Here is a 72,089-nt window from a genome sequence, read left to right as displayed (position 1 = left end):
CTAATATGTATCCATCACGTAGACTGCATACATGATTATGAAATGCATAATTACACGTTGATATCATCGATCACACGCATATGAGGCCGTAGGGAGTACGAACTGACACCGCTGCCTTACCAAGGGTGCACCCATACACCCCGGCTTCGAAAGAGGTGGCCGCTAAAATGGTAGGTAGCATGAGGGGTGTAGTTGACACCTACGATGAAAGACATTGCATACACTCATGACATAGCATTATGTACCCTTACTTAGATGGTTCATCATCTAACTTGGGTTCGCCTCTGGAACATTCAACGTTCCAGTCGGGACTTGCAGAGATGATTCCGAGATTGGTGATATGTAGTGACGCGAGACGTCAAGAAGCAAGTAAATATACCATGTGCAGGTTCGATTCAGCTTCCGCTTTGTATTTATTTCTAGTGTAGATATCTCGCACTAGATAAGGTCTTAGGGAATTTCGGGATAATGTAGAGATAAAAAAATATATATATATAGACCAAATTTCCTAAGGCATAACACGCCCTGAAGAAGTGGGCTGTTACATCGCCGGTCGCCGTCACCGGAGAAAATGACCGGATGTAGTCTTTATATTTTTTTAAATACTGAAAATATAGAAAATTTGATAAAAGAATAGAATTAAAGGGATTAAAATTCTGGAAAAATATCCAGAAATTCAAGAAAAATGAATAGTTTATTTTGATAAATTTTTATCTTGGAAATTTCTTGAGAAAATAATTATTTTTTATTTTTGAAAGGAAATGTAAATAAAAAATAAATAGGAGGAATTTTTATAAAATTCTGAAAACATTCCAGAAGGATAAGGAATTTATTTTATGAATTTTGGTGATTTTTCTTGAAGTATATTCGAAGGAAATCAATGAGAAATAAATTTTCTAAAGGAAAGGTAATTATGGAAATTTGAGAAAATAGGAGAAAAATCTGGAAAATTTCCAGAAAATTCCAGAGGCTTATAAATATTGTTTTATGAATTCTTATGGAGAAAAATTTAGAAAAAATTCTTGAAGAGGTATTTACTTGAAATTATCGAGAGAAAAATAGGAAGAAATTAGGGAAAAATAAGGAGAAAATTGGGAAAATAGATATTAATTTCCCTTTGAATGCACATGATGTCTAGGGTATCGTTGAGGCTCGAATTTGAACTCGAGATCGCCTGGCACGAGAATCGAGGTCAATCGGGCACGCATTTCGAGGAATCTTGAATTTAGCCCAAGGTGAGTGTTCGCCCCCAACTTTGTTTTGACTTGTGAGTGGTTCTACCCGAAAGGACCTTGAGTGACATGTGAATGGTTTACTGTGAATGTTCATCCCTATGGTTTGGTTTATTATGGTTGTTAAAACAATTATTTACACATGCATTGAATTTCGTACGGTAAATTGCATACATTGAGATGTTGATTTTATGCATGTTATGATTTTTCGGCATTGGCTTGTTTTGTGTCGTCCATGTGGGACGTGGGTTGGTAACCTGTGACGTAGCCCAAAGTGACAACACTCGGGATGCATACCTAGGATTAATGCTAGGTGACCCACTTGGGACGGGACTGAGACGGACTTCACCCTACGGGACCCAAGTGGCGGGGCTGAGAGTGGACACCACCCCGGTTGTTGGCTCAAGTGGTGGGGCTGCGAGTGGACACTACCCCAGGTTCCTTTGAGCAATAGCATTAATGCCGAGGTGACGTCGATTCCGAGGATAGTGCTGATGTGACACTCTTGGGGCTAGGGTTGCGTTGGGTTTTGGATTGCTTTTGAGTTGGAGCGTAAAGCCTAACAATGACAATAGGGTGATTCCCGGGTTCATATGTCAAGGTTGTCCCTCTTAAGCAGGATTGTTTTGCCAATGGGCCGAAGTGGTTGTATCGCCTTTAGAGAGATTGCATTTTTCCCGGTTAGGGTTAAATGCTATGTGGGATTCTCTTAGGCTGGTGCATGTCGAGATTTATCGATTTTGTATATGATTTTTCATATCTGCATGAAAACGTTTTTGAACTCTCACTTAGATGATTCAGTATCTAATTTGGACTATGTCCCTGGAATATTCAAACGTTCCAGGTGAAAGCAGTAGTGACAAGGGAAAGAATGTCATCGAGATGTAGCTGCTATGTTTTCGTAGGTTTTGTCTATGATTACGATGTTCAGAGGTTGTGTAATATTTTGTTATTTTCATGTGAAACATCGATTTGGATATTGTAAAGGAATTGTCGGTTATATATATTTGAGGTTTCGATTTTGCTTCTGCTGATGTGATTGATACTACTTGTCTTAGTCTAGTGATTATTAAATTTTGATATGCTAAGAGGGTACGATCGGGATTGACGAAAAATGATGAAGGTATATGTATCGAGAGACTTATGTTGTCTGTTTGATGTTGAAAAAAAAAAATTCTCGAAATCTCGAGTTAACGCTCGCTTGGGAAAAGTGGGGCGTTACATTTAACACCTGTTTTAGCTATTTAATATTGGGTTTGTTAAACTAAGAATGTGAAAATTAGGATTTTTTGGGAATTTGTGTGATGTATGGCAGCGATTGTGATATGAAAAATTTTTATAACCCTAAGTTATAACACGCTCAATAAATTTGGGGTGTTACAATACTATAAATATATTTTATATACATCAATAAACAAGAAGACTTCCAGATTGATAGCTCGTGCACGAAACTTGATCATGAGAGGTTGGGGGTTCGAATCTAGTAAAGAGTCTGAGATAATAGTTGAGAGTAATATTCCAACGCTGCCATGTGGCAAGCAGATCTGTTAAAAAAGAACTAAAAATATAAATTTAAAATTAAAAAATAGCAACGAGAATGCATCTGTCACAAAAAAAGAAAAATAATATAAATTTAAAATACAAAACTTTAGCGATGGGAACGCATCTGTCGCAAAGCTTTGGTAGTTCGATTTCGAAGGTGCAACACTTTTAATTATTACTAAGATTAATATCCTAGCGCTGCCACATACGTGACGCGCTCATGAGGGGAGGGTAGGACCTGGCACGTGTTCAATTTTGGGGCATCCACTGATTTTAGCGAAGGAATTCGTCGCTAAAAAATAAAAAAATAACAAACTTTAGCAATGAAATAAATATGTCGCAAGAAAAAAAGAAAATAAAAAAAAAACTTGTAATTTCAAAACATAATTTTTACACTTTACAAGATGTGTAAAAATTTGAAAAAATTTTATAAAATATGAAATTTAAACTTTAATTTCATATTTTAATAATTAAATTTATATTGTTGACGCAATTTATTTAAATACATATTTTTAATTGTGATAACTGATATATTACGTTATTTTGATTATATATATTTACTTGTATTTATCTTCTTCTTTTTTTACACATTAAAGTAAAGTGGTTGAATTAAATTAAAATACATATATAAAAATAAATTTAACTTAAAAATATAAATAAATAAGTGTAATTAAAAAACAAAAAATTAAAATGACTGTACAAAAAAAAGTAATAGTACATAAATTAAAATCTAAATGTGCCCAATATACACATATATTTTTTAAAGATATTGATCTTCATTATTGAGTAATATGTTATCCTTTAGCAAATACCCATTTTTTTAAATGAATAATATGTAGATAAAATAAAAATAATAACCACGATATTTAGATGATACATACGTTTCACTTGTTTTAAATTTCATCATTAACTATATGATGTCATGCTCTATAATTCAGCAATTTAGTAATGTTGTTGAAATTAATGTTTAACAAAATATTAATAAAAATTAATGTGAAATTTATAAAATATTTAAATTAAATTTAAAATTTGTTTTGAAAATACAATATTTCTCAATTGAGATAATTAATATGAGAATTAAACTTCTCAGTGACAATATTTCTCAATTGATTGAATGCTTACAAAATAAACATATAATAATGAATGCAACAATAGTAAGTGAAAATTTGTGTTAATTTAAAGCATTAGAGATAAAATATAGGAACTCGTAAGTTAGAACACTTGTAATGAATGTTCTCTAACCTCATAATTAATTAATGTTGCAGCATCTAAATATTTATAGTTGACAGTTGAACTACTGAAGACAAATAGAGCTGCATTAAATGCACTTGGAATAAATAATTACTCTTTAGTATTTTATTTCTATTATTTTTTTTCTTAGTTCTTTATCTTTTATACTTATTTTTTTAATTAATGTGAAATCGTAAAATCAAATATATATCTATAAAAGAATTATATTAATTTTATTAGCTAAAAAAATAAATTAATTTTTAAAAATTTATTTTCCACCAACTAACAATCACTTGGCACTAATTCTCCATCTGCGATGGGTGACTGTCCGTCGCAGATGATTGTTGATTTTTGTTTTCTCTCAAAATACTTATCATTTTTAGTTTACAAAATATATATAATTTTTAATTTAAATTAATTAGTAAAATTATATTTATTTATAACATAAATATTATTAGTCATTTAAAAAATAAAAAATACATTTTTATCTCTTCTTCTACAATTAATAATAAATTTACAAATTCTTAAAAAATATTGTATTTATTTTTTGGTCATTATTCTTTAAATAATTGTAATTGATTTATTTTTATTATTTTTTTTTCATTTTTCTTCTCTCTTGATTGTAAAATATTTTTTTCTTGATTAGTTTAATGTTGTAAAATTAAATAACTATAAATTAATTATATTTTAAAGTATTTTAAAAATATATATTTATTTTTAAATTTATACATTAATTTAAAATAATATATATTAATTTAAAATAATTAATTAGTATATATTAAATATATATTAATAAATTGAGATTAAATGGGGCGCAGTGCACTGCGCCCCCTGTAGTCAACGACTCGCAGTGCCCGTCGCTAATTGTGATGGGCACTACCCGCCCCCCCCTCCACCCCTCCCTGAAAGGTGCTCCCCCTTCCCTCTCCCTTTAAAGCTTTCCCCTTCCTCCTTCCCCTTCGATCCTCACATCTCTTCTTTCCCTTTACTGTTAATTTGGTTTTCTCTTATTCTCTTCTTCATTCCTCATTGTCTCACTCTCACTGATAGTGATTTTATTTTAGTGTGATTTATGTTCGAAGCTGATCAAGATTTGAAGGTATTTTTCATTTTTAGTTGTTAATTATTTAAAATTTAAATTACAATATTGAATGTTTGTTACATAATAGGTACTATTTGATTAATTGTTAAGTTGTAAATAGTTGTTAATATTAATATTTCTGTTAATGTTATTAATATTAATATTTCTGTTAATTGTTTACATAATAGGCACTACTTGATTAATTGTTAAGTTGTAAATAATTGTTAATGTTAGTATTTCTGTTAATGTTGTTAACGTTAATATTTCTGTTAACTGTTAATATTTATTATAATATTAATTAACTATTATTTATTAATGTTAGTATTATTTATAACAGATTTATATTTATAACTGAAATAATATTCTATTTACAACAGAAATAATAACAAATCTGTTAATATTATTTCTGTTATAATTTTAAATAGTTGTTAGTATTATTTTTGTTATTATTTATAAATTATTATTATGTATTATGTGATTTAATTAAATAAATTAAATTTAAAATAGTATATAATTAAAAATTGAGTGACTGTGGGGGGGGGGGGGGGGCGACTATTAGGGGGAGGATTTATTATATATTTTGTATTATTATTATGATTATTATGTATTATGTGATTTAATTAAATAAATTAAATTTAAAACAATATATAATTAAAAATTGAGTGACTGTGTGGGGGGAGGGCGACTGTTAGGGGAGGGTTTATTATATATTTTGTATTATTATTATGTATTATGTGATTTAATTAAATAAATTAAATTTAAAATAATATATAATTAAAAATTTAGTGATTGTGTGGGGAGGGGAGGGGCGGTTGTTAGGGGGTTAAATTAAAAATAAATGATTAATATAAAAAATATTATATTAAATAATTAATAAAATGATTAAAAATATGAGAAATGAATAAAAATAGAAGTTTTATTATAGAAAATTAAATAATTTGTAAGAGTTTTAATAGAGGAAAACTTAGAGTTTCTTCTCCTTGTGCCTTTTATACGTTAGATTTCAGATTATAAGGAAGATGAGAAATGAATAAAAATGGGTAAATGATATTTTAAATAGATACAAAAATTGTAAATCAAAAAATATAAGAGTTTTTTTGTAATTATTATTTTTAATATCAAAAATAATTATTCAATCTAAAAATAGATATAATTTTTATAATGATTTTAAACAAATTTAAAAAAATTAAAATTTTTGAGTAAATTTTCATCTGGAATTTTTTTTTTTGTTTCTAAGTTAAAACATAATTTTTTTTATTTTTAATTTTTTTGGGGATAAAACTGTTTTTAATTTCATTTTTTGACACACAGAATGAATAATAAGAATAGGAGTTTTAATTTTTAATAATATATGTATATTAGATGATTTTGTTTAGTTTTTAAGTCGTTGAAAATTTAATCAATATTATTTGGACAAATTAGAATTAAAGAAAAATTAAAACATTAAACATTAGAATTAAAATAAAAACATTTAATGAGTGGATTCTTGAATGTTTTAATTTAGAATTTATGATGTGATTTAATTTGTCGCTCAAAAATGATTTAATTTGTGATGTGATAATTTAATTCAATACTTTAGCCACTGGCACGACAAGCACTGGAATCAAATATGGAATATTCCATGTTGATCCCACTATAATTGCAATTGTTTGCACAAAATTCATAAATTAATTTATGTTTCGCATTAGATGTGGAGTTTCATTTCTGTTTGGCATGTTGACTGTGAGGGTTATGAGGTATCAAATTAATTTATCTAATACTCAACATTTTTAAATGCTAATGAATTGCGATGCCAAAAATTAATGACAAAATTTGAAGAGTTATATAATTTTCTTATATGTCTTATGTTTTGGGATATATAAGATATATGAGATTTAATTAAAGTTAAATTTAAATTAAAAATAATAATTTTAATTATTAAAAAATTATAATTAAAAAACAAAATAGGCTGGTTAAGGGTTCAAGTAGGTGAGTGTTTTAAAAATAAATTATTAATAAATTTTAAATAAAATTTTAATTTTATATTTAGTATTATTTAAAAAAAATTATGTTATTAATATTAATAATATAGTTAAATAATTTTAGTAGGATTAAATAAAATTATTTTGCACAATTGGGGTTTTAAATGTATAATCTTAATAAAATTAGATAATAATATATAATTTTAATTAAATTAATAATAATCACAATTAGGGTTTTAAATGTGGTGTGGTCAGGGGCTTTGGTTCACGGGTTTAGTTAATTGTAAATTTGCAATAAAATTTAAATTTGTAAAATAATTTATATTAAATTTTTATTAAGTTATTAATATTACTATAAATTTGGTTGTTAAATAATTTTTTTAGGGCCAAATCAATATTTTCTTAATTAATTTTGATATTTTGACTTTAATTTTAATTAAAATAATTATTCACAAAAAAAAATTTGTGTATTAGTTTTGTTCTTAAGAATATAGCCTAATTTTAGAACTTTATTTTTTATTAAATCTCTTATTAGAAATTAAAATAATTTAATTTTTTAATTTTATTAATTATATATTATAAATTTAAAATATTAAATATATTTTTTTTAATTTTTTAATAATAATGGGTGGGTTTCAAGATTTAAGCAGGGTTTAACTTTAGGTTTAATGAAGACTAATCTTAACAAAATTATACAATAATACATAATTGAAATAAATAAAAACTTGTGGTCTAGTCTAGTTTAATTGAAAAAATGATTAGTTTAACGATAAATAATATGTTTAAATATAACAGTTGAATGTCCGATAATATAGTTGTCGAGTTAGTTATTTATTTAATACAATTTTAAAATTATAACTACAAATATAATGTTACTAATTATTTGGTAAAACTTTTGTTACTTGGTAAAAAATTTAAAGTTATGTACGTCTGAAAATGCAATTATAAATTACGAACTAAATGATGATTTTGTGAATTTTCTGGATAGTTTTTTTCGTCATACATATTATTTAATTTAAAATGAAAATTCTGTCGCATCGTAAGTGGATTGATAATAGGTGTAACCCAAGAAGGGGCGGGATTACTAAAGAATTTTATAAGGGTGTCGATAAGTTTATTCAATTTGCATCTACCCAAGAAAGTTTTATAAGATTAGAAGAAAAGTTAAAGTATCCTTGTATGAAATACGAATGTCTAAGGTTTAAATCAATCAATGAGATGAAAAGAGATATTTGTAAACATGGATTCATGAAAGGTTATTATTATTGGACGCATCATGGTGAAGAAGTGCCCTTGTGCCTTATTCGATTGTTGAAAATGAATATTATAGAGAAAATAATTTTAGGGATCAGTTTAATTCCTATGAACAGATGGTAATGGATGCGACTGGGCCATCAAATGCGCCATATATAATGCAAGAGACCGGTATTGGAAGTGGTTATTAGACTTACAATGTAGATGAAACACCGAATGAAAATGCGGTTAGGCCATCAAATGCGCCATATATAATGCAAGAGACTGGTACTGGAAGTGGTTATCAGACTTACAATGTAGATGAAGCACCGAATGAAAATGCACAAGCATTTTATGACATGTTATCTACTGCACAAGCTCCATTGTATCCAAACTGTGAAGTAGAATGTGAACTTTCTGTTGTAGTAAGGATGTTGAGTATAAAATCTGATTACAACATTCCCGAATGTGGATATAATGAAATTATGCAATTTATGCATCAAACAATGCCAACTGGTAATCGGGTGCCAACTGATTTTTATTATACCAAGAAATTGGTTTCGCAACTTGGCCTTGGTTATCAGAAGATTGATTATTGTTCAAATGGGTGTATGTTGTATTATAAAGATGACGAATCCGGGATGAGTTGTAAGTTTTGCGGTCATCCTCGTTTTAAACCTGTAAGAAGTGGGAAAGAAAAATTTAAACAAATTTCTTATAAAAAAATGTGGTATTTGCCTCTCATACCAAGACTGTAGAAAATATATGCCTCTACAGTTACAGCTGCGAGCATGAGATGGCATCATGAAAGTTAGAGGGAGTCTGGTGTTTTGTCTCACCCGTCTGACGGGGAAGCATGGAAACATTTTGATCAGAAATATCCTAACTTTGACGCCGATCCTAGAAATGTGAGGCTTAGTCTTTGTGTAGATGGATTCACTCCATATGGTAATTCGGATCGGCCGTATTCTTGTTGGCCGATTATTGTGACACCATATAACTTGCCTCCTGAATTATGTTTGAAGAGAGAGTTTCTTTTTCTGACTACTATTATTTTAGGTCCATCAAATCCAAAAAACAAGATAGATGTGTCCTTACAACCTTTAATTGATGAATTAAAATTGTTGTGGTACGAAGTTGTTCTGACTTATGATATATCAACCAAAAATAATTTTTTCATGAAGGCTGCTTTATTGTGGACCGTCAATGATTTTCCTGCTTATAGAATGTTATCTGGTTGGATGACATCGGATAGATTAGCGTGTTCATATTGTATAGAGAAAACTAAAGCTTTCAACCTAAAGTATGGTGGAAATACGTCATTTTTTTATTGTCATAGACAATTTTTGCCTATGGATCACGTCTTTCGGAGAAATACAAGTGCATTTAGAAAAAACATAGTTGATAATTCTTCTCCACCACCACGGTTAACTGGCGATACTATTTTTTAGACAGTCTGTAATTTTCCTTTATCCTTTAGTTACAGGATTGTATGCCTAGGTATGGTGTTGAGCACAATTGGATAAAACGAAACATTTTCTGGGAATTGCCATATTGGAAAGATAATCTGATCTGACATAACTTAGATGCCATGCATATTGAGAAAAATGTTTTTGACAATCTTTTCAATACAGTTATGGATTTGAAAGGTAAAACTAAAGATAATACCAAGGTTAGAATGGACCTTAAAGAATATTATAGGCGCAAAGAACTTGAACTAATAGACTGTGGCAGGGGGCAAATATTGAAAACTTAAGGCCCAATACACGTTTACAAGGGAACAAAAGTTAAGTGTTTTTACGTGGATAAAAGAACTTAAGCTCCCTGATGGATATGCTTCCAAATTAAGTAAGTGCGTTGATATCAGAAACACAAAGTTAGTTGGGTTGAAAAGTCATGATTGTCATGTTCTTATGGAGCGATTACTTCCAATGGCATTTACAGCATTACCAGATCGAATTTGGAATCCGGTCACTGAGTTATGCCAATTTTTCAAAGATATTTGCTCAACAATATTGAGGATTGAACACCTAGATGTCATGGAACAAAATATACCCATCATTTTATGCAAATTAGAGCGTGTATTTTCTCTCGGATGGTTTAACCCAATGGAGCATCTCCCAGTGCACTTAGTTTACGAAGAAATGTGGGGGGACCAGTACAATACAGATGGATGTATCCGTTTGAAAGGTACGTCTGGTATAATTTGAATCGTTAATTTTTAAAGATAATAAAATTCTTTTATATTGATGAGATTTTCGAATGATTTAGGTTTCTCAACACTTTAAAGAAGAATGTCCACAATAAAGCTTGTGTAGAATGATCCATATGTGAGGCATATTTAATTGAGGAAACGTCCACATTTGGTTCATATTATTTTGCACCAAATGTTCCATCAAGAAGAACGAGAGTCCCTCAAAATAACGATAGGGGAGATTCTTCATATCTACAAATTTTCGTGTTCAATTATCCAGGTCGTGCTGCGGGAGCAATGAAAATCAAGTGAATGGAAGGGAAAGAGTTTGAAGCCGCCAAATTATATATCTTGTTGAATACTCCGGAGGTCGAACCTTATATCAAGTAAGAATTAAAATTTAAATGAATATATTTATAAGTTTATTCTTGGTTCATATTAAATGATTGATATATCATTTAAATTTTCTAGCATGTACACCAATCTATTGCGTCAGCTATATTCAAATATCATAAACGCAGAAATAGACAAAGAAATCGAGAACATTTTCTTAAGTGGTTCCATTATCAAGTATGTTATTTCATATTAGATTATTTTTTAATTAAACTTTAAAAATACATTACGTGATTCAAATATTTTCTCAAGTTAATTCGAATACTCAAGTTGTTACAAATCCATTAATTCAGAATATAGGATGGGGACTGACTCCAAACGTGCAGTATTGACCAATGTATTTCATGAACGGATATAAATTTTATATTGTCGAATGGAGTACTAGTAGATCTACCGAAAATTTTGGTGTTTGCGTGCCTGGGACAGAGGTTGGATCCTTAGAGACCTATTATTATGAAAAAATTTTAGATATTATTGAATTGGAATATGCAGGCCTACCAATCAAAAGAGTAGTTATGTTCAAATGTGAATGGTACGATCTAAGTCCCAAGGGAACCAAAATTCATGAAAAATATAGTATTATCGAGGTTCGATCATTAAGAAGGTATAAAAAATATTATCCTTTCATTTTTACTCAACAAGATGAACAAGTGTATTACGCGTCGTACCCCAGCACTTGTTGTGATAAACATGATTGGATGGTTGTTATTAAAACAAAGATACGACTTACAATAACGGCTCCCGAGGCTAATATGGAAGAACCTTTCTAGGAGAATGAAATACCAGAACTCCCGCAAATTGATCAAAATGATGACCTTAGAGGTAGTTTACAAAATTTAGATGGGATAGTCGAGAAAATAAATGTTTCAAATATTATTCAACAAGAAGAAGATGATGATGCAGAGGAAGAATCTATATCAGAAGACGACGAAGAAGAGTTATTGTCTGATGACATAGATAGTGATGAATTTGTAGAAGAAGATTGATATATTTATGAATACATGTGAATTTAAATATATATATATATATAATGATATAATATCAATCTATTGTATTTTTTAATGTCTGTGACCTTGTACGTTTTATCGTGTTTTTTTGTTTCATGTAATTTCAAAAACAGATGCCAGGGCATTCATCTCCCGAACCAAGCAAGGGTAGGGGTAGTAGGGGTAGAGGAAGACGTCGATCTTATAGGGACACACCTTCCCCAGATCTTAGTAGTGCTGGTTCACAGTTTTCTCCTTCTGTCTCCACACATGCTGTTCCGTCTACTCTTTATATCCTCAGCCATTGCACACACATGCTTTCGTTCCCATGCCTTAGTTCCAATAACCATTCCCCTCTATGCCATATCATATGGGTTATACTACAGTCCCACCCACATCCCACCCACCTAAGACTGCACCACATTCTGTCCCCTATCCTGGGTCTACTTTTCATCCCATAGGAGGTTCATATCCATACTCATTTATGCCGACACCATATGCACATCCTTCGACATCTTTTCCTACGTATAATGTTGACCCGACTCCATTTGAGCCAATTAATACCGACCGAGCTGATCACCAAGTAGAGTTATCCTGCAATCAGAACTGTGATCAATGAGTATCTTAATTATATTCTTTTTAATTAATTATTTGTGATTGTTTTACATATAAATGCAATTTCTTACATGATAAATATTGGTTTTATAGTTTTTTCCCTGAAGTTGTGTAACGACCCGCTCCCACTTACGGGAGACACCGGTAAATAATCGACCGGATTATTCACCCGACGAACCACAACTGAAGGATTGGACAATATTTCAACAGGAAACGCCCTAGGTGGAAACTAGGCTTCGTCCTTCCCTTCGCTCCACTCGAGGAATCGATTCCAAATACAGACAAGAAACACAGCGAAACGGGACCCGAAACCCAAAACCTGAGTGAGTTTCACCTTTCTCCAGCTCGCCTCATAGCAAGCCAAAGGTGATCAAAGCACAAAGTTAGCATAACAAACATTTCGCTAAGTATTAGGGATTTATGAGAACATACATCGCTGATCTTTACTCGGTTTAAACTTGGCTTCAACAACTAAAGTCACATATACATCACGCAGACTCACAATCGTGTATCACATTATTATGATTACAACAACTAGATACCTCTAGTGCTCAATAACGCTTACATTCAAGCACATGAATACATATAAGAAAATACAGGAGAATACACATCCACACATCTCGGGCAACGATGTTAGTTGCCACACCAGTCTCCCGGCACCATCCCTGCTTGCATTTGGACTTGCATCATCTACACAGGAGGTAAAATCTCATGAGTCACAAAGACTCAGTAAGGGTGCAATGCATGTAAATATGAATATAACCATGTTTATGTGTGCCAAATGCATGCAAATGAGGCTAGACCCATTCATCTTCACAACCCACTAAGGTTTGAGGCATCAACCTATCAGCCCCCACAACACTAATCCTCCATATGGCTATAGGTTCACTAGATCTCACATCACACAAGATAACCACTACATGCAAATGCTACATAAAAACATTATCAAACATATTTACTAACTTGCTAGGTCACCTCCACATGGGGCCATCCCTTACCTGGCTCGAAGCTTCAACTCTGCCTCAGGCGAGAACGCCAGCCCGAACTTCGAGAACTACTAGGATCACCGCCTCCCCGGTTGAACCTAAATACCAATCACATAAAAACCCCCCACAATATTAGGATTTAATCCAGGGCTTCGATTTTGCCATACACCGCAAACATCACCCAACAACACTCCCAATAAACCCCACCCGAGGGTTCAATCCAACCAACACTACACAGTTCATTATCTCACATAATGGAAATATTCCAAAAAGAATAAATTAACTTACCTCAGTTAATCTAGAAGAGAAAATCGATTAATCGCCCAAATTGGCATCGCCTATTGGACTGCCATAATGTTCTCGAACTCCTATTTCGAGCCTCCGGCACACTCCTCGAGCCCCAAAATAATTTGTATAATTTTTTGGGATTTTCTAGCTATTTTTCCTTTATTTTTCTCATTTTCCATATTTTCTTTTTTTTTCTTCCTTCCCCACTATTCACCATCTTCTTCGTTTCTTTTCTCCCGCGCCTGCTTCTTCCCCGCATGCATACAGAGCTGCGCCAGTTGCTGCGCATGGCTGCCCACCAGCCACCATTGCTGGCCTTCGGTGCCATCACCTCCGGCCAATGGCCAGCCACCTCTGACCGTCGCATCGCTCGCCCGCTTCGCCGTTTGCAGTTGCTGCTCGCTTCCATGGCCACGCCTCCGGCCATCTCCGACAAGTCCCCACACCATCGTGACTGCTATCAGCCTCCTCCGTGCGTCCCCTACTGCTGACCAGTGGCTGGAACAGCAACGAAGCTGCTGCCATGGCCGCTCACCTTTGCTGCCTTCGGCTCACATCTTGTTCCCTCTCATTCTCTCGATCTCTCTCAGCCTGGCTCCCTCAGTCCATCTCTCTTTCCCTCGCGATCTCTCACTCTCCCTCTCTATTCTTGATTTCAAAATTTGAAATGTTGGCAGCAAGCTCGCGGCTCTGCCTATATATACGCATGCCTATATATATAAATACATATATAAATTAATTACACTCTTAATCCTCCCAATTTCTCAATAATTGCACTTAAGAACCCTTAATTCCACTTAGCAATTTTGATAATATCATTTGGGCCTTAAACCACACCAAGACTTGATTTCTTCAAAAATTAATAATCGACTTTACTCTATAAAGTTGATTTCGTCCCTGCACGGGACTTTTATTCGACCCGAAAATGCTTCAAAGTTGCCTTACTCACCAAACCGGATCACCCCTATGGTCCTCTCAGCTTCCTGGAGGTCCCCTACGACCATTCGGTATTGGCACTCACTCGGGCTTATACAGAATTTATTCAAAAATTATTCCCAATCGGACCACCACCAACATCATTAGCCTTATCTCAAGACGCTCACCAATCTCATGCCCTCTTCCCTAGACATCCAAGTCCCGAGGCACTCCATGCCATCAATTCAGTAATTTTATTAATTAAATTCTTGAAATCGACTTTTGGCCTTCCCGGACCACCCGAGGTTTTGCTAAAATAATCAAAATTTATTTATTTTTCAATACCATGTAATATCGGGTATTACAGGTTGGCCCACCAGGTGTACAGTCTAAGATTTGGAAGAAATGGTACACTGAAGCTTGGCTTCATTGAGATGACGTGCCTAAATTAACACGATAGATGTGGCTAGACGAATTTAGCGTAAGTTTAATTGCAATTCTTAATTATAAAAAATTTATATTTAAAATTGTATACATATTTATTCATTTTTAATTTCTTGTAGAAGGAGTTTAAGTGGCAACCCGATGAGAGTAATTGTATATGGATCACTTGGAATAAATCTGGTTGGAAAAGTTTTAGAAATAATTTGAACAAAATTAAAAGAGGTGCAGATAAGGGGAAATGGATGGATCTGATGGTGCGGCTAGCATTACAGGCCAAGTGGGATGAAAATGAATACAAGAAGAGAGTAGAATAAAATAAAAAGAATCACGCATCCGAGACTGGTGGGTCAATCCACATAGGTGGATCTATTTCTTTCACAGAGAGCCGAAGAAGGATGGTAATAAGTTTTTTTACTAATTAAATGTAAATTTTATAAATTTATATAATGGTTTATATTATTTTTTATTTATTTCATATATTTGTCATGTAGGCAAGGGAATTAGACTGCGAGCCCAATGAATTTGAGATTTTTAGGAGAAGCCACACTCGAAAGAATGATCAAGGACAAGAAGTGTAGATTGATAATAGATCAAAGGCCGTCGCAGTAATTGTATTTTGTACAATTTAATAAACATTACAATTTAATGATTTTTTTTAATTAGTTGACAACGTTAATATTTTAATTTATATATGAGGCATTCGAGAGATTAAGTGCAGAGGTATCTTCAGCATCAGCCGGTGGTAACGAGTCGTCATCTCCACCTACAATTGACGAACGTCAGATCTTTTATCAAGTTGTCTCTAGTAGGAACAAGAAGGGTCGTGTTTACGGTCTCGGCTCTCAAGATAGGCAGTCCTTCCCGGTTGGATCTGATAGCAGTTCCAGCGGTTCATATGGTTTATCGACGGAATTAGAACAAATGAGATTAAGGGTCACCCAGCTAAACGAGGAGTTACATTCTGCTCAAACCAAGGTCGTCGAGGTGAAAAATCAGCTGCAATCCACCAAGTCTCGGATGAATGCGGAGGTGACAGATGTGAGAAATGAGAATGTGCAGCTGTGTCAGTGACAACAACAGATGATGGCGTGGTAAGAGCAGATGAATAGACAAATGATAGCGTTACAACAACTTGGCCCGTCTTATCAGCAACCTGGACCGTCGATTCAACCAGGACTGAGTAATCAGTTTTTTTATGATGAGGAACAAAATAATGATGATTGTAATGATGATGATTGTAACTGAATATTTATGAATTAATTAGTTTGACTTACAAATTCAGTTTTGTTATGAATTTTGATATAAATTTAGTTTGATTTAATATGAATTTTGATTTTTTTTAAAATAATATATTTTTAATTTATAATAATTAATTAAAATAAATTGTTAATTATCATTAATTTCATTTATATAAATTTTCTTTTAAATAAATATAAAAGATAAAAAAATTCGAATAATAATTAAATATGATTTTTTTTATAAATATATTTTTATTTATTGTAAATTTTTAAAATTTTATTTTTAATTTACGTTAAAAATTTTATTTTTATTTTATCTATTAAAATTATTATAGAAAATAATTAAAAAATTGTTTTTTTAACATTTTAAATTTTTTTATTTATATAAATTATTAATAATTTTAATTTACGTTTAAATTTAAATAATTTAATTTTTTATTTTATATTTTTATTTTAAAAAAGTTGTTGAACAGCGACGGGCAACAACCCGTCACTGATCAGCGACGCGCCAATACCGTCGCTGATCAGTGACGCGCAACAGTCCCACCTGAATCCATCACAAAAATGTTTCGTCGCTAAAATTTAGCGACGCCAACTTTAGCGACGGATCATCCCCTGTCGCTAAAACTCTGATTTTTTGTAGTGTTGGACAACCAACTAAGCATTTTTTTTTTCGCCTGTGAGTCGATTCTTATCATAGCCATGGCCGACAACCTCTGGTCACTGCCAGGGCCAAGAGCTTCATGTTCGACGCCATGGCCGCCATTCAAGAAGCAAGCTGAACGATGAAGAAGATGAAAACAGTGGGAGAGAAAGATGAGGTGACTAACAGATGATGACAGAGACAAAGAAGAAAGTGACAACGACGCAAGGGGAAAGAAGATGATGGTGCTACCTTCACACACCTCAACTACACATGTAATTTATGCACGATATTGACTAGACAATGAGGTGCATGATGGGTTTAAAATTCACACTCAACGTGTAGTAGATTTCAAAATACAACTTAAATGACACAATAGGTAGGTCCCCTTTAAAGTTCAAGAACACAAGTGATTAACTATCGTTAGGTTATGTCATCTCCCTGACCATTCATGTATATACATATTGTAATGGACAAAATTGAGACGGCTAAAGACATATTTGTGATCCGATGGCTTTGAAATTTAAACAGAGGGTACCAAAGACGTCCTCATCAAGGAAGAATTGTCTTAGAAAGAAGGGCTCCCCTCCCTTCACGCCACAGAATGGATGTACCTCGTCCACTTCAACACACACACACTAGACACCTTACGTTGCAATCTTTATAATATCATCATATATACAAATATAATTCATACTTGTCACCACGCTTTAAACATTATATGAACTACTTTTACTATTCTCAAGCTGTATCAAAATACTCCATTTCATTAGATTTATGATGAAATATTAAAGATATTCCCTAAAATTAATCTGATTTCTCAGGAGAAATGAGAAGAGCCCTAAAGAGCCTGTCTCAGACAGACTGAATGATGGGCCATGGGCCTTAAGGCCCAATTGGAAGTCCAGACAATTCCCCGTTGCTGTTGGGCCTCGTATATATTCATTCATGGCCCTTTCATATTTGTCCTTTTGTGCTTATGGATACAAGCAAATTTGAAAAATAAAAATAATATACCTAAGTTATTTTGTAATTTTAATTGTGAAATGCATTATATTCTATTAATTTCTCCCATTAAACGATGACTTGACAAAATAAAATGCTGAGTTGGAGATTGTTGGCAATTGGTAGCTATCCAAGACCCTTTCTTCCACACACACACTTGCACACATGCCCATTTTCAAACCATCAAATCAACCACGACGAAAGGTTACTAAGGTGATAATCTTTCATATTTTTTTATGTTGACGATAATTGAAGTTAATTAAAAAAAATTAATTTCTCTTATTGTCAAATGATCTTTTTATTCTCGATGGTGATCGATGCAAACCCCACCCCCTATTAGTAGGAGTTTCTTATAAACAAAAGCCTTAATCGATGGGGTTTAGACTTTCAAAAGAAAAAAGAGAAAAGATACGACTCTAATATCATAGAATATCATATCTTCTTTCTCTTTAACTAGAAAATAAACAATAATGAGCTGTTAACACCTATTTAAGTTTTATTCTTTTCGCTCTCTCTTATCTCTTTGTATCTTTTGGCACCTCATCATCTAGTTAGTTTCCTTAGATACTAACTCAGAAACAAATTGAGAGATAATGTTAAATAAAAGGTCAATTGAGAGATAAAAGGTCAACAATCGATCAGAGGTCCAACTGGGTTTTGAAATAAATAATTAAATTAATAGAAATAAAGTATTGACTAAAATTTAATAAATAAAAAAAGATAACCCAATTAAATCGGCTAGTAATGTTATTTATTTGGCACATTTTTATTAAAAAATAAAAATATATTCATGTTTTCATTGTGAATTTTTATTTTTTCAATAAAAATGTGTCAAATAAACTAAAGATCCATCTTCATAAATAGCATTACTTCCAATTAGTTGGCCGACCAATTGCCAATTAGCCTTATTTGACCGAACCGACCCGATAAAGAGTAAGTTTTGGTCAAGAATGGTAGGAGGGAGAGGTTGGGGCTGAGGTTGAAAAGTAAAGATGAACTTGGCAGCTGCTATATATATTATACTGGAAGAAATCATGTTGCCTTCGGTACTAGGTATCTGTCATACTCTTACCACTGCTGCACACAACAGCTTGGCCTTTCGGTCAAATTAGGAGTTCCAATTTGGTAGGCCTCTCTAACTTATCGCGATGTTACACTCGTGATCCACGAATTTAGTAAGACTGAGAGATCAACTCGGCCTCGCTGTGCTGTGATGTTGAACCCAGCTATGGGGCCTCAGCAACCCAAATTGGGTCACCCCACACTGGAGTCGGGGCCCCAGTTGCAAGTGAAAGAAGATGCAGAAGCTGGAGAAGAAAGTTAGGTGGAGTGGTTTCACAAGTAGGCAATGTTATTACTAAAATTATATGAAATATGACAAATTAATATATAGTGGTTCTCTAATTCCTTATAATATATAAAAGGCTATGGAAGCATTGCTGAGATCAAATCAATGCACACGGCTTTGTTGCATCAACACATGGTTTTTCCAATAAATATTAAAGACATCGAAACTAACGGCTGTAACTAACATCCGATAACAAAACTAGATTAAGTTATGCGAACCCACCAGAATTTAAGGCAAATAAGGAAGTGCCAATAGAGGTAATGTTACAAATAAATGAATTCAAAATGGAAAAAAGAGGAAACCCAATTTCCTAATGCAGTGTATGAGCATGAGAGAAAGAATGTTATGCTAGCTGTTGCTATGTGTGTGTGTGTGTGTGTGTGTGTGTGTGTTGTGTGTATATATATAAATATATTCCCTGTGAATCTAACCTACCAAGCTCAAGCTCAAAGATCAGATTTACTTCATGTGGAAGCTTAACTGTGATGCAAAACCACAGAAGAATGATCCCAATTACATGACAACAACTGAGATGGCCCTCCTTGACAATTTTTGGAGGTATGAATAAGCAAACGCAGCATGTATTGCTGCTCCAGTGGGAAGTGCATCTTCGTCGATGGTGAAGTAAGGACTATGAACAGGATGAATCGATCCAGTTTTCTCGTTCCCTATCCCTAGAAAAAGGAAGGAACCGGGAACCTTTTCTAGGTAGAAAGCAAAGTCTTCGCTGCCCATGAAACTGGGGGCCAGCTTTGTGTTTTCTTCTCCAACAATCATACTTGAAATTTCTTTAACATGTTGACTTACTATTTCGTCGTTTACAGTTGGGGGAATGCTGGGATGTTCTCTCCCGTGGAAATCAATCTCAGCCGAGCATCGATGTACGGCTGCTTGGGCTTGTATGACCTGCCGGTGTAATGGTGCTGAGTTATATTTTGGTAAAGAATGACATAGCTGATTCAGATGGTAGAGATTTTCTAATTTGAAAGTTATGTTACCTCTGCTATTCTTTCTCTAAGGCCATCGAAGTTTTTCTTGCTGAATGCCCTAAATGTACCGGCTATTGTGGCCGAGTCTGGAATGATGTTAAATGCTGAACCTCCCTGAATCATTGCCACAGAAACCACCTGCGGAGTAACAGTTTTAGTTCCAGACATAATTAGTGAATTCATGTTCTGAAGGAAGGAGAAGATAGAATCAAATCAAATGACTGAAATTGTTAGATCAAACGCTAAAGGAAATGATCTGAAAGAGGAATGGTGGGTACCTGAGAATCCAAAGGATCAGTCTCCCTCGCAACAATGCTCTGCAAGCTAATCACTGATGTGGAAGCTGCCAAGATAGGATCGATGGAGTTCTGTGGGATTGCGGCGTGCCCACCTTTCCCTTTGATCTTCGCCTTGAAGCTGCCACATCCAGCTAGAAACTCTCCAGGCCGTGACGCAACAGTCCCAGCTGGGTACTTATGCACAACGTGCAACCCAAAAATGGCCTCCACATTTTCAAGTGCACCATCCAGGATCATGTCTTTCGCACCGTGGCCTCGTTCCTCGCCTGGTTGGAAGATTAGAACAACAGTTCCCTGCATTTGTAAACTTCAATTCAGTATCATTGCACAAGCAGATTGCTGTTGAATTAACAAAGTCATATTCTCAAACAGCTGTTGTACATGCAACTTGTCTTGGACTTGTTGCAGTATCTTTGCGGCTCCAAGGAGCATAGCAACATGAGCATCATGTCCACAGGCATGCATTTTCCCATCTATTCTGCTCTTGTGCTCCCACTCCACCATTTCCTACACCACACGGTCAATTTCCTTGGCTTTAGCAAAGTAATTCCAGCACATTAATTAAGAAAATATCAACTTAGGAAACCAATTTGAAGACAGTATGCTTTGAGTAATACGACAATATTGGCTTCACTTGAACTTGGTACAGGCTGAATTGAGTGCCAATTCTCATTCCCAGCGACTATGTGATAGCAGAAATTTTGGCTAAGAGGGTCCAAATTATGTACGAAAGAATCCTAGCAAAGATTTGTTCAAACAAAACTAAAAATTGACTACATGAACTTAATTTCACAGTACAACAACGTATTCTCAGCAAGTAAGATTATACCGCACGGGGACCCAGTGGGGGAACAAGGAAGAACTGAGGCTCATGAAACTCAAACCCCAAATCTCATGTTCACAAGCACTACCACTTACCTAATTGTATCTCACGTTCACAAGCACTACCACTTACCTAATTGTATCTCACCTTCACAAGCACTACCACTTACCTAATTGTATCTCACCTTCACAAGCACTACCGCTTACCTAATTGTCAAAAGACTCAAAAGTATCAAGCTAATATAAATATTTGTTTCTTAATCATTTACAAGTTTTACCCATTAAACCGTGCCTAGAGAATGATTACTTTTTCATATAAACTCTATGAGAACAAGAAGCAATTTAGAAAACCTTATGGTGATTTTCATTTTGTAAACTAAAGGAGGAATGATTTATTAAAGGTACCTTTTCCTTTTGCACTATTTTTATCACCTAAATTGTTATTTCTTCTTCATCGAAATAGGAAAAATACCAAGCTCTTCCCCCTTCGCTCCGGGTGGTTTCCAATTTACTTGGAATGATTGTTCTTCAAACTCAAAATTTCCCAATATTTGTCTCAAAGACTAAATTTCACATCGTTATAGCTAATCAAAATAATTTTCATAAAAAAAAATCATATTTTTCTCCGAACTGAACGCCAATACCACAGGACTCAAACTTTGTTGCGAGTGATTTCTGTAACAAAATTACGACAAAAGTCAAGAAATCGGAACTGACCTGAATAGGCAAAGCATCCATATCAGCCCTGAGAGCAACAAAGGGTGGAGCACCGGAGCCAATGGTGGCGACGACGCCAGTCTCCGCCACCGGCCACCGGTACGCAATCCCCATCCTGTCAAGCTCCCGCCGGATGACGGCGCTCGTCGCAAATTCCTCGAAAGCAAGCTCCGGGTTCCGGTGGATTTCCCTCCTCAAGCCCTTCATCCAGTTCGCGGTGCCGGGTTCCCTGGCCAGCCTCACCATTTCCTCCGCGAACGAAGCATTCGACTGCTGAGAATGGCCGACGGAGTAGCAGACAGGGAAGAGAGCAGCGGCCGCGGCGAGGAAGAAGATGAGCCGGCGAATCTCCATTTTTTCGTGGGCAATGAATGCTTGGAAGATTGATGATTGGCTTTTCTTCTGTAAAACCAGAGCCTGGCTTCAATGGGTTTTATATTATAATATTATACAATTCAATTCAAGGTGGGGAAGATGGAGAGAGAAAAGTGTGGGTATATATCGGGTACGATATCGAATACTAGTGGGGGTGACATTAAGCACGTGATGAAATATGATTTCACGTGTGGCGTGTGTGGTGCACACACAAACTCTACCATTGAACAATGAATGGTCCATGCCCAACCACCATCCACATATACATATATATATATATATGCATTCATATCTCATCATACCAACCCAAGTTTCATAAATAAATATGCCCAAGTTACATGTTAGTGGCTCGGGAATGATAAATTAAAATTTGTATCAATAGGTCATAAGTTTAATTCTTTATCATGTGTAGTGAGACAAAGTCTCCACTTGTAATTTATCTCTTTTACTAAAATTGAGAACACGAGCGACAAAAAATTACCCAAAAACAATAATCTTAAGTTTCATAAATAAATATAATTTATTTTGCTAGACCAAGATATGTACGTGTGTATGTAGATATTCTCACCATAATAACTTCAAATCGTAATCTTATTATTTCTGTCAGATAATAATTATGTCGTTCGATACTAACGACACTAAATTAGTGTCGGACAACAAATTTTTAAAAAAAAAAAATCAACCTTTCCACGTTCCAAATGACAAATGGAGTGGAAGAAAAGTCTTATTAAGGGGGTAAAGGCGTCTGGGCATGCGATTGTTTGGATAAGTGGGAGGGCAATGGGCATTCCAAGTCAAATCTTGCTTGGGGGTTTATTGTAATCTTGAATTTCGTCACTTCACTGGATTGGTTTTCCAAACGCGGCTCTGTGGTCAAAACGTTTTTATTTTTATTTTTATATTTTTACTTTTGATTTGTATTAGTCAATACTCACGTGATTTTTATGTCAAATTTTTTATTTTTATTTATTTATTTGGAAATCAAATCTTTCTAGCCGGTCAATGAGTGTAAATTTGATTTCTGATAGCTGTTACATTTTACACGAGACAAATAATAGAAAAAGCTGCCGTCCAATGCTAGGCTTTGACAAGATTGCCCTTCAACATGTGCCCATGGTTTATATTTAATTTAATTTTTTATTATTATTTTTATATTAAAAATATTGTTTTTAATACAATGACCCTACAAGTAATTCCAGCCAAATAAAAAATTTTGGGATGTTACATTGGCACTCGACAAAATCACCCACGCTCGTCGTGTCATCCAAGACTAAAATATCACATATTAATAGAAGATATTAAATATTTTTTCTATTTTATATACTTAGATAATATTTATTAATGAAGATATAGATGGAAAAAGATAAAACATAAAAAATATTTCATATTTTTATCATTTCTAATATATTTGTTAAACTTATCTGATGGCTTTTAAAAAAGAAGTTACATAATTTTTTATTTGGTATTTTTTATATATATTTATTTTTTCCTTCCTAAATAACCATATCTTGAAATTTACATATAAGAAAAAATGACATATATGTCATTCAATGCATTTCAAAAAATTTAACAAACAGTTTGATAAAAATTTTACAATACTTTCCAGTTTTATATTGATCTTTTCATATCTTAGTTCGAAAAGTATCATAACTTTATCTTGATACAAATTTATCTTATTTATTTTAACACATGTTATCTTAAAGCACATAATAAAAAAAAAGAGCAACAGTTAAGTTGAAAATTGTGGTTTAAAGTCATAGATAAGATAGCAAAATTAAGGGCATACATATTTAAATAGTAATTGTTAATCAAAATATAGACCGAAAAAGATAAGATATGAAAAATATTTCATATTTTTATCATTTCTAATGTGTTTGTTAAACTTAACTAGAAACTTTTAAAAAAAAAAGTTACGTGACTTCTTATTCAACATTTTTTTATGTTTATCTTTCTCCCTTTAAATAAGTATATCTTGAACTTTACAGATAAAAAAAATGACATATATGTTATTCAATGTATTCTAAAAAGTTTAACAAACAGTTTAATAAAAATTTTGTAATATTTCTCAGTCTTATATTGATCATTTTATATCTTAGTTCGAAAAACATCTCAACCTTATCTTGATATAAATTTATCTTACTCATTTTAACAAACGCTATCTTAAAACACATAATAATAATAATAATAATAAAAGACAACACTTGAAAAAAGTTGAAAAATATGGTTTAAAGTCATAGATAAATAGCAAAATTAAGGGCATACATACTTTATGTTCTTTCTTTCCATTTAAAGTCAATTGTCTAATATGGTGAAACAAAGACTAATGTCGTCTCGATTGGGATCCCATCCCCATCTACCATCACTTTGATTGATAGAGTTATTTGTCTAAAAATAGATAAATTCTTATTTATCTGAATATTATCTGATTGTTCTATTTTATATTATCTAGGTTCTATTATTATCTGAGATAAATTCAACTCAACATCTTGAGATTTATCGAAATTATAAAAAGTACTTTTGACATTTTAAAAAGTTATAATGAGTAGTTCTAAAATTCAATGTTGTATTGCAATTTTTTTTCTGCCATTCGTTAACTCTTATTAAATATTATAAAATGACTCAAATATCTTTATATTTAAAAATTTTTTCTCTTGTTTTCGTCATTTTTGTTTCCGTCTCTTCTTAAGTCTCTCATCTGTTTTTATTTTTCTTTTTTTGTCTCTACTAATAATAGTGTTGATTATATTAACAATCATTTCAGATTTAGAACGTTCTAAATAGCGAAGACAATGACAACAGTCAATCTCTTTTTTTTTTTTCTTCTTTTGTGATGAATATGGGTTCATCTATAATACACTTGAGCGATCAAGTTCATTCGTAATGAACTCAAATTTGGCTTGAATTCATTATCATCATTATTTCTCTCTCTTTTTCTACGATCAATTTGGATTGTTTATGGATTAACTTAGTTGTTTGTTATTTTTTTTATTTTTAATTTTATTTTTTAAATCAAACCAAATATAAAGAGTAAAATAATCTTTTAGTCTTTCTGACCTAACAGCAAGGATATGTAGTCATTTGAGTTGATGTGGGAGGTTTACCCACCTATTATGTTATAGGGCTCAGCTAGTTTTGTTATCAACAAATTCTTTTAACATTAAATTTACCTATATTTATTGATAATATTACATAAAAATAATATTATTTATTTATTTGGAAATCAAATCTTTCTAGCCAGTCAATGAGTGTAAATTTGATTTCTGATAGCTGTTACATTTTACACGAGACAAATAATAGAAAAAGCTGCCGTCCAATGCTAGGCTTTGACAAGATTGCCCTTCAACATGTGCCCATGGTTTATATTTAATTTAATTTTTTATTATTATTATTTTTATATTAAAAATATTATTTTTAATTCAATGACCCAACAAGTAATTCCTTTTGAATAAAAATTTTTGGAGTGTTACATTTGCACTCGACAAAATCACCCATCGCTTGTCGTGTCATCCAAGACTAAAATGTCACATATTAATAGAAGATATTAAATATTTTTTCTATTTTATTTACTTAGATTATGTTTATTAATCAAGATATAGATCGAAAAAGATAAAATATAAAAAATATTTCATACTTTTATCATTTCTAATATGTTTGTTAAACTTATTTGATGGCTTTTAGAAAAGAAGTTATGTAATTTTTTATTTAGTATTTTTTATATATATTTATTTTTTTTCTAAATAAGCATATTTTGAACTTTATATATAAAAAAAAATGACATATATGTCATTCAATGTATTTCAAAAAATTTAGTAAATAATTTGATAAAAAATTTACAATACTTTCTAATTTTATATTAATCTTTTCATATCTTAATTCGAAAAGTATCATAACCTTATCTTGATACAAATTTATCTTACTTATTTTAACACACGTTATCTTAAAACACATAATAAAAAAAAATGAGCAACAGTTAAGTTGAAAAATGTGATTTAAAGTCATAGATAAGATGGCAAAATTAAGGGCATACATATTTAAATAGTATTTGTTTGTAATATCCTATATCGAGTGATAAGAAGAATCGGAACAACTTACTCTGATTGGTCTATGCGGACTTCCCAAGGGTTACCCATCCTTGGATTTCCCCGGGTCAAGTACGCTTAACTCTGGAGTTCTTTGCCTGCATTCAACCCAAAAGGTATCCAGCTGGTATTGTTTCCTTCCTTACTTATCCTCAATATATACTATCATCTTCTAGGCTCCCGGGGTATTACATTCTCCATTCTTAAGCACATGACGTGCTCATCATGCGACCTTATAACTAGTCCCAAACCTTCTCCCCTTTGGAGGCTGCCATCCTAGAAGCCTGCCAGGAGCCGCTCCTTGATTAGGCCTCACGCCTCGGTGACACTCCCCGCCCTTATTGGACTGCCTTCTCTAAGGGTCGGCTCTGATACCACATGTAACATCCCGTATCGAGCGATAAGAAGGACCGGAACAACTTATCCTGATGGGTCTACGCGAACTTCCAATGGGGTTACCCATCCTTAGATTTTCCCAGGTCAAGCACGCTTAACTCTGGAGTTTTTTGCCTACATTCAGTCCAAAAGGTATCTAGCTGGTGTTGTTTCATTCCTTACTTATCCTCGATATATACTATCCTCTTCTGGGCTCCTGGGGTATTACATGGTTAATCAAAATATAGACCAAAAAAGATAAGATATGAAAAATATTTCATATTTTTATCATTTTTAATGTATTTGTTAAACTTATCTAGTGACTTTTAGAAAAAAAGTTACGTGACTTCTTATTCAGCATTTTTTTATGTTTATCTTTCCCCCTTTAAATAAGTATATCTTGAACTTTACAGATAAAAAAATGACATATATGTCATTCAATGCATTCTAAAAAATTTAACAAACAGTTTAATAAAAATTTTGTAATACTTCTCAGTCTTATATTAATCATTTCATATCTTGATTCGAAAAATATCTCAACCTTATCTTAATATAAATTTATCTTACTCATTTTAACAAACACGATCTTAAAACACATAATAATAATAATAAAAGACAACACTCGAAAAAAAGTTGAAAATTGTGGTTTAAGGTCATAAGATAGCAAAATTAAGGGCATACATACTTTATGTTCTTTCTTTCCAATTAAAGTCAATTGTCTAATATGGTGAAACAAAGACTAATGTCGTCTTGATTGGGATCCCATCCCATCCCCATCTACCATCACTTTGATTGATAGAGTTATTTGTCTAAAAATGAATAAATTCTTATTTATCTATCTGAATATTAACTGATTGTTCTATTCTATCTTATCTAGGTTCCATTATTGTATGAAATAAATTCAACTCAACATCTTGAGATTTATCGAAATTATAAAAAGTACTTTTGACATTTTAAAAAGTTACAATGAGTAGTTCTAAAATTCAATGTTGTATTGCAATTTTTCTTCTGCCATTAGTTAACTCTCATTAAATATTATAAAATTGACTCAAATATCTTTACATTTAAAGATTTTTTCTCTTGTTTTCGTCATTTTTATTTCCGTCACTTCTTAAATCTCTCATATGTTTTTACTTTTCTTTTTCTGTCTCTACTAATAATAGAGTGTTGATTATATTAACAATCGTTTCAGATTTAGAACGTTCTAAATAGCGAAGACGATTACAACAGTCAATCTCTTTTTTTTTTTCTTCTTTTGTGATGAATATGGGTTCATCTATAATAAATCCGGGCGATCAAATTCATTCGTAATGAACTCAAATTTGGCTTGAATTCATTATCATCATTATTCTCTCTCTTTTTTTACGATTAATTTGGATTGTTTATGGATTAACTTAGTTGTTTGTTATTTTTTTTATTTTTACTTTTATTTTTTAAATCAAACCAAATATAAAGAGTAAAATAATCTTTTAGTCTTTTTGACTTAACAGCAAGGATATATAGTCATTTGAGTTGATGTGGGAGGTTTACCCACCTATTATGTCATAGGGCTCAGCTAGTTTTGTTATCAACAAATTCTTTTAACATTAAATTTACCTATATTTATTGATAATATTACATAAAAATAATTTTATTTCATCATAATAATATAATCAAGTCTTAATTATATTTGTTAGAATTTCACAATTTACAATTTAAAATTATATTACTTTATGTTGTTACCACAATAAATTTATAAAGTGAAAAATGATAAAACATCGTCGTCAAGCTTTTTGAGACTATTGTACTATTGTTATTTGAGATAGTTGCCACTTAAGACTGTCATGTGTCGCCACTCGAGACTTTTTTCGTCTCAAGACCTGATGTCGTCTTGAGACCTTCGTCCCGAAACCTATTGTCATTCTAAGACCCTCATCCTGAGACTGCTGAGATCTTCGTCCTAAGACCTGATGTTGCCCAATATTGCAAGTAGTGTTCTAAAATATGTTAGGCGCTAGTCGGGCGCCAAACTGGGTCCTGACGAGGCGAAGTCTAGAAAAATTGTTATTTTCAATACATAAGCTTGCATTATTTTGTAACATTTGTTGCTTCCTTGTATTATTTTATTCTTTCATCTAATAGTAAATCACATACAAATTAAATTATTGTATTAGCAATAATTTGACCCAAGTACTGTATTTTTCTTGACTTTTTTTTCCCACAAATTTCTTCCAAGTTTCCTAGTTGTTGCCCATTCAACATGTGCTTTTTGACCACTACTTTGGTGTTTGGTCTCTCTCTCTCTCTCTCTCCCCCTCCCCTAAATTTCTCTCGCCTTCTAAACGAGTTCTATACTTCCATCTACTTCAGAAATTTTTCTCTCATAAATTTCTCCAATAGATCCATTCTTCTTTGCTTCATCTGTTCAATGACTACTACTACAAAAGGCAAAGAGCCCACCTCTTCCTTTTTCGCTTCTCAAAGCAGCAACAATTATGGCGTGTTCTTGAGCTTCAGAGGCAAGGACACTTCATCCATCATCTCTACACAACTCTTACAAATCACAGCGCCCGGACCATGCGCGACACCTAGGTAGGTAGGCGGCCCAGGCCACGCTCGACCCAGGCAGCTAGGTGCCGCCTAAGCCCCAATCGGGTTGGATTAATTGGCTTGGCGCCTAGGGTGCTAGTTAGGGCTTAATTGCGGCGGCCAATGGCCTCCTAATGCCTAGACGGGTGCCTTGGCCGCGTTTTAGAACACTGATTACAAGAGAGAGAAAAATTAGAGAGCACGGGAACAAATACTCCGATATTTAAATCAAACACTGAGAATATTGAAAATTGCATAGCAAAGTTTCCACCAAGATCAGAGACGTACCTTTTTTTAGAATGAATGTCTACTTATTTATAAAGAAGAATGGGACAATCTTAAATCTCCTTAGTTTGAGATTTTTTTATTGATGGTGTTTATTCTAATATTTTAATATATTATCAGAATTAGAATTTTTAGTAGATAATATTTTTTCCTTTTGTTCTAAGGTTTTATTAGGATTCTAAAGCATAATGTCTATCTTTTTTATGGGACCTTCGAGAGGATTTATAGATATCAAAGTTATCCAATTTGTGCGTTGTGTGAGACCCCCAATTAAGGAGAAATCTACACTTTTTTAGTCCAAAATACTATTTTAAGCTTTTTTGAGCTTTGACATAACAAAACATATAATATTCAATTAAATCAATTCGAATTTATAGGAGAATCGAAAATTGGAAAGAACATAAAGATTATAGATAAATTTGAAGTGAATTTGTCCATTCTTTTCCAATTAAAATTTAGAAAAATCTAAACTTCATTCATCTTCTAATGATATTTATACTTTATGTATGTTTAAAGACCTTAAGAATTAATAAAAAAAAATAAATGATGAAGCTATTGAAGGTAAAAAAAAATAAATACTTAATAAGAAGAAGAAAGAAGATAAAGAAAATTAAGATAAGAACAACTAAATAAGAGAATACGAATGATAATAGTGGATAAAGAGATGACGATAACTTTTATAGGAGAATAATTAGTTAGAACTTAAAAAATGTCGATCTATATGATTGATATGCTTTTGTTTAGTATTTAAAGATATATTTTAGAACATTAGATATTTGATTTCATACTAATTAATTTTTTTTGAGTAACATGAGATTTATGTTTGAATTTTATATATTTATCAATTTATATTCAATCTTACAATTCGATTCTCAATTAACAAAATGAAAAAAGGCTTCATGATTCAAATATCATTTTAATAACAATGGCTCTAAACAAAAACATAAGAGTTAGATATGATGGGATTCATAACTTAAAGAAATTCGTAGAGTTGGATAATATTCAAATGTTTTCATAAACTCAATAATACTCTATTAGATTTTCGTAACAATACGACCAATTTATTCATCTATTAATCCAAACAAAAATAAAAAATATCAAAGATCTAAAGAGGAGACTTGTAAAACTCTAAATTTATCATTATTATTATCCGGTGCTTAGTTAAAACCTCAAATGACACACCCATAAATTATAAAAAATAATGATAATACGTAGCACGGTTGGTTCTTAGATAACAGATTGCACTCAATGGTGTAGGTTCGAGTCATGAGAGTCGCAGTGTAGGAGTTTTACCTCTTGTGGAGATGGTTCATTGTGGGCACCATACACTGTGTCTCTTACTTGGTGCGCCATCATGTATCGTGATTAATCCCTCCCACATGCGTGAAACAGTGTGTGAGGGGCCCTTAAGGTGAGAAATTTCACCTTTTTTGCACCCAAAGAATGATAATATTGAGAAATAGTTAAAAGATAGAGTAACGTTAGGAATCATGATTGATGACGATTGTGTCGTATCTTTATCGAAAGAGATGATAGATAGAAAAAATAATAACACATGATTTTTTTAATCTCCTCTAATGAGAAAGCATCACATGATAAGATAATAACATTATCTTTTGAAAATGTGCATTTTTCAATAATCAATAGTTAATAGTGATCTAAAAAGAACGGCGCAAATTGGATGCGTGGTTGGGTGGGCGTGAAGGCGCAGCGTGGTAAAGCTTAAAGGATAAGGCAGCGTGCAGCCGAAAGACAAAGAGATGAGCTGCCAATGTATTTCGTTGGTTTTAGGCCGAATCAAACCAACGAAATACATTGGATGGAAAAATGATATTTTTTATTAGGATAGAGAACAAAAACGTGAGAGAGATGATATTTTTTGAAAAAGTAAGAAAGGAAGATGTGGAAAAGATACGTAAATAAAAAAATATAATTTTTTTTGTAAATATAATTTTTTAATATAAAAATTATAAAAATAATTATTTAATTTAAAAATAGTGATAAATTTCATAATAAATTTAAACAAATATAAATATAAGTTCTCTCCTCCTTTCATAAAACATGACTTATAGATTAAAAATAAATAATAAATTAAAAAAATAATTAAATATAACATAATTTATAAAGATTCATCTATTTCATTATTCTCTTGAAATGATCGTCTTTACGCGATCCTCCGCCACTAGTGCCCTCGATTTTAATAAATGAGGTAAATTACAAGGTGTGAGAGTTTGTTTCACTGCACAAAATGAGAATCGAACTCACGATCTATCTGTACAAACTCAACACATCGCTTGCCCGACTGACTTGACCTATACCTTGAGGGCATATATTTCATTATTCTCTTTTATCTATGGTCTCGTTGATATTTTCATCAAAGAGTATGGTCTCCAATTTTAGTTCAATTTAAACTTAAAAATTATGAGTGTGAAATGAAATTATTCTCTTTTCTGAATGAAAACTCGTTTTTGATATATTTTTTAATATTATGAATCATTGTTTCTAAAATTACGATGTAGAAAAGTTTTTTTAGTATTTTTTAATATTTTAATACAAAAAACGTTTTAAAAAATTAAAACAACACTCTCGAGATATTTTCGTACATGATATCTACAAATCTTCAATGATATTTGAAATAATAATAATAATAATAAATATTAAATAAGGTATGAAACATCTTTATGGAATTAAAAATGCCGCTGTCACGCCCTTTCTCTTTCGCTTTCGCTCGTACACACGCAAACAAACAGACACTCATCACGTGTTGCGCATTTCACACATTCGAAACATTGTGCTACTGCTGCTGGTACATGGCCATTCGTCTTTTCATGGCAAATGCCCAAAACAACCCCCCGTTTGATTGCTGCACCGTCGATTTTGATCCACGTGATGAGGGGGTAAGATGGGGATTCCGTACGCCGTTGGCCCGACTGCTTGCCTGAAACCAAATCTCACTCGCTTTTACAGAATCTCTCCTGTTCTTCGTATTCACGGTAAAAAGTAAAGGTGGATTTACAAATCAAACTTCTCGTACGTTACTGTATTGTGGGTGCATTCACACCAAACTTTGTACAATTTTGAGCATCTTTTTTTATAATTTAAAAATTGAGAAAACTCTAATGCACAATTAGAACGTGCACTAACAAGGGATGCTTGACACGAGCAATAGAATAATTTTTTAGTACACATCGTCATCTTTATTGAGAATCATTATATTTTCTTTATAAATTGTAGATCAGACTCATATAGGTAAGCAGACCAAATCACGTTAGTCGGAGTTAAAAATTTTAAGTTTGTTGATTTAAATTGTACTCATAGCTTTTTATTTTATTATTTTTTAAAAAATCTACATCAACCATCTTTTGATTTTCATAATTCTGCATCAATTTTCTTTGAGAAATGCCATTTGTACAGAATAAGTTTTACAGAAATTTTACAAAATGAGTCGAAATGACCAATTTGACCCTCTAATTAATGACCCAATGAACACTGTTGGTCTCTATCTCTCTTTCACTCTCCTTTTCCTTCTCGTAGGCAGTGTCAGCCCTATTCGCCTACCCAATAAAACCCTAACACAACACAATTTTCTCTGTCTCTTCCCCTCTCGCAAACAGTGTCGACCCCATCCACCACCATTTCTCTTTTTGTGTCGCACTCACGATCGCCGGCCCATTCTCCGGAGACGACTGGTGACGCAATCGACTATCTCCCTCTTTTCCTCTCACAGACACCATCGCTCTTTCTCTCTCGCTCGCTCTCACAACCGTCGGCCCTCCATCCGACCACCCATCTCACAACTATCACTCTTTCTCTCTCGCTCTAACAACCGTCGCCGCCTGGCCAACCATGCCTCTCACGGCCACAGTCTCTCTTTCTCTCTCTCACCTCCACTCGTTGCCCAAAAACCCACAAATCCCCACTGTGTAGAAGGCATATTTAGAGAATGAATATATCCCATAAACTGTTGTGTTGTTTCAATTTAGAGGATGAACATGCCCATCGTGTAGAAGGCAAAGTATACTCCAATGGGTTGCCTTCACTACCCCCATAGAATAGTGAAGGCTATCAAATGTGTGGAGATTTTGCACATGCTGTAGCAATCTGAAATATCAAATGTCAAATACTTGTACCAAGCAGTTTATAAATGAAGGACATAAACAGACAGATTATTGTCCCAAAATTTTTTGCCCGTGGTCAGTTGATTTGGGTGGTTTGAGAAGAAGGGTTTCGCCAGTGTTCCCTCTATCTTCTCCTTATTTTCATTTAATCCAATTTATTAGTAATTTATCACGATAAATTGTTTCAATTTATATCCTACATACCACCAAAATCTCACGATATATTGATTCTATACAACTTCCTGTAAAGCTCTTTCTATACAAATAGCGAAACTCACTTTCTTTATTGTCTGAAATTTATCGTCGATATTTTTTTTAAATAACTAAAACACTGTTATAATTATATTTATATTTTCTCCTTTATTTTCTCTTTTATCTCTAGCTTGCAAACCATATTCGGGTTGCCAACAACTATCATCATGAATAGGAAGCAACATCTTGATAGATTTTTCTCACGCATGCATCTTCGAACCCTTCATTCACTGCAAAGATAAATTGATAATGCTTTGAAGCTATCATGAAAATTTTCAAAGAAAAAAAAAAAAAAGATAACGACCAAGATGATCTTAGAAGATGAAACACAATTTTCACCAATTGTATCTCTCTCTCTCTTAGAAGATGATCTTAGAAAAGAAAAGAAGAGAAAGTGGTGATTGGTCCAACGATCATTGCCAAACCATTAGCACTTTCAAGGTAAAGCGTGAGAGGGAGGTGAGAAGGAGGAGAGAAAAAATAATAATTTAAATACAAACGTGAAATAATCAAATCTTAAAGTTTGTTATAGTTAAGGAAGGTTGTGATATTTTAAAAAATACATGAGTAGTTGGTGTAGTTTAGATAAATTTGTAAGGTAATTTGTGAAATTTATCCATAAATTTACTAATTCAAAAGGATTTGAAATAAAATTATATAATTTGTTTATTTCATGCAGAACATGCATCTCTTGCCGTGGCAGCCTAATTTGCTATTTTGTATTATTATATATTCATATATTATATTATGTTAAATAATAATTAAATTTAAACATATTCATTGATTATATCATTATAATAATTTAAAGTTTAATAACTTCTTATGAAATAATATATTTATAAAATTCTAAATAAATATATTAACGTATTTATAAATAAACTTAGAGCATAAACTTTAATGAATCGAGTTTTACTGAACTCAACCTTATCTAGCTTATAAATCGAGTTTCGAAGTTATCCTCAAACTCAACTTGTTTATTTTAACGAACGAATTCAAACAACCTTTTATCGAGCCAAACATTGAACTGCTTGCAAATAACTCGGTTCATTTGCAATGCTACTACAAATGTAGTAGTAATAATTAGTAACAAACAGTTAAAGATCACGATTTTCAGCTCAAAAACCACTTTCCAACAGTTAATTAACTTGATTGATTTCGCTAGAGATGAAAGAAATCTGTGGCATTTTGGTGGGCAGCAAATACAGCCCACAAAGTCTGGAAATACTGGAAAATGACGAAGAGAAATATCTGAAAGCATATAGAAATCAAGAGGAGACGAATTTTACCAAGTGATATGAAATGAAGGTGGCAAAAATCTGGGTACAGCAGCTAGCAAAGATTCAGAGTCCCCCACTGCATATGATCTGAGCTTCCTCACACTATCCAAAGTGACTATAATTCTATATCATAATATAGGCCATTATTAGAGAGAAACAAGCAAATTGATAGTAGAAAAAAACTAGTAAAAATTCTCACCATATTTTAGCAAGGCTACCGCTTGTGCACCTTCAATGGGATCTTATACCATTTTTTCTTCCTTGGCTTTTCTCTAGCTGTAGACTCATCTCTTAATTGGCCATCTTCTTTGGCTTCCTGGGATGAGCTTCTATTTTTGCTTTTGCTACCGGTTCTCCTTAACCTCAAACCTCTTAGTTGCCCTTCCTCTTTGGCCTCCTTGCATTTCTTGCTTCTACTACTGCTTTTGATCACTGGAGCAACTCTGTAGGAGGCTTTAATTTCATTCCTTTGCTTAAGAAGCATGTCAATCTGCAAAATTAAGCATAGACCAGCGATTGAATTGAATTTCAGCTGCTCAAATTTACCACCCAGCACAATGCTCGTGATGCAGTTTTCAAAGCATTCAACTCACTGCTTGCATTTCTTGAGCATATCTACTGGTCATCTCTGTGAAGTGTTTCAGGACCTATCAGCACCATCCACAATAGAAGTTATGCAACCATAAGAGAAGAAATTAATGGAGGTAATGCACAATGCAAATATCAATTTCCAAACCTCTTCGTATTCAGTTTCAAAATTTGATAGTTCCACCTTCTTGGATAAAATCTGAGCTTCCACGGCTCTAAGACTCTCTTTCTCTTCTACAAAAGGTGCAGCACAAAGCGCTTCTATTTGGTAGCTTGCACTTCTGAAAAAATTGTCACCTAAGGAGACGTTTCCCAAACAGCAGAAAGTGGGAAGCCAAAATTTTCATCAATAGAAATGTGCCAGAACATCAGCAGATGTGGCCATTTATGTCCGGTCAATTCCATAGTCAACAATTTAACATATTTCAAGACTTACCGTAAACAGCAAAGACATGGGTCCCAGCTTTTAGTTCAGTTATCTCGCATGGACGAAAGCCATCCAATTTCTTGAAGAAGGCCATATCTGTATCTTTGGTAGTTGCCATCTAAAGCCACCGTATGAAGAAACCAAAGGCCAAAATGAGCAATAAAAACAAGTTGGTGAAACAAACACTTTCTGAATGTATTAGTGCGAATGGCCAACTTACAGAAATAGCTGCTTGATCCAACCGATAAGTGGGGAAACAAAGAAAATACATCCCGGCAGATGTAATGTTTCCCTTTTTTGCACTATCCTCCTATACCAAAAAGAAGTTGAAGATAAACAACCGTTGCAATAAATAGATCCCAGCAGAGCAGAAGTTGTAAGTCTTAATTAATGACAACATCCAATTTCTTCTTCAGGTCAAATATGCAACTAATCTTAAATCACGTTGGTTTATCTGACCGAAAGACTGCTCCTACACCTGTGGATACCATTGCTAGATTCACTTCTACAGATGGCATTGCCCTTGATGGTCCTACTTTATATTGCCAGCCAGTCGGGAGTTAAAAAATCTTACAATTACTCATCCTAACATAGTCTATATGGTTTAAAATTGTAAGTCAATTTATATTTATTTCTCATACAACTTATTTTCTTATACCTTCTAAATATCCTTTGCGGTATTGAAGGCATGTTATTTCATGGTCTTAACTTTCTTGCAAATATTTCTTGAGCTTAGAGCTTACTTAGATATAAATTGGGCCGATGACCACACTACAGGATATTGTTTCTCTTTGAGTGATTCTCTTATTTCTTGGTGCAACAAGAAAGCACTGAAGCTATGTACCTTGTTGCAAAAACTACATATGAACATTTTCTGGATACACTTCTAGTAACAAGATATCAAAACTTTACAGTAGGGTGGCAATTCAAGTTAATGGGTCATGTTCAGGTTGTGTCAACATATAAATATAAAAGAATACAGGTCAATCCAAACAAAACATGATTAATTAATTGTATCGAATACCTAAATCCAAACACGATCCATTTATTACACGATACAGTTCATATAATATGGCACAATTAGTTCTGTGTCAAGTTCAGGGTTGACTCAATTTTGACACGAACCCATTTAACTCAAACCCAATTCCGTTAATTTGTATCATCTTCGAGTAGTGCTAACAAGCTGTGTATCCATTTGCCACCCATATTCTACAGCCTTCTACCACAGTTTTGTACCATGACAATCAAAGCACCATTCAAATTGTCCACAGTAAATTCTACACAAGCACACCAAATATATTGAGAATGAGTGCAGTTTTGTACATCAACACATTTTGTTATAGTAGTCTTCAACTTATTACTGTGACTTCCCAACATCAAATCGATGGCCTTGTTACCAAAGCTTATCTACCTGGATGCTCTCATGATTTAACGTGCAAACTCAAGTTAGCTAATCTCTCAGCCTGTTGAGTTTGAGGGTAGATGTTAGAATATAGACAGAAATATCTTCAGAATATTTTAGATTTCAAATTATGATTAGAATATCTTTTTGTATATACTCTTTTCTGTTCTACTCTATAGTTTTTCTTTTCTATAGCTTCCCTATTTTGTCTTGTACAGACATGAACATAAATCTATCTAAACAACCAAATTGTACACATAATCAAATACAACATTCTTTCAATCCTCCACCTATTCTTCAGTATTCTGTTATCATCAACTCTTCAAAGGGTTTTGAAGCAAAATAGCTGTATGTTGAGAGGATGGGTTAGACTGCCAGCGGGAAAGAGGGTTTTCACTTCGTGAGAGAAAATACCTTGAGAAGTTCTTCCAGGAAATAAACATCACTAATTACTTTTTGAACAATTTAAAGATGAAAATCCAATTAGATTAATAAGTTAAACGCATTTTATTAATATGATTGCTCAAAACTAACCAGAAAAATTCCACAATGTATAAAAACAAGAAAGCCCAAAAAAACCATGAACAAGAATGTAAAAGCTCAAGTTAAGAACTCAATAAAATTTGGCGAGTGAAGGGATGTAAAAGGAGGAAATTGTATTGCAAACAAGGTGCCTGCCTTATCATGTTAGTAGTGTACTACAGGTATACCAGAATATTCTAGGTGCCTGCCTTATCTAGCATCAATAATATTCTAGGGCCTCTGGCACAGATCTAGGCATTATTAGTAGTGTACTACAGGTATACCAGAACCAAACATAAGAATCAAGGAGTTAATCTTGCCTGGATGGTTCTGAAGTACCTCATCTCATAGTCCCCTCTTTAAAATTACTGACCTAGAGAAAGTACTCAAATACTAGTAATACACCGTGAAAAACCTTCCTCTACCAATTGATGCAAAATCAATGCCTCCAACAAAATAAATTGATGAGAGATCAATGAGGAGTACAAGAGGTTGTTAATGGAAAAACTTCACTTTTGCTTCAACATAAAAATTGGCAGAAAAAAGTGATTAACTATAAAGGGTTCATGATAGGACCTGTCCAGGTCTGGCACTCCATTTTAGGTGCTTGCACTTAAAGAACAGGAAAGCAGTTGGTGACCAAACAGCCAATGAAGCTTAGGAAATCTCTTCATGTGTCCTTGATCAAGAAAAGAAAAACATTGCTCAAGCAAGAAATTGTCATGACCCTAGGGTTTGGCTAGGGTTTAGGAAGTAATTTGGTATGGATATGGGGAAGAGAGAACAAAAAGGGAGGGAAATACAGAACAAGAACAGAGTTAATTGAGGGAGATGAGAGGAAATAGAGGGAGATGAACGTAGAGAGAGAAGACTCAAATCAGATTATCATTCAACATAACATCCATCCTCCTACAAGTAGCCTTTTATAGGCATCAACTAACAACTAACCTGAGGCATATTCTAGACTAACAACTCCCATGTGCAATTACAAAATATCTCCTAACAACAATGGTAACTAATTACAGCTTTGCCCCCTAATTCCCTTTGATCTACTCGGTATTAGTAGAACACCCTGTTCAAATCGTTAGATCCACCACCAAAGTCTATCTCTTTCAAATAGGGGGAATGTCCGTTCATGGCCCTAGGATGGTGGAGTGATTACTACCAACACCTCGATTCAAATTATCCTCCTCTGCCTTCATCCTCTCCCCTGCTTCCATAGGATCATTAGGCCTCTGCCTAGATCTTGGCATTGTTAGAATTGGCACCAATGAAGCCCTGGGAGGGAAATTCGTCGGAAGGCTAAACATGCTCAAGGCTGCACTCACCTGCTGGCTGATTTGCTGGCTTAATCCAGCAAATTCCTCTTGAAGCCCGCTAACGACTCGATCCAGATTGACCGCATACTCCGATCGACTCTGATTGACCTCTTCTTGAGTATTTTTTATTCTCAACTCCAATGTTTCCAGGCGATCTTCTATGTGCTCTTGGTTTTGTCGCATTCAAACTCAATGGCATCCAATCGGGATTCCATTTGCTTCGCCCACGATCACCAATATCCAAATCACATAATGCAGCAGCCACAAAAACAGAAGATCGATTAACAGCCTCTTAGGAAACAGAGAATCAATTATCGCTCTCAATTACTGCCTAGAATCAACTGGCCCCCTGAATCAATCGGTCTGATCTGCCTTCAAATTCTAATCGAACTTGGATCAAATTTTCAGTTAACCTCATCTACTTCTTTGAGATGGCTTCCAGGAATTGCTTAGATCTAACTTCAACAATTCTAAATTAGCAACTAAAATTACTAGAATCGCTGTCGTGAGTTAATCAGCTCTGATTTTGCCTTCCAAAATCACCTAGATTAGCTGTTAGGAGTTGTTAGAATCACAACCAAGAAATAGCTATTGTGGCTGATCAACGATCACCGGGATCCCACCCCCAAGTTCGCCCTTTCTCAATCTCGTTGAATTGCCCTTTCACAAGCAGCGACCAAGATCCAATCTCTTGGAACAACAACCGAAGTTGCCTAGGTCTGTTGTGCCTTCACATGCCTTCCAATCTGAGTCGAGACTTAGCGAAATTCACAGCCCGAGGCTACCACCTGCTTCGCCTTCACTATCTGATTCAATTCCAATCAACTGACTTGGCGATGTACCTCAATTAATTGGATCGGCTCTGCTTCAATCTGCTCCCAGGCCTACGTCCTCTTCAATTCTAAGCCGAAGTGGCTTTTGTAATACCCAGTATTTAATGTCAAAGGTATTTTAGGAAATTGAGCGGTCAAAATGAGATTTATCAAAGTTTCGGACCAAGGTATAATATTCGAAACATGAATGAAAGGCAAGAGTCCATGTCAAAGCAAGTCAAGGAAGGTAAAATTGCCCAAATAAGTAGTATTTGACAAAACCAAGAGATTCGCGAAGGTTTGAGATTGAAAAAATGCGATTAAGGGCATTCAGGCAAAAGTACAGATTGTGTAAATTGCTCGAGGGAGGTCGAAACGACAAATTTTTCAGAGATTCTTGAGGGAAATAAATAACTTGGAACTTATAGGCAATAGAGGTATTATCAAAAAGTCTAGGGGCATCATGGATAGGGGGGAAATGAGGTTGGAAAATACTTGGGGGGTGAAAATGCAAAATTTGCAAAAAGCAATGGGAAACCGATCGGACGCACTATGGCCGCCGGCCAGCCGCCCTGGGATGTCGAGAAGGTCACCTAGAGACTCGGGGATAGCCTCCAGGTGATGATGAAGCATCTGGAAATGGCCATTGGTCGAGCACGACGGTGACGTGACTGGAATTAATGTCAGATGGGATCAAAATTTCGGCCAGATTTTTCGAGGGCATTTTCTCATGATTTAGGGCTAGATGATTGGTTTAAACGCTAGATCAGGTGCTTAGGGGATAAGATCAATCAGAGATTTGGTGGAAATTGGCGTAAAAAACGGGTATAAATAGGGGTTGAAGGCTGAGGGTTTCGAAAACAAATCGGGTGAAATTTCTCTCATTTTAGCTTGGATCGAGCCTTAGGAATAAGGGACTTTTGTTCTTTGAGTTGTGGGAAGCAATTCTGGAGAATTTGGGAGAGAGGTGTACGTTTCATCGGGTTTTAGAAGCTAGCCAGAAAATCGAGAGGCTACCGACCGCGACTTGCAACTAGGATTTAAGGCGTTTTGCGACGACTGTTCCGACCATTTGAAGGTTCCATCAAGGTCGCCTCGTCGAGCACTTCAAGAGGGTATAGTCGTTTTGGCCATCGGAGACCATCAGAATTGGCTGTCGTCGAGAAGACGACTGAGAAGACAAGCCCGCGCGTGTGCACGCGCGGACTTCACTCTCACCCACATGCCAATGCGTGAGGGTGCGTGAGGCCCAGGTTTTTCCTGAAATTTCTTTTAATATTTTTGTAAAATTATTTTAAGGGGAGTTTATGCAAAAAATATTTGGAGAAATTTGGTATTAGGTATTTATTATGAATTTTCGAAAGAAGGAAAGGTTTGGAAAAATAGGAAAAATTGAGGAAATTATGGAAAAATAGAAATATTAATTTCTATAGTCATAATGGTAATCAGGAGACGACTTGACTGTTAAAAGGAAGGATTGCACGATTTTCGAGGTGTGATGCTTTTCGAGGTGAAGATAGACTTTTACCTGAATTAAGATGAGTGGTTTGATTCCAATTTTACCCTTATCTTGAAAGTACTTTGGTGTGTGCGTAATGGGCTTAGGTGAGCAGTTTTACCCTCCCGAGCTTAGGTTGCATATGTGTGAACCAGTTCCAGCGAGCAGTTATACCCTCTAAAACTTGGGATGGATCATGTAGGCATTTTACTTATGTTTTTGTGGCATCGTATGCATATTGATTATATGGAATATTGCATCAACTGTTTTACTTACAAAAGAGTCGGTGCATGGCATGTGGTTTTTCATATCATCGGGGTATTGATTTCGTGTCGTCGTTATGTTTATGGGAGACGGGATAGGGTCTTCTTGAGAATGGGGCAAGGTTAATCCCAGTGATCGGGTGACGTGGAAGGGCACTCGGGGATTAAGTATGTCGCGGCAAGGTCAACCCCAAAAGTGTATGGAATGATTTTCCACGAGATGTTGAGTAAGCCAGGGAGATTCTCAAGTTAGACATGTTGCATGTTATTGATGTTGTTTGTATATGCCATGCTCGTGTGTTTTTCATGCATTCAGTAAGTTGTACCATGCCATCACTTAGATGTTTTATCATCTAATCTGATTTATGCCCCTGGAACATTCAACGTTTCAGCCAAGGACTGCTGTGAAGGCGAGGACGTGGCCAGTTGAGGGCCAACGGTGTTTAGTATGCTAGCTGTTGTATCATTTTAAAGCAGTAGTACTTATTTTGGTATATGTATTAACGATCACATGATAGCGTTGTTATCATTTTGTAACGTTCTAATACGTATTTTGGTGTGGAAACACTATGTATGAACCTCGTGGTAGGCCACGGTATTTTGATGTTATTTAATCCGCTGCGTAATACTATGACTCGTTTAGTTTAAAATTATTGATCTTGTCAGTTAAACGAGCAAGACTGGGTTTTCGAGATCTTATCCGCATGTGAAGATTGTTCTTGAAGTCACCGTGAGTGCCGGCCTGTGTGAGCATGTGACGATTGTTCTTTGAAACATCGTATGTGTCAAGCACGTTAAAACATGTGTCAATTGTTCTTGCTGAGCCGTGCGTGATGAACCTAGAAAAAAAAAAAAGATTCTCGGGAATTCCCTTATAGTGATGCGCCCGTGTAAGGTGCTAAAAGATTCTCGGGAATTCCCTTATAGTGATGCGCCCGTGTAAGGCAGGGTGTTACAGCTTTGCTCGACTTTGCTTTTCAAATCTGAGTTTGCTTTGCTCGACTATGCCTTTCAAATCCAAGTTCAATTCCGCCTTGCAACCAGCCGCTATCTACCCACGATCTACACAAATTGGGATCCCTAGTGGATTCGCCACCAAATCACTGTCCAAAGTCCCGTAATCATCGGAATTCACTTATCTCCTTAGCTCAAAATCACGAAACTTTGCTTCAAGGAAACCAATCTGATCTGGTACGCAAACAAGGACACTTGAGTTTATCCCCGCTTCCATAATGCAGCTAGGATCAAGATCGGTTGGTTAAATTCCTCTTTGAGGAACGTCGTCTCAAAATTCAAGTCAGATCGAATTACAAAATCTGCTCCTCTTGCTATTTCCGAAGCTATATCAACTCCACCTTCTGTAATTGATTGACTCAACTGTTCGATCAATTCTACCATTACTTCCAGCAATGCCTACTGCACTCAATCAGTTTCGCAATCTATGGCCTGAACTCGCCTATTGCTATCGGATTTCGTAGTCGCCTTCAAATTTCGAGAATCAACCTCCATCGAAATTTGCTGCACATAATCGCCTTGGTCAATTGCTAAACTTTTAGGACCAAAGCCGAGAATCGTTTACTCTGATACCAAATGTCACGACCCTAGGGTTTAGGAAGTAATTTGGTATGGATACGGGAAGAGAGAACAAAAAGGGAGGGAAATACAGAACAAGAACATAGTTAATTGAGGGAGACAAGAGGAAATAGAGGGAGATGAACGTAGAGAGAGAAGACTCAAATCAAATTATCATTCAACATCACATCCATCCTCCTACAAGTAGGCCTTTTATAGGCATCAACTAACAACTAATCTGAAGCATATTCTAGACTAGCAGCTCCCATGTGCAATTACAAAATATCTGCTAACAACAATGGTAGCTAATTATAGCTTTGCCCCCTAATTCCCCTTGGGTCGTGACAGAAACTAACATACGTGGCTCAAAGGCCTATTAAGGTTCCTTAAACCACTTTTAATTCTAATATGCCAGCCAAAATAGGCCCAAAAAGCCAAGTCCGAGACAAGTACAAAAGTCCAAAAAGCAAAAGCCAAAAAGGATCTAGGAAACTTTTCCAACTAAAAAGGTCCCCGACAAACCCTCTGGCAAACCTACCTCAAGGACTATAAGAGAGGACTCTCCAAGAGACTCAGAAGTCCCTCAAAGACCTCTCCAAATTGTATCCCCACCAAAAACGCACCAACTCACCTCTGAAGTCTTTACCTTGAAAGCCAAAACAGATGATGGTAATCCCAGTCCCAAAAGAAATGGGACTCAGCCATCTATCAACTATCACCTCTATAAGTTGGGGGTGACCCCTACTCAATAGGTATGTTAAAAAATTCTACAAAAGCTCTTTGTATTCTCTTCTGGTTTCCAACTGATCTGACTTAAGCATTGGAGGATTCGCAAGGGGAATGCCCTACGCGCTCTGATCAACTTCTATCTTGCATATTCTTGATGGCTTTAAGACGATTCCCTCAATAAAAATTCTATTGTTGTATTTCGGCAACAACAAATTCCTTCCACCAAAGCCATTGCCAAATTGTTGACATCACAACTACAGACACCATACGAAGGCAAGAAAGAAAATCCCTTGATATGTCCTATAAATCTCTCTTACCCGTCAAGGCTTCTTCAGTGGAAATGATCATGCCAAAATCAAATTGATACCTCTTTGCTCTCTAGAAAATGCTTCTTATCAACCATACCATACCCAATGCCAACCTCTTATTAAAGCTTTTACTCTTTCCTAGCTTTCCTAAAATTATGTCATTCTCAGTGAAAAGGAGGTTATTTAAGAAAATCTCAAATAAACAAAAACGATAAACAGTTATACCTGAAGTGCAAGGCTTAATCCACCATTTTCTTCTTGATCAAAGTATAATAGCTGCACATACCTGAAGCCTATTAGTCAAAAGATTGTGGCAACTGTTAAGTATCTAATAAAAGTATAATCTAGCCAATTTGTCAAAACACATAAAATCACAGGAAAATTGCTCTTAGGTATGTAAGAAAAATTAGAAGAAACAAATGTGTACAGGAAATTTAATAACAAATATGCTAAAAATAGAAATGTGACTAACCTAACCAAAAAAGAGAATGGAAAAGTGACTTCAAATTAAATTAAAAGAAAGTTAGAATCAGCGCATCTTACAAAAAGCCATCAACATAGAAATAAAGTAAAACCATGAATAACAAGCAAACAATAACAGCACAAGCCTTAATCTCACCTTATCCAAGGCCTCTATGAGATCAATATATCCTATATCCTGTTTAGGGTTTCCACCAAATTTTCGTTCTTCTTCCCCTTCCTCTTTTGCTACAAAACTTCCTTAATTTCTTCCATTTGCCTCATAGGTGCATTTGTCAATCTTCTTCTCACATGCTCAAACCATCTTAATCCTAGCTCACACATCTTATCTTCAATAGATGTCATTCTAGCTTTATTGCGCATGATCTTGTTTCTTATCTTGTCTTTTACCTATATGGTCACACATCCACCATAGTATTTCCATCTCAGCTACACTCATACTTTGCAGATATGGCCCTGACTTCATACAATTAGCCCAAAGGCATGCAATGATTTAAATATCAGATTTGAAGTGAGGTTTGAACTTAGAACCTTTGCCTACTTTGGTACCATATTTAATTTTTAACCACTATCTCATCTAAAAGGCTAAGCGTTTATTGTGTTGGTGGATGAGACAAAAGAAGGTGTGCATACTAAGCTTGAGAAATGAACACTTTAGAATCTAAAGGTTTTAAGTCAAGTAGATTGAAAACCAAATAAATGAAATGTGAGCTTAGTAACAATATAAGTGTAGATCATGTTAGAGTAAAATTGAAGGATCAAATCATCAACAAACTGAAGGAATCATAGAACCTAGCCACGAAATGGGACTTATCAGGTCGGCAGGGTAATCTGACCTGAGGCTTATAAGTTTCAGTCTCCAAATGGAGAAACATCAGCACACCTAGGCCTTGGACAATCTGAAGTAACATTACCAGTAACCACTCATCCAACTCCAGCTATGTTCTTTCTTTAACTTTTAATCAAATTACTCGCCATTAGTTTAGTTTTACTAGCTATTATTTTAATTTTCCAGTTTTTAGTTCACCTTACATGAAACTCTGTTTATTTAGCCTAAGCATAGCTACTGTTAAATTACAAGTGTTTTGCTCTGCCCAAAGCTGACCCATGCTTTGGCATCTTGATTAATGACAATCTTGATTTGGTCAAAGCTGACCCTTGCTGTCATCTCTTGCTTTCTTGTTATTTTACGCACCTGTAAGATGCTAGAGGGATCAGTAATCGGCTAACTAGCACCAGATCACGTGAAGCACAGATATGGCACCACCTTAATGCACTAATGGCCCCCTTCGGGATTGAACTGATAATTGGTTAACAAACACCAGCCCACACACCAGACAACGTGCACATGGGATCATCCTCACAGTGACAATAGACAAAGCTAGTCGACCAGAGAAAAGCCTATGACAAACGAAGACCAATAATAGCTAAGCCATTCAAGTATCCTCGAACTATTGGTATGATCCCCCCATCGAACCCAAGGACTTAGATACCCAAAGGATTGTTGAACCTCCAGGGGTCTGCCTTGAATAAATCAGATTAATGACTACGACAATAACATAGATATCTCTAATAAAAGCAATAAAGACAAGGCAATACTAAACACGAAATTATACTTCATTAAATACAAAAGAAGTGCATTACAAGTAATCAAGGCAAAAGCTTAAAAACAAACCCTAGATCAAAGGGAATAGAGTTAATGTCAACTCCAGGAAATTTCTCCCGGACCTCACGAACTAGGAACCGAAACCCGCCTTGGGCAACTTGCTCTAACATAGTGACATGGGCAATGGAGTGGCGAAAATCAGCAAGACCTCGTTGATACTTGAAATGCGACAACTATAAAGCACCCGCAACCCTCTTCTTAGAGTCCTTCAACTGATTGATCAAGTTGTTAACATTCTGCCAAGCCTTCTTTTTGTGAGCCAAAGCCTTTCCACCTCTGCCCACGCTTGATCCTACTCACTTTGGACCTTGAACATTTTGGTCCCCCACTAGCAAGATTTCTTCTATAGTTTGGAGTACTCTTCCTCCACCTTCTTGTAACCCTCCCAAATCTAGTTATAGATTGAAGTCAACACTTGAAGCTCGTCTTGGACCTTTAACTCAGCATTGTTCGCCTTCTTAATGCCCTTCAGGGACTGACAATAAAGGCTCTCAAGCTTGCTAACCTTTGTTATGGTTTTGGATTGAAAACAAACCACAATCAAACTATCAACCACACAAATAAGCACATAATTTAACGAGAAAAATCCAAATCGGGAAAAACCACGAGCAGACGAATCAGAAGATGAGTTAAGAAGATTTATCTTCAATCGAGATAAATCTCAATCACCATCAAATTTGATGCCCTAATCATAGTCAAATTTGAAATCATAACTACGGTTAAATTACGAGTCTCAATCACAGTCAAATTTGAATTTTGGGTCACAATTATAACAAGCTCCACCTTAACACGAAATTCAAATATGAAATTATGCATAATTCTTTCTTCTAACAAAATCAGGGAGAATTAATCTCCCTGACAAATACCAACTAAATCCACACAACGCTTAATGTAGTGGATATCTTTAGCCACATTCAAAGGATAGGCAACAAGATCAGCCTCAACATATCTTTATTGACCTTAACTCCACATTCACCAATGTAAATCCACCTTAATGACTCCACCTTCATCTAAATTCATCTTTGTCAAAATTGTACACATCTTAACCTGCAATAGTGAGAAACTAATATTCCGGTCCAACAATGGAATATCATACTTCAAAGTAACCATTACGAAAATCAAATAATGCCAAACGATCAATAAATAAAACCCTAATAGAAAATAGACCAGGATAGCGGATCTAGGCAACAAATCTAGGTGAATCTGGGTTGACAGATCTAGCGGGTCGAGCCTGGTCTACTAGGTCAGATCTGAAGCAAATCTGGGTCTTGGCAGGCCGGGTCAGATTTGGACCAGATCTGGGCGAGCTTGAGGTTGTCAACGATGAAGAGCACTTGGCAATCAGACTATGAAGGCAAGGCAACTAATGGAGGTGATAGAAAAACAAAGCAAGCTGACCAACGGTGGGGTGAGGTAGCCGGAAGACAAAGCAAGTGGACCGGCGGCAACAACGACGATCAGTGAAGGATGAAGGGAGGAAGGCCAACGATCGTCGATCGGAGAAGTTGATGAGGCGAAAACAAATGGTGACAAGGCAGCTAGAAGCGACAATGGTGGGAGGGAGAGTGAGATCGGTCGATCAGTGGCAATCGGCCCAAAAGCAATGGCGTCCGACAAAAAACTCAAACGGAGGCAAATCAAAGGTCACTAGAAGGGGGTGCAGTCGTGTTGTAGGCAATCAATGGCTGGCCAAACAAGAACCAAAGGCAACGGTCGACGATCGTTTGCAGAGGAGCTAGTCGACGTTCGAACAAGCAGATGTTTGCAAGAGAAAGACGAACGCAAGCAACAATAACGGTCAACAATGATAGAGGCAAGGGCAACCGTCAGCAGCATCAACAAAGGCAACGACAACATGTCACGGGATGGCCGACGGTCGCAACAACAACAATAACTGGGCAACCTGAAAACCCTAGTTGAAAGATGATGATTATGTGCAGATCCAACGGCTGTGATCTAGCAACAGTTGACGATTTGATCCAACGACTTCAATACCAATTTGTTATGATTTTAGATTGAAAACAAACCACAATCAAACCATCAACCACACAAACGAACACAAAATTTAACGTGGAAAACCCAAATTAGGAAAAACCACAAGCAGAAAGAACAAAATATCACTATGATGATATTGGTACAATAATAGTGATATAACTACGGTAATTCTAGGGCATTGGGCACCTATTTATAGACTTAAAACTCATTTGTAAATGTACACAGGAAATTATATTCTAATAAGAAAATGAGCCAAGAAAATAAATTTTCAATTGAGATAAATCCCAATCACAATCAAATTTAGCGTCCTAATCATAGTCAAATTTGAAATCATAATCATGGTCAAATTAGGAATTTCAATCACAGTCAAATTTAAATTTTAGGTCACAATTATAACAATCTTCTTATTCAATCCTTTAGCCTCAACCCAATTTCTCTTGGAGCACTTTATTACTGCTATCAGCAATTGACAACGATTCCCTCAAAACCTTCAATTATGCCTCCAAGTCTTAAACCTAGGCCTTTAGCTCAAACACTCAATCAATTGCGACCACAGAAAGCCACTTGACCAATTGGCCTTTGAGTTCCAAAATACACCCCCCAACATCATCCAAGCACTTAAGCAAGAACCTCTTGTGCTCCAAGACGGCCTTGCAGAATCTCATCAAATTCTGTAAACGATCAAGGTCAACAACAGGGATGACAAGCATAGAAAAGATGAAAGACAATAAGTGAAACATTATATTTAATGCCTCAACGTAGTCATCCAAACTTTGAGCAACTAGGGGGGTTCTCCCCCAAGCTTGCCTCCCATCATCATTCCTTTCAAGGACTGAGGTTTCACCATGCTCAACAGAGGTGATTTGAGAAGAATTTGAAGTACCTAATGAACCAACATGGTCCTCTTCTAGAGAACTAGACCCCGAAGACTGTTCATCTTGATCCTCCACCTCAACATCAACGATTGGAGGAACTGAACGGACTGGGGTAACAATCAAGGCTTCATCACTGGCACTTCCACATTATGGTGACAATGCTCAACATAGGCTTTGAAAATAACAAGCTCTCAAGCAACTTTATCCATTGCTTGCCATTGAATCCTCACAACTAAATCACCTATGGCAATTTCATCCTTTGAGTTTTCATCTTGACAAGCACTCTCCACAGGGGCTTTACCCCTTGATGTCCGCACCAACAAACTCTCCGAGTCTCAAGCCTCCTCTTCCTAGTCTCTCTCCTCTTCTCCCTTGGGCGCAAAAACCATGCTATGTGCTCTCCAAGCCCTCACCTTCTTGAACCCACAACAACTTCCTTTCCCCGCAAGAGAAGCCTCAAGATCTATTGGGAAAGTTATTAGGGTTGGCCTCCACACCGAGTTTGCTCATCTTCTTCTTTTTTCTTCTACTTTAGGGGGAAACCTCGCCCTCGACTATGTCTAACAGAAGACCCTCGACAACCCACTTGCCTTTATCCTTCAAAGACTCTTCAGGAGGAAAGGTCCCCTCTTAACTCTGGAAAGTCGATAAACTCACCAGCTGTACGTGGTTAACACCACCTGTGCCTAATGGTCCTCTAAAATGGAAAAGACATAGTTAGAACAAAAAACATAACAAAAAGAGGAGAAAGGAAGAAGGAAAGGGCAGGATACATACGTGACCTACCTAGCAGCCCGAACTTGAGAAGGAACGTCTTCTCAAAGCACCCCTTTTTCCAAGAACCGAAGTGGGCCTTCGCACCAAGTAGACAGATGACCTCGTTCTGGACATCTCTATCCTAAGAGGCCTTTCTCTTCGGGCGAATGGTCCACTTATTCCTCGCAAAACCAAACCCCCCACAGAAGGATAATCCACCCCCAGGCGAATGAAGACAAGCTCATCCTTCCAGGTGTCATTATATTTTGATCCTCCCCAAGAAATTAACTCTTCTATATCCAACTTCGGTTGCGACGCTTTTTTGCAGAAAAATAGATCCAACCATCAAACTATTAAACAGTGAACCAGAGACATACCGAGGGTAGGCTCGACCTTTGTTGCCGAACAAGTCATTAAAAACGCAGTCAAATATCTCCAGGCAAAGGGAACGAACTGAGTAAAAGCGACCCCAAGCTGCTAAAGAAAGCCTGAAATCTTCCAATGGATAGGAAGATGAAAATCGTTGACAAAAGCGTGAATAGGACACAAATGCGGCTCTTAATTGGGTGTTAAACTCAACTACCCATGAATTGGGGATTTCAAACTTCTCAAGAAATTCCTTCTGTTCGTCTGGAAACATCAATTTCATCTTTATTTCCTGTGACGGATGATTCTCCAGTAAAACCCTCTCCAACTCATCAGCCATCGAAGAATAGAAAGAAAACCGAATGGTTCCAAAAAATGAAGCTGGGATCAAACAATCAAGTAAGGGAAACGCAGAGAAAGGATCAGAGAAAGTTTAAACAGATATATATATATATATATATAAGGCACGAAAGCGGACAATTCGTATCTCGAAAGGCGACAGCTTCAAAAGAGCGATCATTATTTGAAAAATTACAAGTGACACGTGTTCAGACTCGGCTCTAGTCTATTTAATTAGAGTAATGCTACTTGTCGACAAAGCTTCAGATAAAATTTTATCGAAATTTTTTTAATTTATTTTTATTTAATTTTTCATCATTTACCTTTTTGAATCCCGCCCATTTCACCCTCTCTCACTCCTCCTCTTTCATTATCTCTCCCAGTCTCTCAAACCCACCACCAGTGCGCACTCTCTCTTTCCCTCTTTCACTGTCTCTCCCACACTCTCTCTTTCAAATCCACCGCCGCAAAGAGCACCGGCCGTCGCCCCATCCAGCCTCACTCGCCGTCGCCCCTCCCTCCTCCACGAGCAACCGCCTCGCCCCCACCCGCCGGCCCCTCCGACCAACCACCGTCGCCCGCAAGTTGGCCCCCCCACTGCCGTTTGCCCCCACCCGCCGGCCATATTATTTGTGTTAGTTGGCTTTGATACTGCCTAATGGATCAAAATTGAGGACCAATAATTGCCCAGAAAGGAACACTAGCCCAGCAGTTAAATAAGAGAGAACACAAATAATATTGTAACTTCATATGGGAAAACTTACTTTGAGATAGTCAATAATCATCTCAGTTCATAACATGGCTTAGCAAACGGATACAGAGTTGATGGTTGACTTAAACCTCACCCTGCAATTGAATCAAAGCTTATCCTCATGGGTAACATTCAGACCACAATGACCTTGGCTTGTCAACATAAGTGCAGGATCTTTATGTGTCTATGCAGGGGCATTACTCTGCTTATTTTGCTTACTTTGTGATGGCCCTACTTTCCAGTTCTTATTAGGAAATGATGGATAATTGATTTGCACCACTTGAAAGAATTTATTTGCTTAAATTCTTATGAACTCATTGTTCATATAGTGACAGTTTCAAGTAATTTTTGAATCAGTTTATAAGGAGCTCAATGCAGACAATGCTTATGATCAAATAGCTGTTCATCTACCTGTATCTTACAGGCTCAAGCTTGCATATTCTTACCTTTGGCGTCAAAATTAATTAAGGAGTCAATAACACTTCACCATAATAATTGGCATTTTGCTAGTTTGCTTACTTCATGCTGGCCCGACTATCCATTTCTTATTCGGAACTCAGTTTTGGATATTTGATTTGGGACAATTAAAGAATCCATTTACTTAATTTTGTATGAACTCATTTTTCATATATTAGTAGTCGCGCACTTGCCAGAGAGAACAAGCCGGAGGTGGGGGACTGGATGGCCAGAGGTGGAGGCACCACGATCTCGTCGTAGTCGCGCACTAACCAGAGAAAGAGAAAGAGAGCGACCCGAAGGCCGAAGGTGGAGGACTGGACAGTTGGAGGTTGGGGGGCCACAGTTGCTCGCGGCGGAAGGAGGGGCGATGGCGTTGCTCGCGGCGATGTGGGGCGGGTGACGACTGTCTATGGCCTGACAGTGCAAGCGGCAGAGGGAGGGGCGATGGAGGACGATGTGAGCACTGGGGGAGGGGGGACGGTGGAAGGTGCTCGCGACAGGGGGCACGACAGTGGGGGGGCGACGGCCGATGCTCTTTGCAACGGTGAGTTTGAAAGAGAGAGAGTGAGAGAGACAGTGAAAGAGGGGGAGAGAGAGAGAGAGTGACTGAGTGAGTGAGTGAAATAGGCGGGATTCAAAAAGATAAAAGATGAAAAATTAAATCAAAAATAAATTAAAAAAAAATTCGGTAAAGCTTTCTCTGAAGCTTTTTCGACAAGTAGCATTACTCATTTAACTAAGTCATTGTTGGTCTTGATTTACTTAAGTAGACATCCTCAACCACAGTCCACCTAAGTGAAGCTCACTCAAAAAGGGAGTCTTTTATAGGCTCGAAGGCAAATTAATTATCTGCCAGATTGAACTACTTAATTTGATTCTCTCTTAGAATTAAGTAATAAATTTAATCATGATTTGAAAATACTTTCTATAATTTAACAATCAATTAAAATCCCTATAAATTTGAGATAAACCCTTATCCTAAATTTTAGAAAGAAAATTTTAAGGAATAAAAATAATCTCCTTAAATCTATCGAAGATAACATTCCCATACCATGCCTAACAAAGAGACCTAATATCCTAAGCGAAAAATTATCTTTGAACTACTATGAATAGAAGAGGATTTCCCCTCCAAGATAACATTCTCAATCATGATTTCAAGCTATCTCTAGCTCTCTTGCTCTTCAACTATTACTTCACGTCTGACTTCGGCATTAAAGTGATTTTCTCGACCAACCCCAAGGCAGTCTCACCGTTATTTTTTTGCAAAAGATTTTTTCGATCATCTGAAGCTCAAGGTTCTCTTGCCAATTGGTATATTTTCTTTATAAATACATTGGTGGTCTATTCAGTGCATCATCAATTAGTTAAGATATCTTGGATCAAACATTCAAAAAAATTGAGAGATTAATGAGGATTTTACCAATGGAATTAAGACATGATTAGAATAGAAAAGTGCACCTAATGCTTTATGTTATAGCAAGAGTTTATTTAAAGCTAGAAGGAAAATTTTATAAGTACAAAACTAGTTTTGTTGTACAACACAAAAAATTTGGTAGTAAAACACTAACATGTGCAAAATCTGAGCATAACGGTAATGAGTGTTAGGGAACGAATCAAGTGATAAAAAACTTGAACAAAACCATGCACACACAAAAGACAATTTATGTGGTTCGACAAAGAATCCCTACATCTACAGCTGCTCTAGGTGTTTTTCACTATTTTGAAGATTTTGATTACAAGAATTATATTCACATATTTATTGATGAAAATTAAGGCAAATAGAACTCCAATTTCAAACAGGATTCCTAATCTGTTTAAGTTTGGGTAAGAGTCATAAATCAGAATAGGCTCCACATTTCCAACAATGAGAATGTTAAGATAGATGTGTGGTTATACAAAAAAAGATAAATTAGAAATATGTTTATTTATAATAAGAATGATTCCTATTGAAGAGAAGATGCATTGACACAATTAGAATGGTTTTGTCATGTGAAAAGAAGACAAATTGAGGCTCTTGTGAATAGTATGGATGGACTAGAACAAATATCTAGCAGAAGAGATTAAGGAAGACCATAAAATTAAAAAATAAATAAATAAATAAATAAACTTGGTGGGATCGTGGGAGATGCTTAAATATAATATCAATTATAAGGCCTTAGAAAAGATAACTCCATAGAAAGAAATGAGTTGCAAGCTAAAATTCATGTAGTCAACCGAACATAGTAGAATACAAACTTGATATTGTTGTTCTACTATCATTGCAAGAAGTTGATATTACCTCTTCTAATTGCCAATTCAATACAGTAGCTTTTAAGAAGAATAAAGTACAAATATGAAAAAAAGATGTAACAGCAAACTTAAGTATGAAAAATCAGCTAATGGAAAGGAAAATGATGGAGACAGATAGTATGCACTAAATTTTAAACAAGTCAACTAATCAATTTGCAGACTTCCTATATTACTATATTGAATGGATTTAAAGTCCTAATATTTATACAGGAAAATAACTTCATCTTAGTCCATCTTTAGTGTTGACTATCTTGTAGCTAACTAGCTATTAGCCCATTACCAATCTTTGTTTGCTAAAATAGCCGACATAGTTCATAAATCATAATTTAAGAGTGGCAAAAAAAAAAAAAAAAGAAGTTTCACATGCTTAGACTGAGAAATTTGTAATAAACCCTTTGCAACCAACCATTTGAACAAACCTTGAATTTGCTTTTGTCAGGTGACTGCACCTGGCACACATACCCAGAACGTGCTTGCTCCTCTGTTATGCTAATAGAATAGAAGTGAGCACACTGTCTTTCAACCTGTTAAGTAATGTCTATTATCCGTATAAGCATAATACAACCAGCTCCTTCCTAATATAACAACACAGCCCCGCCACCAATAACTAACTAACCTTTCTATGTAGAGGTTGTCCCAAAGCAAGTGGACAAATTGTTACCATGCCATTCAGTGCCTCCTCCAGAATAGTCGTCGATACTGTTGTTTTGATTGGAACACCAATTTTACTACATGCAGCGAAATAAAAACAGACTAGAAGCTATTATCTATAGATCAGGCCAAGTATTTATTATGAAAATACAACAAGAGAGTACATTATGAACTTACCTAAAAAGTGCAGCAAACATGGTGTTCACAGCACCCAAGCTCGAAAGATCCACCTCCAATTCTTGGCTTTCTGATTCAACAGCCTGAGAAAAGAATGATAAACCCATATTTAGCACTAAATCCTCTCATAGACTAGGAAAAAAATGGCTAAAACACAAACAAATCAAAACTAGTTTTGTTAGTAGATTGAATAAATCAAAAAACCTATAAATGGTTGTTATTGTTGTTGAATAAACTAAAATGTTGGAACTGCAGAATGAAAACAGTAAACACGGAAGAATGACAAAAAGTAACCATTTTAAAGGTCAAAGGAACTGAGCATTGGAAGTCTCACAGGAAACCTACTTCAAATCCAGCTGTGTCATACTGGCGGCGTTTGTCTGAATCAGACAAAATTTTATACGAAAAAGTGGCCTCCTTAAAAATATCAGCAGCTATTGGGTCATTTGCATTTTTATCAGGATGATACCTGAAATTGTATAGTGTTAGCATCGTTACATTCTGTCTATCAATAATAAAAAAAGAAAAAAATGAAGAGTAACTCTGCCATATGCAGTGGATGCTTCACACACACAGATGCCATGAACATCTTCAGCACAATGGGAGATGTGTCCTTTGCCAACTATAACTAAATTAAATCCAAACCGACAAAGACTGGAATTCAGCAAAGTCAGCATAAGTAGGTGCATCATTGTCTGAAGGCTATCTAGTAGAAACTCTCTTCTGATTCAGAACTGTGGTGTAACACATTCTCACATGTTCCATTCATTAAGAAATAATCCGTTGAACATAAGGGGAGCCTCTGTTCACGCCCTCCAAGTATATGTCTAACCTTCTCAAAATATACACGGATATATGTAGATATACACACCTGTTAGTCATCTCAATGCCAAAACAATTAATGCTTTTCACTTCAATTCCTTCTAATTCCTTTTTCCTTTCTTAGTTATTCATTCAGCAAGCGTGGGAACAAAATTTGACACCATGCCCAAGTATGAGATTATGAGAATCAGCTTTAACCGCGGATATCTCAAACAATTGTAAGGAAAAATCCTAAACTCCCATTTATCAACGCCAAGAATTTCAGTTTTGAATAACAAAACAAACCAACGCAACATTGCGAGTGAGAAACCTCCAGAAGGAGAAATCTAACATACTTGAGAGCCAATTTTCGATAAGCGCTTTTGATATCCTGGTCAGTGGAGTTCCTAGAGACGCCGAGAACTTCATAGGGGTCTCGTCGGAGCGGCTTCGCGGACTCGTGTTTCACCGATTTCGATCGGTGAACCGGCATTTTGGATTTCACAGCTGAGGAACTGGAGAATCCTGTGATCGACTCACAATGCTACTAATTTCACGCGATTTTTTCCCTAGAACTTTCTTGGGAAAGTTGGTATTCGGAAGAAGATTGAGGAAACCCTAAATGAGAAAATGAAAGATAATTCAACTGAATTCCAAACTGTAGCTGTGGCCCTGTGGGGGGGAAGAGAGAGAGAGAGAGAGATCTTCGTGAAATTGGAGGGAAAAACTAGACACCCTCAACTACGACCTATTTTTACTTAATACTGAGAAGTATAAATCATTACCCTTACACTTCGCTACTAGAAAATACTGTTAATTACAATCACACACCTAAGGTTAGGTGAAATTGAAAAACCTCCCCTTTATTTAAAAAAATTACGTTAAAATAACTGTTATTTTAAAAAATTACACTTTTCTTTTCTTTTTTTTTTCTTTTTTTCTTAATAATAAAATAAAAAATAAAAAAATTACAAGTGATCGACCATTTCTTCGTGCCAACACCAATCTTTTTGAACCCTAAAAATATTAACCATTACTTTTTTAATTTTTTTAAAAAATAAAAATATAGAAAAATCACATATACGAGCAATTAAGTTCTTACAATACCCTAATAGTTGAGTTCCTACAAAAAGAAAAAGAAAGAAAACGTTTGAGCAAAAGTTAATGTGATTGTTAAAAGAAAAAAATAAATATAAGGAAAAAAATGATATGAAATAAAAAAAGTGATGACATTTTAGATATTTTATAAAATTTAAAAGTAATGGCAAAGACTAAAGCTCTGTTCTTTTTATTGTTTTCAGTCCGTTTTTATTTTTTAATTTTTCAAAATAATGAAAATGTGTTTATTTTCATATGCTTAAAAATGCATTTTCAAAAATAAAAAAAAAATTGTAAAGAAAATTCAAAATAACAAAAAGTCATTTTGATTATTTGTATTACAAACACGTTTAAAATTTTCAAAATGCAAAAAACGTTACAGATAAAAAAAAAACGTATTTTCAGCAATTTTAAAACAGACATTCAAAATATAAAATTGAATATGAATTTAAAATTCAAAACTCAAAATTAAAATACGTAAAAAATCCTAAATTGTTTTAAATTTTAACTTTAGAAAATGTCAATATAATTTTTTAAAAACAACGGAAGAGTGTTTAAATTTCAAGCAATCTCAAGGGTACGAGTGTAATTTAAGAAAAAAATTATTATATACAAGACGTTTTGTGATAGCTGAATGATGATGTATAATGCCTGGGGCCCGCTTATTAAAATAAGGGTTTGCTTTAAATTTGAAAATTTTTAAAAAGAAAATGGTTAGAAATCACTTATTATAATTAAAAAAAATTATTTACTTGACACCCAATGAAAATCCAAATCCAAATACAAATCTAAATCCAAATCCAAATCTTTTTATCTTTATTCTTTCTCCACGAATCTGAATCCAAATCCAAACATAGATTTTTGCCCCTTCTTTGCTTTTTCAAGTTGGATAGACCTTTCATGTTCAGAAGGTTGGAATGAACCTTGCTTTTGGGGCTTAAAATGGTTCAATTAATGGGCTGCCTTAGGTCCAATATTACTTCAACTAGTAAGATTTGCATGGACAAATAAATACTTAGTGATTCATGAATGGAAGTACGACCATGGATCAACAGTCCGGTGGTGCTGGCAGTGGTAGCCCAAAGGTAAATTTGTAAATATATTTAACAAAGTTTGTGTCATTCTTTTACAAGTTTACTCCTATTTCTAACAGTTAATAGCATGTGACTAGCTCGGGACATGCTTCCGTGAAATTCCTATTACGTTACCCGACGTGAAATGTAAAGGACGGGTGTGCCTTCCATAGAGCCCACGCCCCCTGCCTGACACTGACACTCCAATTCTTAGGGCGATACGTAACGTTAGATTTTGAGAATATTTTTTTTTCAATTAACAGAAACTCAACACAAAATCGTTCCTCGAAAATCCTATTACATCTTCTCAGTATATCAACTATGAATCATTAATAAACTATTCATGAATCGTCATCACTTCTCAGCAATCACTTTCCCTTCTGCGACACTGCCTTCACTTGGAACGTTTGAATATTCCAGGGACAAAGTTCATATTAGATGATACATCATCTAAGTGAGAGTTCAAAACACATTTTTCATGAATGAATGCAAAACATGAAATAAATCAATACACCTGGTAAGCCCTAGCCCAAAAGAATTCCAAGCACTTAACCAATTCCAAGCACTTAACCCTACCACGGAAAAAGAGCAATTTTTCTAAAAGCTATGTCACCATACTGACTTGACGACACGACGAGATTATAGCTTAAGAAGGGCAAGCCAACGCATCTCTCCAGATTACACTTCCACTCTAAGTATCTAGGAACCACCATACAATCCCAACTCCAAAATTTCACATGGACTACCTAATCATCCTAGTGCAACTTCCCTGGTCAAACGGTCTGGTACGGAAATCAAGGCGACTATCCCTGCATACTCACTAGCACGAGATGCCTCTATTATTCCGTCACGCCCTTGAAGAATTACGACTACACTATTCAGACAATATCCTAGGCTGATATTCCATATGAACAACACAATATGAACTACTTAGTCATCATAGTGCAACTTTTTTTGTCAAACTACCCAGCACGAAAATCAAGGTGGTTATCCTGACATGCACACCGGCATCAGATACCCCTGATTTTTAGATAAATTACACTTTTACCCGAAACTCAAAAATTACAATTTTGCCCCTAACTTAGAAATTGAACTTTTTTCTCCAAACATCCACAATCCTTTAAAATATCATATTTCCTCAAGTATTTGAATATAAAAATCTCGAGTATTACATTCCTTACGATCATTCGATTTTTTCAACCTGGTAGATAGTTGTACCGAAAATTGTTCCCGATCCAACTTCTTTTGATGTCTAAAATCATAACTCGTATTACTCATCATTACCTTATTATTTCCCTTAAAAATCTAGGGTCCAAGGTACTCCTTCCAGTCGATTCGACAATTAGTTAACTAAATTCTCAAATTGATTTTCAGTTTCTTGAACTTACTTGACACTTTGCAATATGGGGTATTACACTGCCTCTCATTTTATTTACGTCGAGTAACAAAACAAATTCATTAAACATGTCTTAAAACACACACAAAATACTTTATCTCGATTGGGTGTCTACATTTCATGAAAGATATAATTTCATGTAAGATATAATATTTTTTTAAAAATAGTCTAAAAAATAAGCTGGCCCTATTATACTTATCAAACTTTTAAGTTAAGAGTCCTTCTCAATTAGGTTCAATTCCTTTCTATGCAAACTCATAGTTAAATTGAATTCTAAGATTGACTAATATGATGAATCTAAACTTATGATGTTCTAGTAGTGAATCAGTCCAACACGACTCGTTTATATAACTCAAGACCCCCTATTCAATCTTGACCCCGCGAGGCTGCCGCTTTTGGGCACAAGAATTGTATTTTCATGTTGAAAATATGACACTAAAGGCTTCAAATTGCAAAGAGATAATATTATTTAAGTGTATTAACGACTCAAGTTAATGTAATTTACTTGATAAAGAAAAAGATATAAAAGAATTATTTTCAAATTAGACGTGCAATTATTATTATTCTTGTTCATGATTACAAGGTGGGATAATTACTATGTGAAATCAAGATTAGACAGCATTATTATTTAACATTAATTGGAAGACCAGACCTTTAATGTGACTCCACTCAACCAATAAATAAAGCTAACCATCCCCAAAGTCTCCAACTACTTAGATTAATCACTATTCCCTTTTATGATTAATTTGGGACTGTTTATGCCATCATTTTTCTCTTTCTTTCCTTCTTTTAATATTTTTTAATGGCATTTGTGAGTCTTGTAACCACTGGTTTAGATGTACCTAAGCCACTGCTTCAATTTGAAGCAAAGAATTCTTCAACTGTTAATCATTCTCTTTCCATATTAGTATATTATGTTAAGCAGCCCACCTTCTCCTCAGTTTCTATTTACATTTAGTTTAAGCATTATTTTCTTAATATTTTATTATTTCACTATTAATTGTCACTGTCATACTTTAAATTACTTTTACCTTGGGCTAAATCACATTCGGTGTTAAAAATTTGCTAAAAGATAGATATTCTTGATATTTAAAAGAATGATAAAGATTCGAGTTGTACTTTTTTATTATTAAAATTATTAGCATGACAAAAATACTATTGCATTTTATCTCTCATCTTTTTATCTTTTTTTTTTGTCCAACCAATTAGTTAAGACTAGCAGTTTGTTGATCTCATTTTTTAGTTAGGGAATGACTAAGTCATTGTCAAAGAGAGAAAAGAAAGAAAGAAAAGAAAATACGAGTATTTTTGTTATATTAAAATTTTTAACATCTATGAAATAACGATAAAGATAAAAATGTAAATAGAATTGTAAAGTCTAACTTTATAAATACAAATGTTTTTGCATTATATGATACCTCTAAAGTATTAAGAGTAATTTATCTTGCAAATAATGTAGGGCGCATGTTTTATGCATGAAATTTTTTATTTTCTTTACATTATCAAAGGCTATTGCTAAGACATAAATATATGATTTTTTAATTAAAAAGGAACAAATTTATCGAACTACCCATTTAAATAAAGGGGAAACCTTTGAATTAGTTCAACGATTTCAAAATCACACATTTGAACAAGTCCATCGATCTTAGGTAGCTAGAGTTTGAATATGATTTCATATTGAGCAATCCTCTAGTAGCTCCCACAAATATAATACTAGTCTTCTTATTCTTTCATCATTCAATTCAACCATACCACGTTGCTGATATATACTAATGCAAGGCTTCATATCTTGATTACTTTATACTGGTCCATACCCAGCTAAAAGAAGAGAAAACCAGGCAAAAACTTTGAAAACTGGATTCAAATCAGTCAATTTTTAAAATGTTTTTCCATCTCCCCACCTCTAGAAAGGGCTACAAGGATGAGCAAAGTAAAACTTTAATCCAAAGGCAAAGAGATACAAAATTGAACAGGGTTTTGCTATCTTCCCTCTCCCCCCCTGTGGATGATGATAGAGAGGAAGGATTTTGGGCTAAAGTGGAACAGCCAATTTACAGAAACTGTTGAAAAGTCCTAAGCAGCAAAACACAATACATAAACATTAGCAAATTAAGATTAAATCCTGGCTTCTGGTGAAAAATCAACAGCTCAGCTTTTTAGGTGGCTTTCACCAGCTTTAACTCCTTTGATCTGTCCAGAACCGACTCTCCATCAGCTGTAGTTCTGTATCCATTGCCACACAGATGCAGTCAAGTGTCATTATGAACGCTAAACTGGCTTTTCATGGCAAGATAGTTATTAAAGAATTTGAGTAACTGGATATGGTGCATAAGGAGAAAACTAAGACTGTTACATCCCAGTTCAAGATTAGGCTCAGGTGCTGGAGTGCAGGCTCAGTCCCAACTGAAGATCTAAAGTTTTACAGAGTTTCTTCGAAACAGGCAAGGCCGAAGGCCTGAATATTACAGGCTGGCTCTCCCATGATCGATCAGTATACGTTAGGGTAAACCTACAAGAATCCTGCTGTAATGGTATGTGGGCAGGAGAGGGATGCCAATTTGATACTTGGGACTCTTTTAGATGGGTATCTTGATCAAGGTGACCAAAACTGATTTGGGACTCTTCATAGTAATTTGTAAAATCAGGAGCATAGCTAGATGGATCAGGAAACAATGGAGTTGAGCCATGGTAGCTGAAACTATGGCTGTTTTGGAAAGGCTGGAGATAATAGTTGATGCTGGCCTTTCTTGCTTGAAGCTGCAGCCTCTTCTTCTTCATTCTTTCCTTCTTGTGTGCATTTTGATGGCCACCCAATGCTTGTGAGTTAGCAAACTCCTTGAAACAATATTGGCACTCAAACTTCTTGTCCTCTGGTTCACCTGCTGATCTCTTCTCCTTGGCAAAGTTGTCAGTTTCTGAGGATACTGTGGTTGAAGAATTCACACTTTCATCACCTTCCATGGAGCCTTTCAGAGAGGTCTCAGCATTCCTAGATGGATCAAGCTCGAATCCGAACAGCCTGAGCTTCTTTTCAGCACAGGATTTGGAAGTGGATTCATTATCTCCATCAGTACATGTTGGAGAGAAAAGATTAGAGGCAGGTTTCTCCATATCTCTGAAAATGGGACGACAAATATCTTTGTTATTTCTAACTAGTACTTATGTGATTATCTTTGTTTTGCCTCTCTTCCTTTTATAGTAGACTCAATTGGTTTCTTAACAATGCATCGCACTTCTAACAAGAATAGTTTAATGAATAAACGCATAAACAATACATACAAGGTCAATTAGAAAATTAAAGAAAAAGAAAAAAAGGCAAAGTCAGATTAGGAAGCTATCTCATGCAATAATAATAATAATTTAAAGCTAGTGTCCAAATACTGTAGTAGATACACCTAAATTTTTCCCATCAAAGAGGATTCAGTATGCTTTGTTAATTATCAGGAAAACCCATGGCCTTTAAGCATATTTAAGTATACAAATCATTCAATTGCAGTACCACTTGTCCATTACAAACAAATATTCCATTCTTGTAAGGGAGAGAAATGTTACTATATTAATAGAAACAACAAAAAGTCAAAGAAAGATGGGGATGTGATCATCTGGGAAGGAGGAACTCTTTAACTTTGCAAACAAATCTGCTACTGTTCTTAAATGCTTATCAAAGATTAGTTTGATTGACCAACTAACTGGTGGATAATGTATTGTTGTTCTCTACCATATACTGTTTGTCACCATGCTATTGCAATAAATATTATAAAAGTATCTTTAGATGGCCAGTCCCATCCACTACAGTACCTTTTGTTCACATTCAAATAATGTTTTCTGTAGAATTCTGATTATTCAGCACTTAATGAACCTTCTTTGTGATTATCCTTCCACCAACATACAATTAAAAATGAGTGAAATATGTTTTTATCTTGACCATGTTTTGGGCAATGTTAATATTAAATATGGAGAGTAGTTGCTAAACAAAGGAATATAAGAAGTGGGCAATGATGTAAGCATATATACTAACAAGGGTCTTCAATGAGATCTGGGCATATCTTCTAAGAGCATGCAAACCATTTTTTTATACCTCCCAAAAGCATATGTTTATGTGATTCAAGTCATTAGCTATATTGTTTAAAACTTAAGCAAAGCACTTGTGTTGGACAGTTGGCTCTTCTTGGACCCACTTTCGGTTGCTTTGGGGACATTTCAGAAACTATTAGATTATGTTGTTTATTCCATTGTCTCTAGCAAGATCTTTCATTGGCGGACTTCTTCCACCAATAGATCTCTCCTTCTCAACAATTCCCACTACTTTTTTTCCTCTCTTGCTTTAGGGGAAGAATTCCAAATAGGCATGCTGTCATCAAGCATTCATTATCCTAACATGTGGAATAAAAGTGAGGACAATCTGGTGGGGATTAGATTTATGGTGGCTAGGTGGGTTGGTTGATTGATTGATTGATTTTTTTTCTTGTTTCATTTCATTTAACCCAAGGCTTCGATAAAGGATCGGGAAACGGAACCTTCCCATTAGCTTCCCCAGAACCGCATTCCATCCACTGTATCTTGCTTATTTGTGGGTAAATCACATAAGAAACTCGAATATTTCAAAAAAAAGATAATTTAATAGGGAAAACACCCAAAGTAAGCCAAAATTGACTGTAAAACATGGGTGATGGGACAGTAATATGGAGAAGTATTTCAGAGAGATCCATGCAATTACCACATATTGTGCATCTTTACCACAATTTTTCACAACAGGAACAATTTGACCATTCAGATTATTTTCAATCTTGTTCAGTGCCTGATGCTGATCAGAAGCAAGCTTTTTATAATGCCAACTATGATTGTTTCATCCTCCATTATTCTTAGAAGACCTGCAAAAATCATAAAAAAAAGATGTTCCATCAAAGATAATAAGTGTAAAATGGCTCCACTTACAACTGTAATCCATTCATTTTAAATTTACTTCACATAGTTTGCACACTTTTTCTCCATGAATTACAGTAATTTCAAGATGGATGGAAGCATTATATATATGTAAAATGTATCTGGAAGTTAGACATGACCTGGTAATTGTTTATATATACATTAAAACAGATAATAAGTTGAAAATTGGAAGACATTTTGAAAAAAAACAAGATTCTGTTTATTTATTATTAATTACTTCCTTCCTCCAAATAACCACAAAGAAAGACATCCTTCACATTTAACTGTTCAAATTCTAGTTTCATGCCAACTACTAACCCGAAAATCATTCCAACGGATCCAATGACTTCTATACACAGTCATGTCATATTAGTGACAAAAGGGTGCAACAATAACAATTATATAGAGAAAAGCATTTGGATATATATGTTATTGGTGGAACATTTAGCACACAACACCTGTCAACCATTTTGCAATTAGCACATTGCTGAAAAAGTATGAAATGGAGAAATTTAATATGGCAATCACAAGTCCCTTACTATTTCAACAATATCATATAAATTAATCAACTCTTATGGCCTTTTATTGTAATGATATCAAGAACCATATCTCCTAACACGCATTTCAAAAATATAGTGAATTCCAGGAGACTGAATTAATTAAAGCACCTGACCGAGCTGGCATGATTAGAGTGGCAGAGGAAGAACCTAACCAAGGATAGGCTTAGCTTAGGTCAAGAAAGAAGCAAAAAGAGATTCATACAATCAATAATAAAGGATATGATCTATGTACATACAATCAATAATAAAGGATATGATCTATGTATATATCTTTAGTTGTATTGCATGTTCAAAGAGCTAGCAAATTACCAAATGCCCAAATAAGTCAAGACATCCCCTGGCACCAATAATAAAAATCAGAAGAAATGTTTGAAAAACAAACCACTTGGCTGGTAAGCCTAATTTTGCAGCCTCATGGCCTGTTTCTAAGATGATGCAAGTTATCAAATAATTACCTGCCGCCCTCGTGCATTTATGTACGCACTCGGTTTATCACCACATGTTCAACATGCAACATCTAATCTAAAGAAATATTAACCTGGTATTTTCGGACATATCAAATATAGAAAGTCAAGACATTCAGAAGGGCCATTAAGTCCCAGGTGTAGCTAGATTACATGTGTATGTACTTGTCTGCTTCAGTTCATTTCGTTTCTTCTCCACTTCAATGGAATATGTAAGACCGAAGTCCAAATTAATTTTGCTATGATTAAATCCCAGTGGACATATTTGTCATCGACGCTAAATAACCTAGTGGTCAAGAGATATCTAAGTCGATAATACTGCAAAATCAAAATTTTGATTTAGTAAACAAGATAAATCATGACTATGTAAATTTTTCATATTAACTCATTGTAAAGGGCTTTGTCAAAATGGCAAAAAATACCATTTACTCATTGGGATTCAACAAGATTGCCTACATGATTCAATCTCAATTTTGTTCACAGAAGATAAATAACACCTCCAAGTGCCATATTTGTACAGAACAGAAAGATGTGTAACAATGCAGAAATTTTTACCATTTACTGTATAAAAAATATTACAGTAATACTGAATATTGTTGAGCATAGCTACAGATCCACAGGCTGTTGCTTAGCTCCAACTTGGAAAGAAACCAGGAAGTCAAGTTGATTGAGAATATTTTGGATTCAGATTTTCCATGCAGTGACAGCGCCATGTTCAATGTCTATTGCGATGTTTGGAGTATTTCTTTTCATCATGATGGTCGCTTGGAATACGGCAACAGGGAAAGCATAATGCCCCTGAAATTCAGGAACCATTTTTGAGAAGACAAAACTTGCAAAAAAATATGATATTCAACTTAAAGCCAACACAATAACAGCCAGAGCTCAATCCACACATGCACACAGAAAAATATAGTAATATACAGACAGAGATACTTAAAATAAAGCAGCCTAAGCAACGTAAGGCTAAATTCCATGCAGTGAAAATTATAGCAACATTATGCCCCAAAAAAAAATATTAAAGCAATGCTGATCTGGGCCAAACAACCTTCCCCCATCAGTATAGCTTTTTATAAGATAGATCAGGAGCATTTGGTCTCATTTCTCTTTCCTGTGGTAGATGATCTAGGCCAAGGCACTAAAGTCTTTGCCACTGGGATTGGCAGCACCCAGTCTTTTGTATCTCGTCATCAGATGTTTACTTAGCACAAAAAAAAAAAAAAAAAAAATTGTAGCAATGAACAAAGTTCTTGATATCGCAACCAAAAAAAAGAAGCTATTCTCAAAGAACAAATCTGTGGCAAAAGGATTGTTGTATAGAACGAGAGGTTAACCAAATTTAGATTTAGATACCTATTGTTATTCAGAATATAACAAAAAAATGGTCCAAGGACAGTCAAATGAGAAAGCCTCAAACTAATCTCGGTGGTGGAAGGAAGAGGTACAAGTAAAAATCAAACCATGGGAGCTTGATATAAGACTATATGTATGTCATAACAAACAAAACCTGGAAGAGGTATATTTCAACCAAAAAAACAAAGCAAAGAATGTAGTTAATAAGGCAAAGTCAAAAGCTTATGGACAATTGGACATCATTACCACCAACTTGACATAAAAAAAAAAAACAAGGAAAAAGATTTGTGATAAGTTAGCAAAAACAAGAGAAAAAAAAACAAGAGATTTATGTAAAAGTAAAATGCATAAAAGACAAAAAGCAAAAGGTGCTTGTAAATGAGAAGGGGCTTGTCAAGTCTCTTGCGTGAGACTTGAAGTGCCAAGGATTACGATGAATCGAGAGAGAGATACAAGAGAATTTGGAGGGAAAAGAGAGAGAGAATTTGAGAAGGAAAAAAGAGAAATCAAAAGAGAAAGATCTTCTCATTCAACATAGAAGTCCCGTCCTCCTATGTCTGGCCTTATATAGACCCTTCCCACGGTTTCATAACACAACCGTGGGGAACATTCCAGTAGCTAGCTACACAAGTGGCCCACGGTTATTACAAAGAATTATAGAAATTTCAAAATTGCCACTGGGATCATAACATTCCCCACTCCTAGAAAATATTCTTGTCCTCAAGAATCTATAGAAGTCTTGTAGCTCACGGAAATTGAGTGAGCAGTTCTGGCAGGTACTCTCAGGTCGTGTGATAAGGGTCCTTATGAGACCACCTTACTAGCACTTGGGTTAGGGGCACCGAGCCTTGGTAAACCACCCGCTTATCCAGGATGGCCTGGGGCTCCACCCTCTCTTCCTCTTCCTCTTCCTCACCCACTGTAGGTACTTCCAAGCTATCTATCGCCGGTGACTTGATAGATTTCTTCAATAAGGATACATGGAACACAGGGTGCATGTTAACCTATGGCAGCAATCAGAGCTTATAGGCAACCTTCCCCACCTTAGCTTCTATGACATAAGGTCCAAAGTACTTAGGACTTAGCTTGGATGCTGGGGTGGATGTAAATGGCTCCTGTAGAAATCTCTTCACTCTCAAATAAACCTTATCACCTACTTCAAAAGTTCGGTCACTTCTTCTTTTGTTAGTACTCTGCTTCATTTGGTTCTGAGCTGTACTTAACTCCCTCCTCAACACCTTCTGAAGCTCCTGCCTTTGTTGTAGACACTACTCCACTATGGCCATAGTAGCTGTAGAACAAGATAGGGCTGGAATGAGGGGTGGTCTATAGCCGAACACTACTTCAAAAGGACTCCGGTTGATGGCACTGTGGTGGCTAGAGTTGTACCACCACTAAGCTAATGACAACCACCTATTCCAACTCTTAGACTTAGTGAAACACATGTTCATGCCTCCAAACATTAATTAACCCTCTTCGTTTAGCCGTTTGTTTGGAGATGGTAGGCTGTGGACATGAACAACCCTACCCCCATGCTCCTAAACTACTCCTATCAAAACACACTTGTGAAAATCTTGTCTCTATCCGAGACAATAGACTTTGGCACTCTATGAAGCTTAACCACTAAATCCATAAACTTTCTTGCAACCTCTTGTGCTAAGAATGGATGGGTTAGACTGATAAAATGTGTAAATTTGGTCGGTATATCTACCACTACCAATACCACATCCTTACCTTCTGATTTGGGAATCCCTTTATGAAATCCATAAAGATTCCCTCCCAAACTTGCTCCGAAACTGCTAAGGGTTGCAACAGGTCGGGATAAGCCACGTTCTCATGCTTGCATCTCTAACATATCTCACATGATAGCACAAAGCTCACCACCGCTTTCTTTTGCTCTAGCTAAAAAAATAGCTACCTTACTTTCTAGTAAGTGGCTCGTATCCCTAAGTGACCGTCCACTAGAGAACCATGTAAAGAGGCTATTATCCTACCCTTAAGTGCCTCATCATCCCCAACTACCAGTCTGCCCTTAAACCTCACCAGTCCATTAGAAAATGTGAACCCAGAACTCTCCGTTGGATGAACTACAAGTTAGGCTATTTTGTCCTAGACCCATGGTGTTTGGTCATAACTTCCTGCCACCTCCTTCACCCACTCAGGAACCACAACTGATATAGACTAACATTAACCCTTTTCTTTCCTTCTTGATAGGGCATCTGCCGCCACATTTTCCTTTCCTTTGCGATACACAATAGTGTAGTCCAACCCCATTAACTTCGAAACTCCCTTTCTTTGTAACTAGGCATGCAACCTCTGCTGGGACAAGAATTGCAAACTCTCATGGTCAGTCTGAATTATGAAGGGCCTAGCCTCCAAATAGTGTCTCCACTTCTAAATAGCCCCCAATATGACCAAGAGCTCCTTGTCATAAACACTTACCTAAGTGTCTTGGAGCCAAGGCTTGACTGATATAAGACAAGGGTTTTCCCTCCTGCATCAAGACTGCCCCTATTCTATTGTCGCATGCATCTGTTTCAACCACAAAGGTTTCAGAAAAATCTGGAAAGAATAATACCGATGCTTCTGTCATAGCCTTCTTTAGTGTCAAGAAGGCTGCCTCAGCTCATGGGTTCCACTGAAAATTGTCTTTCTTAAAAAGCTTAGTTAGGGGTTTACTAATGGGGTCATAATTCTGTATGAACTTCCTGTAGTACCTTGTCAACTCGAGGACGCCCCTTAACTCCTTCACTGTCTGCAGTCTAAGCCACTCTACCATGGCTATGACCTTATTGGGATCAATCTTCACCCCTTCCCAAGAGATAATATGGCTTAAATACTTCACTTCTTTTTTAGCAAAAGTACACTTTGATAGCTTAACATACAACTTGTTAGAAGTCAAGATCTCAAAGGTGATGCAAAGGTGGGATAGATGTTGTTCATAATCCTAGTTGTATATAAGGATGTCATAAAAAAAGACTAGGATGAACTTCCTTAGGTAAGGCCGAAAAACTTGGTTCACTAAGGCTTGAAAGGTGGCTAGAGCATTGGTGAGCCCAAAGGGCATCACCACAAACTCATACAATCCTTGGTGTGTACGAAATGCGGTCTTGGAGATATTAGAAGGGGTCATCTGAATTTGATGGTAGCCGGATCTTAGGTCTAGCTTAGAAAAGATTTGGGCCCCATTTAGTTCATCTAAAAAGTCATCAATAAGGGGTATTGGAAACTTGTTTTTGATGGTGTTGGAGTTGAGTTGACAGTAGTCAACACAAAACCTCTAAGAGCCATCTTTCTTTTTTACAAGTAAAACAGGGGATGCAAATGGACTTTGGAGGGTCCGATGATTGAAGTAGAGAGCATGTTAGTTACTTGCTTCTCTATTTAGGCTTTTTATATGGGTGAGTATCTGTATGCACGTATGTTAACTAGAAGTGAGTTTGGTTTAAGGTATTGTCAAACCTCTGGATCTGACTAAGGGTTCTTCCGAGTTCTTGGAAGAAACTTGGCGGGAAAAGGGAATTAGGAAGATAAGGAAAGGAAGAGAATAGAGAGAGAAATTGGAAATCAAATTGGGAGGGAAAGGACTTGTGTATTGATTCTCACATATCCCCATCCTCATGATCAGCTTCTTATTTATAGGAGTTGGTTACATTAGAGACTTCTCTAACTACCTTTCTAAAAGCTCCAAGTGGCCATGTGCCAAGTGGGCGGCCATGTGCTAAGTTGCTGATTCAGTTACACCACGCCAACCTTGCCATCTCATTCTAATTACATACTGCCTCATTCTAATTACATAACAACCCTTGGGCTGTGACACTCCCCACCCCTTGAAACATTTCTTGTCCCCAAGAAATTAGAGAAGGCTAAACACCCTGGGATAGCGTTGAAGGAGGTCTGGGAGATATTCCCAAGTAGTGTTATCGGGATGTAGGTGCTTCCATTGGACTAAGACTTGAGTGATGGGCAAAGAGTTGTTGTAGATAATACGCCTATCGAGCACGGCCTGGGGCTCGACGTCCAGGTCCGTGTCCTCCTGTAAGTCAGGTATCTCCGAGCTAGTATCTGTCGTGATCCCTCTAGCTAGCTTGAGGAGAGACACATGAAAGACTGGGTGTAGACCCACCCCAGGAGGGAGTTGCAGCTTGTAAGCCACATTTCTAACCTTGGCCAGAATCTTGAAAGGTCCGTAGTACTTGGGGCTGATTTTAGAGATGGGCCCTTTGTGAAATAAGTGTTGTTGGAATCGTTTCACTTTGAGGTAAACGTCATCGCCCACCTCAAATGTGCGGTCTGTGCAATGGCTGTCAGCCCTTTGCTTCATCTTCTGTTGGGCCAGACCGAGCTCCCTCTTTATTATGTGAAGTGCATCTTGTCGAGCATGTAAGTAGTGGTCAGCCGAGATTTCGACGAGAGTGTAATGTAATATAGTCAGAATTATCGGGGGAGCATAACCAAATAAAGCCTCGAATGGTGTCCGTTTATGAGTCGTATGGAAGTTAGTGTTGTACCACCATTGAGCTAAGGGCAACCAGCGACTCCAGCTTCTGGGCTTTGTAAAACAAAGGCATCGAAGGTATGTCTCCAGGCACTGGTTGACGCGCTCTGTCTGTCCATCGATTTCTAGATGGTAGGCAGATAACATTTGCAGTCCAATGCCTAGTCCTTGACATAAAGTCTTCCAGAA

The 72,089-nt window shown here is 35.4% G+C and overlaps 3 protein-coding genes and 1 long non-coding RNA gene across 5 annotated transcripts in view; all 4 read right to left on the bottom strand.

Annotated features, from left to right (window-relative positions):
- Positions 1-19,537: 19,537 nt before the first annotated feature.
- On the bottom strand, positions 19,538-22,643 carry LOC127798462 (IAA-amino acid hydrolase ILR1-like 1). The gene is made up of 5 exons (XM_052332041.1): positions 22,162-22,643; positions 21,004-21,129; positions 20,602-20,916; positions 20,333-20,461; positions 19,538-20,240 (listed from the first exon to the last, which is right to left on the bottom strand). The coding sequence occupies exons 1-5, from the start codon at positions 22,513-22,515 to the stop codon at positions 19,848-19,850; spliced, it is 1,317 nt and encodes a 438-aa protein (XP_052188001.1). The 5' UTR covers positions 22,516-22,643; the 3' UTR covers positions 19,538-19,847.
- An 11,416-nt stretch (positions 22,644-34,059) lies between these two features.
- On the bottom strand, positions 34,060-57,193 carry LOC127798335 (chaperone protein dnaJ 16). 2 transcript variants are annotated; one of them, XR_008022373.1, is made up of 13 exons: positions 56,892-57,193; positions 56,080-56,203; positions 55,735-55,817; positions 55,523-55,634; positions 55,326-55,430; positions 45,156-45,206; positions 36,726-36,815; positions 36,515-36,623; positions 36,227-36,375; positions 36,084-36,137; positions 35,690-35,980; positions 35,500-35,613; positions 34,060-34,443 (listed from the first exon to the last, which is right to left on the bottom strand). XR_008022373.1 is itself a non-coding variant. In XM_052331841.1 (12 exons), exons 1-11 carry the CDS (start codon positions 57,026-57,028, stop codon positions 35,705-35,707), a joined length of 1,290 nt encoding a protein of 429 aa, XP_052187801.1. In that variant the 5' UTR covers positions 57,029-57,193; the 3' UTR covers positions 35,138-35,613; positions 35,690-35,704. The 2 variants fall into 2 exon arrangements, 1 of the variants encoding a protein (XP_052187801.1); XM_052331841.1 differs by lacking the exon at positions 34,060-34,443 and having other exon boundaries at positions 35,138-35,613.
- A 4,755-nt stretch (positions 57,194-61,948) lies between these two features.
- On the bottom strand, positions 61,949-63,281 carry LOC127796606 (zinc finger protein 5-like). Its single transcript, XM_052328842.1, has one exon. It carries the CDS (start codon positions 63,211-63,213, stop codon positions 62,476-62,478), a length of 738 nt encoding a protein of 245 aa, XP_052184802.1. The 5' UTR covers positions 63,214-63,281; the 3' UTR covers positions 61,949-62,475.
- A 3,211-nt stretch (positions 63,282-66,492) lies between these two features.
- Positions 66,493-72,089, bottom strand: part of LOC127796185 (uncharacterized) — a 22,009-nt gene continuing 16,412 nt past the window's right edge. Inside the window, exon 3 of the long non-coding RNA XR_008021967.1 lies at positions 66,493-66,847. This is a non-coding gene — a long non-coding RNA (uncharacterized LOC127796185). The remainder of the gene's footprint in view (positions 66,848-72,089) is intronic.

The sequence above is a fragment of the Diospyros lotus genome, chromosome 3 (assembly GCF_014633365.1).
Source record: "Diospyros lotus cultivar Yz01 chromosome 3, ASM1463336v1, whole genome shotgun sequence".
NCBI classification, from domain to species: Eukaryota; Viridiplantae; Streptophyta; class Magnoliopsida; order Ericales; family Ebenaceae; genus Diospyros; species Diospyros lotus.
The sequence above is the reverse complement of the archived record's forward strand: the minus strand, read 5'-3'. Positions and strand labels throughout refer to the sequence as shown.

Coding starts and splice junctions, on each gene's coding strand:
- LOC127798462 (XM_052332041.1), bottom strand. CDS start 22,515: ATGGAGATTCGCCGGCTCATCTTCTTCCTCGCCGCGGCCGCTGCTCTC. Junction 21,130..22,161: donor TGGATGCTTTGCCTATTCAG/GTCAGTTCCGAT, acceptor CGTGTGGTGTAG/GAAATGGTGGAGTGGGAGCA. Junction 20,241..20,332: donor TTAGAGAAAGAATAGCAGAG/GTAACATAACTT, acceptor TTACACCGGCAG/GTCATACAAGCCCAAGCAGC.
- LOC127798335 (XM_052331841.1), bottom strand. CDS start 57,028: ATGCCGGTTCACCGATCGAAATCGGTGAAACACGAGTCCGCGAAGCCG. Junction 55,818..56,079: donor ATGACACAGCTGGATTTGAA/GTAGGTTTCCTG, acceptor TTCTTTTCTCAG/GCTGTTGAATCAGAAAGCCA. Junction 36,138..36,226: donor TTGAAACTGAATACGAAGAG/GTTTGGAAATTG, acceptor TGGTGCTGATAG/GTCCTGAAACACTTCACAGA.
- LOC127796606 (XM_052328842.1), bottom strand. CDS start 63,213: ATGGAGAAACCTGCCTCTAATCTTTTCTCTCCAACATGTACTGATGGA.